Genomic DNA, 72089 nt, shown 5'->3' with positions numbered 1-72089 from the left:
AAATGCAAAAATGCTCATAACAATCTGTCTCATGTTGGAAAATGCCGTATTAAAAAAATATTGATTGAGCACTGACTCACTGTTTTGTCGAATACCAGTGAAAACGGTTAAAAACTTACCTGGTTAAACCGTTTACACGGTAACTGATATAGAATGGAACAGTACCGGCACAGAATTGTACCTCGATTTTTCAGGTACAAAATTGTACCGCTTAGTCGACACAAAACTTGCACGGACAGAGCGGATCCGTGTAAACGCGGGGCCTATCCGTCACAATTTAATCCGGATTAAAACTTATCCGGTACCGTGTAAACGCAGCCTTAAATTCACCAAACTTTTCCATCATTTCAGACTTTTCCATCATTTCTGATTCCATCATTTCAGATTGTTTTTTGGTAAAAAAATATACTTGGGCCCTAGGATACTACAAATAACGTGACAGACCTGATATATGACTAGAGATGCTGCATTTGTTGCAACGCCAAAACTGTTCGAAGTCATGCTTTATGACCCAGTATCCTCTAGGTAGTACGACATGATAGCCAGTTTTTTCTGCATCCAACCCTCGATAGTTTGGAGAAGTCCTGCAAGGTTTTAAACGAGCTTCAACATCACTCAGTACTTTAAAAAATAAGCCCTTGTCCATTCTGAAAAAGTTTTTTCCAGTGTTCCTCTGGGGAAATCCCTGAACGAATATTTGTCCACCAGGAATCTGTTCGTCCGGAGTAAAGGGCTAGAACTGACTGAAGTTGTGTGAAAAGTTATTTCACATCCATGAAATGTCATACATGGTCACTTATTTATAACTTTAAGTGGTTATGCAACGAATTTTTTACTTTGTTTCTTTTTGAGATTGTTTTATAAATGTCTCTTTCATGATTGGAATTCGGAAAATATAATTAAGATTAGTCTTTTCAAAATGTTTCTACACTCATCTAAAGCTGCGCTTCTTCTCAATTTTCATCTGCCTGATGTCTGTCATCCATCATCAAAAATCCATCTGTCTCCTAATGAGAAGAACGACATATCCTCAAAAGCGAATTTAACGAGTGAATTTTGGTCCACAAATATAGAAAATATTTGACGCTATGGCCGCGTTGTGTTTATGTTTGGCACACTTTTGGAATTCGTACAATTATATTAATCATGAAGTCATAAAATCTTTAAATCCGAAACAGTGTTTAAAGAAAAATATTCTGCCCGTGATAAAAGGAATATGAGCATTACCGAAGAACAGTAAACTGAGATATAACAAAGAGACGTCTTTTGAGCATGAACATTGCCAAGTGGTTTCATAATACGCGAAGAACAACAACACGACCTAGAACGTGCAATTGACACGAATGAAAGCGTTGTAAAGATCTGCTGGAGATAATTTATTCATAATCTTGACATTAAGGAGCATGTTTCAATAAAGGCAGATGTAGCCAACAAACTACGTTAATGACTAGTCATAAGTTAGCAATTAAATTTGATTGCTGTTCTTCCAAATGCACATGCAATAGATCCTATATGATTTTTCAAGCAAGAAGACTTTTTAAATTTAAAATCTTCAACATTGAAGATTGAGTGGGATAATTTGCATATATATTTGTTTGTTTAGAGAATTTTAACTATAGCATTGCGGCGCCACGCAATTTTTGATACGCATATTTCTAGTAGCTGTGTTTAGCAACTTTGGAATTCTTTAAGCATGCTATTCCTTCAAAGTTACGCAAAGTTGTAAAAATTGATTTTTAAATATATGTGGGCTGTTTTGATCTCGTTTTGATTCATTCTATTCAATTATTCAAAAACATGAAACATATTCTCTTTGTATATATACATATATATATACACGCCTCAGCCATCGTCATCGTCTTTTTAACAAAAATCCTTTATTAATTTAAATACCGTACTTATATTATGATCTATTTACGTATATATATTGCGAAAAAAACACATAGTTTAGATACTTTGCTTGCGTATATTATAAAATCTAGTTCCTGTTAATAGAATACTGATACGCTTGGTTAATGTCAATTATTCACCCACACACTTCAGAAAGGAGATTTAGAAGCACATAAAATAACATAACTATCATAGCACAGGAGCAGCTCAAATGTTCGCAAGTAAGCGTCCGATCTTTACTGTTAAAATTTCCCAAAAGCATCTCAATTGGTAAGTCTTTATTTTTGAAAATTAATAATTCACTTTTACAATTAATTTTTAAGGTATACTTCATTCGCAAGATGCACATGTATAATTGACGTTTAGTTATCTTTCGTTTATTGAGTGAAGTTTAAAAAATACATTTATATTGACATTAATACTTTTACATGATTTAAATAATACGTTAACATGAATTTCTTGTCTTTTCTTGTGAAGCTGCTTCAGATATTTATTTCAATTTTATATTAAAGTACTATATTTTAGCTGTTACAAAGATTCTTAATGATTTATAACAACTCGTAGTTGACACGAAATGATTGATTGCTTGTATATTTTCACTCAATAGCATTAGGCTCTGATGCTTTTATTCAATTCTAACCAAACTTTGCTTTTTTACTTTTAGTTATAACAGCACAAGAAGATCAGATACTATTTTTCAGGTAAAGTTTACAACTATACTAGAAACGGCTTCTATTTCAATTCATCATTAAAAGCTTTATGGATTGAAACATTGTTAATCCTTGAGCAAGGAACATCACGTCTCTTATTGATTATAATCGAAATTTTTTATGCGTTTGTAGAATGCCGCTGGAACCATTCACAAAATGGATTTTTTTTGTTATTTTCTTGGTCTCATGTGGTAAGCGGGTCTTTTATATTTCACTTTTAAGAAGTTGTAAGAAATTATATGTGTCCAGATAGCGAGTCTTTCATAGACATGGAAATTTAGCGAGTCTAAGCAGAACAAAAATTTATGTCACAAACTTTGATATTTTTTCTTTACTTTAGTAAATTCAAATAATAGACTAAAGTTATCTTTAAATGATTATTTCTGTAGAGGTAATTTCCTTGTTCAATCAAGTAAAATATTCTAGTAATGCAAAGAATTGTCTTTGTGAGACATGACATAAACAGACATTTCATTTTCCGTTCCAACTATAAAAACGAATTGAATCAGGAACAATTTATGTATTGATGTCATCATTGCATTGCAAAAATAAAATAAGTTGGCATCTATATTAAATATAATCAGCATCTGAAATAAATATTGCTTTATAAAAAATGATACAATATTATAAAATTAAATGTTTGTAGTGCATCTTGTACTGTTTATCCATGTCCTACATATTTTCAATTTTGATATCAGTAGTGAATTAATTGCAAGTGAATCTGAAAAATTGGCCTAAAGAGTTGAATCTTAAACTGCAAAAGTTATCCAGTCTGGTTTTTTTAGTAATGTAAAAAGACGCAAAGCCTTTTTTAGAAATTAGCTTGCAAGCGAGTCTCGTTGCTTCTTTAAGTTAAATTTTATTCAATTTTATTCACACTCCTCATATTGGCTATTTAAAATTGCGAAATGAATATATTTTTGAGTAACGCAATTGATTTTAGGTAAAAGCTTACTAAGATGGTATGTAACGGGTCAAGTTGTTTTTGACGTTGCATAGAGCTATAAATAATACGCCTAATATAATTTTCGCTGCATCAAATCTCCGTATATATATATATGTACATTTTTTTTTCTTTCTGGAAGTAAAGCTACCAGATAAAAACTTATTCTTTTCGGGATCAAAACAACCTTTTAAAAGTAAACGGATGTCAATTACCTAACTTAAAAATTAAGTAGCAGTTCGTTCTCTAGTCTGAAAAGCTTTATGAATAAATGTCTAGTGCATGTCTAAAAGTGCGATTACACATGAGATGCAACAACACTCTTGTATTTTGATACCTTCGTTTCCCGAACTGACAGAAAACGTTGTTAAAATTATCTTTAAATAATCATAATATGCTTGTTTCAGTAGCCATAACACCTTACTTAACATCGGGAAAAAAATCTTTAACTTGCCACAGATTTTCGTACGATTTTTGAATCGCAAATGCCTGAAGCTATTGCATGCAATTTTCCAAATATAGCAAGAACAACTAATATGACGTCAGTGTCCGCCCAACAAATTGTTGTGTGTAAACGTACCTTAACTCTTATTAGATATTTAGTTGTGGATTCAGCTTTTTCAGCACCCATTACTCTCTGATCAGTATCAGGTTATTAGTTATAATCTTTTGGTCAATGAGCTCATTTCCTTGTTGTGTTTGTATGTGAATGACTTTGTCTTAACGACAACTAATTTTGCAGTCATCTACTTGCATAGTATATTGCACTGGTCCAGTCTGTGTCTGATGACACCAGGCTCTTCTTCTGTAGTTTACCAATTTGTTTTTGGACTATTGGATTATAGGGTCGTAAACGCCGATACACTGCATGTTGGGCTTGAACTTCTTTCTGTTTTCTCTGCACTCTTTCATTCGTATCTGGATGTAACAAGTCTAAACGAGATTGTGGTTTTCTGCTTTTGAATATTTCTGCTGTTGAAATTCATCGGTGGCAAAAGTGAAGCGTTGTTTCTCAGTCTCCGCTCTCGACAATGCCTTGTTTGTTGGAAGCAACTTTGAATAAGCATCTACAATAAATAGGAAAATTTTCCCCGAAAATGGACCAGCCTATGTAATGTGAATCCTTTTGAAAGGTCTGCTGGGCCATATCCACAAGAGGAGTTTTTTTGTTTATGTAACAGTTATATTTACATACTTTACTTTTCGATACCTTATCTATTTGTGGCCACCACACATACATAGATTATTGCTAAATCTTTTTCTGTTGCACATTCTATTGTGAGTTTTATGCAACTCTTCTATTTCCGGACTTCTCTTTTTACGTGGAATCATTACTTTATCCTCCCAATAAGGTAAAATAACCTTGTACGCTTCCTGTCTTCCTTTAAAATATAGTTGCATGTTATCATCTAAACACACATAAGGCCTCCCATGCTTGACAAATTTAAGACTTTTGCAAGAATAATTTCCTTTTTAAAGCAAAGAAAAAACAAAAGAAAGAAACTCTTTGCTAAAGTATTTACCTATTGGATTCTGGAGTGCAGTCAGATATCGTAAAATTCCCTCCGCTGCTAGGTTTCCACTCGCTCCTTTGCCATCATTTGCAATCATGACTTTAAAAATTTTTTAACGTGATGCAAATAGAAAAATTTAATTTCCTAAATTAGTCCTCCTAATTCATTATGTTGATGCTTACGACTCTCTTTTCTTACTTTTTATTTTTTTATCTGTTTGTAGCTAAGTAGACAATAAATTTCCATTAAAGCATTCATAAACATTGTGTACTCTACAGCAGTGCAATTATGTCATAACAAAAACTAACTGTGCTAGTTTTGAAAATTTTTGTATTTTAGGTGTTACTGTCATTTCATCAACGATTTATCCAACTCCTACAATTTCCTACGGTGAGGACTGTGCACATATTTTGGAATTCTCATTAGTTATAGCTACTTTCTTTACATGTCCAAAACACGCAGGTCTTACGATATTGAAGTAATTTAAATGCAAATGAATAAATATATAAAATTAGCAAATTAACGACTGACAATTTTTAAAATTTTTTTTCTGAATTTATAGGGTATTCGTCAACAATTGCAGTGAATTCTTCTACACCTTCGAGCTTTTATCGTAAGTTATTACTTTTTAATTTTTATTCTAGATTTTTCAATGGTTTTATAATAACAATTTATCAGGTAATGAACATTGGATATGATATTCACATAATTATGTAGGTAAAATCTGCAAATACTCAAATACTCAAATATAACAATATTTGAGTATTTGAGTATTTGCAGGAAGTTATAAATTTGCTTTTGCTGGTCTTTAAAGTATTTTTTATGTATAGCTCACTCGAAAATAATTTTATCATAGAAAAATGTAATAATTATTATTTTTAATAAACATTTAATCTTTAAAAACTGTTTCTTAGAAATAAATTTCTCTTAAGAGCGGGGCATCAACATCTGTTCTTTTTCAACAATCAACTCAACGACAGGATCTATTGTATCCCCTAACTATCCGAATGGCTTTGGTAGCAGGACCTGTATCTTAACAATCAGGCAACCCTTAAACTTCGCAGTGAAGTTCAATGTTTCGTATATAAATTTAAAACATATAAAAAATGGTAAGTATGTTTGACTATTGTTCACAGATGAAGTATGAACAAACTGCTGATTAAATAGAACCTTTAAATAATTGACTAAAAGTTTTCAAAGTAGCCAAAAACTCATTCACTTTTTATATTAATATTTGCATTAGTACATTGTCAGACTTTACTGGAAATTCAATCTACCATTTATGTATGGTCCTTTTGGTATCAAAATAAGCAAAATTAAACTTTAATTGATATAACAAGATAAATGAATTTAACAGGTAACCAAATAATATGTTTGGATTCCATTACTATATCTGGTGGAACATCAAAACAATTCTGTGGCAACGAGACGTCTTTAACATTTACACCATATACCAATGTTGTAACATTGACATTCAGATCAAATGGAACGGCACCTATGGAAGGATTTAATCTTACATTTACAACTTTCTATCGTAAGTATGCAACGGTGCTTTATATGCCAATACACACCATACAAAAACAAAAATAATGATACAAAATTGTTTGCATAAGCAAATGTAGAGTTTTGCCATAAAGTTGTTAAAAGACAAATAAGAATACAAAATTAGTTAGTGTGACTAAAATGTGTTACAGCACCCAGCAAACGCAGCTACATGATCTATCTTAACTTTAAAGAATCATTTTTTTAATCTATAATATATTTAAGGGTTTTCACGTTGTTCCAGTTTAATTGCAACGCAAATGAAACGGAATATGCCATCACTTCAAATCTCTGTAGCTCTGTTGACAAAAATCCCTGCATTTTTTTTTATCTATGCATAATTTATATTCAGCATTATTTTCGATTATTTATTATGAATTATTTGGGAAAGTAAATACTTCACTCATTACTATCGCTTATTCATATATCTACGGTTTACCTTTGTCTAAATCAATCAAATGTAAATTTTTGACGAGACTTTCCATAAATAATTGGCTTATTATTAAAAAACACACTTTCATAAGCTCTCTATGACAAAATTGCTTTTATCTCTGACAAAATTGACACTGACAGTGGTTAAAATCTTATGTGAGTTGGTTTTGTTACTACTTGCAAATACAAGGAATAATTGATTATCTGGAAAATTAAATAAAAACTAAAAGAACTAAACAAATAAAAACCTTATAGAAGAATCTTTCTATCACTTCTTTTTTGCAAAAAATTTGCCATTGTAATATTTGCAAAATTTGGTCGATAATTTTTTAAAGAATATTGTCATTCGTATTACATATTCGAAAAAATCATTTTTAAAATTAACTGTTCTGAAAAATAGCTTCGTGCCCACTTCGCTATATACTTACATGCACCACCTTTTCGTTTTTATAAAACCATTATTTGTTCTAAATTATCTAGGAACGGATTTACCTTCTGCAACAAGTGTTTGCTCAAATAATATCATATACACTTCAGCTGGTCGAATTTACTCACCTGGATTTCCTAATGCCTACAGTAACAATCTAAGATGTAGTGTCACAATTGTTGTTCCTTTTGAAAAAGCACTGGAAATCGTGATCAATTATTATGATATCGAATGTAAGTTAATTTTCTATGCATTATTTCCATGTAAAATATTATCTACCAAATAATTAAATAAATGTCTTCGATAGCTATACATAGGTTTTTGTTTATGCTACCTTAAAATGTTAGAATCCTGAAAACGTTTTGCACAAGAACTTTCGGACATTAGTTTGCAAAAGATTGCACACCAATGTTGTAGGTGCGACAAAAATTTGTCATCTTGTAAACTTTTTTCTAAAATAATTGTTGATTATTTTATGTGAAGAATAAACTAACAAATCATGTTTTTAATTCAAGTTTAACACAGTGCCCACACATCATTTGAGGATTGTTACAGTTTGGGCTCATTTCTTTCTCCTTACGTCTACAATTGTAAATTAGTATCCCTAAATCAGGAAACGGTGTACAAAAACACAAAGAAATTTTTTAGTTACTATTCAAATACAGCGTAATTGATTTTACGTTTCTTTGTTGATGGACAGATATGTCCTGATCGATTAAAAAGGTTTAAAGTAAGAGACTCCACTTGCGTATTTTAACTTTGATCATTATCATTAATGATATGAGATAGAGAAAAAAACAGCTCTAGCAACTTCAAAGAAAATCAAAAAATATGTGTATAAAAGATGTAATAGAATGAAAATTAAAACAGACAAAAAATCCTCATCAGTTATATTTTAGCTTATTTTTTGAACTTAAACACTTCGATGCATTTAATTAGTACATTCCACATGTGTATGGGATAAATTGTCATTGTCAAATGGTGCCACATCAAACGTCATTTGCGGTCACTCGCCAATCAACGGTCGGCCACAGAAATTTAACGATGGGAATGTTGTCATAAGTTTTACATCTGACTTCATTATTACTCGTACTGGATTTTTGCTGACTTTTCGTAATATTCCTTTAATAAGTAAGTGGATAACTCTTGTTATATAATTTTAATGTTGAATTGGTAAATAAAATTTACCACTTGTGCCAAATAATACCTCCATTTCGTTCGACAATTTGTGACAATTCAATACTTTTTTTAGGATCGTCTATTGATTGCATTTTTGATAATGGTTTTTGCAACCAGACAAAGACAGATAATTGGGTAAGAACTAATGGAGCATCTGGAATTAATCGTCCCACCTTCGATCATACAACTGGCACTTCAACAGGTATGTAGAGTAAAGTTGTATCTAGAGTTTGAATATTTTGTTTTCCCTTTGCGAAAAAAATTATAGAGACCACAAAAAAACATGACATGTTTAAATAGTCCTGGAACTGTTAAGAAAAAAAATCATTTCTACCATAGCCTAGAATAAACTCTTTTTTTATTTCGAACTGTTTCATTGCATAATATATTAATCCTAACACGGTTTTTAATATGCACATGAAAAAGATGTGACTTGGACGAGATTTGAACTCGCACCTTCAGGATATTAGTCTGCCGCTTATGTATATACTCTGATGATGGCTTTGGAATAAAGTCGAAACACTGTTATATTGCATTTGTTTAATTTTATACGTTTACATATAAATTTGCAATAAAGCTAGTTTATATTAATTGAAAGTTCGCAATAATTAGTCCTACATGCCATTGTGTCAGTTTTTTATAAGCAGTAAGTAAAATAAAAAGTAAGGTTCTGCAAATTAACTTGCAAAAAAGTGGTAAATATTGGAAAGAATGAAAGTTTTTCTATTTAAATGCGATTTCCCGTAACAAGGATTTTGCAATTATAGACAAGTGTAAGCATGAAATCTGACAACTGCCAAATTTATAATGTATAATGACCAAGGAGTTGCGTTACGCTTCATCAAAAAACTCTTGGAATAAAATTTTTAAATAGCGGTGATAGTTATTTTGTGGAAATTATAAAGATTTTAACTTTCTTCTATAATTGTGCTCTGAGAACTTAAATTCTATCGCATTCTAATTTATACAATGTTGATGTTAGTTAGTTTGTTAATACGCTCTTGGTAGGATGTTTAGGTTCACTCATTAAAGTCATGTATTTTATAATCTAAACTATGACACGTACTGTTATGTTATTGCACTTAAGCGCTGCAGATCATAAGAGAATGAAGGCTTCAGTCAGCCCCCCCCCCAAAAAAAAAATTCTTTTTTTTTGAAATGTTATTAAAAGGTTGTAAGTTATAACCAACACTACTAGATTTGTATCAAGAAATAATAACAATAAAAGAAACTTCAGTACACTTATTGAGCAGGACCTAATAAGTTTAAAACTAAAATTAATGACTAACTCTATCATTCTGATTAGAATACCTTGACAACTTTTATATTAAGGTAATTATAAATAACCTTTTTTTAACAAAAACTTTATCAATAGCGGATCATCCAGTAGGCTAAATACTTAAGCGTAAAAGCACATGATTTTATGAGGTCAGTTCTTTCTTAACGTACAACTAGCCACTGGCCGGAGGCCAGGCGAGTATCGGTTTTGACGAGCATTTTTGTTCGATGTCGAATCTTTGTTGATGTTCAAAAATTGAAAATTTATGTAAACTTAACAAAAAATCCATAACATTGGCGATGGGAAAGAGATGTAAAATGGATAATTTGTTTAACTTGTACAAAGAAAAAGGAAATCATGCCACAAAAGCTAAACGTTGTTATATCTACAACACCTGCACAAACTGAATGTCAAAATAAGAGCAATAAAGACATAGAGATCGATTTTAATCACGCTGCGTGAAATTGTTTTGCCCCTAATTGTTCTACGGATATCAATAGTTATCCACAAGTGCCCTTTGTGGGGCTTTCCGGCTACCTGTACAGCTTGCATTTTCATTATAAAAATATTTTTCTTTATAAATCTGTATTTTAATTTGTCTAAATCTGACGTTATGTCCAAATGTTAATAAGTATATGATACATTGATTTTTTCTAAGCTACGGCCCGGCAAATAACGCTCAAAAAAGCGTCTTGTTGGTGTTAAGTTTTTGCCACTCCGTTGGCTACATACATGTGATTAATTTAGAACATTTATGCTGTTAAAACATTAATAGTACGAGAAACGACTAAGTATTAAGAAAATGCAATCTTCGTATTGATTACTATCTACTGTTTAAATTGATTTTCAAAATTTTGTTTGAACTTTAAAATGAACTTTTCTCCATTGCTTACACTACGAGTTGCAAACACAAGTTGCAAGCGTCGTCAAGAAACGGAACATGATAGAGAAATACAAATATCACTTAAAGGCACAAAACTTTGTCATAGCGTACAGAACCCGTAACTTGTTATTCCCAGTAAAATGTAATTTCGAACTATGGATGTTTATATTTTGTATTAATTCAAAAAGCAGTTGTTAAAATTGTTTGTACTTTACGAATTTTCGGATGAAAGTACAAAAATTTTTAACGTGGTGACCCAAGTCTCCAATCTAAGAAGCCCTTTTTTGGTTCCATAATCTAAAATTAGACAGTTCTAGTAAACATAACGCGACGTCGATGATAACGAGAAAATTGCGTGACGTAGCGTGCTTATATTTCCGGTTAAGTTTAGAACGGCGTTTATGTTGATTTGAGGACGTGAAATAGGTGATTTGACGTTCTTCCCATGGTTTTACTGAATCACGTACATACTAAAAATTATGCAAGTTGCAAGAGAAATTTCTCTCGCACACAGTTAAACATAGCTTTATATTGGGTTTTAGTTTTTTAAAGGATTCATGTTTCCTAATGACAAACTCATAGGCGTTTCTTCTTATTTATTTAAATAGCCTTTTTTATTAACCTTGACTCGTCTGTTTTATACGTGCTCTAAATTTTGTCGTGGGAATTTTTGTGTCATTAGGTAACTGCTAATTTTGACATTCTTCAACGTTGTTTCACCTTTAATGTTAATTATATAATTTCTCCACTTTTAAGGTTACTATATTTTGCTACAAACGAACTATAACGAAAGAATTCAATCAGGAAGTATCACTTTCAATTTGACTGCAAATGTAACAAAGTCTTGTTTAAGTTTTTGGTATCAAAGCTCTGGCAATACGAGTGCTACAAATACTATTGGCGTTTATTTGATCTCAAATGAAAGAGTCATGCTCATGTGGAATGATACGCTAAAGCATGATTTGTTCTGGAACAAAGCTCAGTCAACTGTTAATCTTACTCATGGAAATTATACAGTAAGTAGTGCAATAGAAAATGGATCAAATGCATTAGTCATAAAAAAATTCAAATTTCTTACGTACTGATAAAAGTTCCATTACCAAATTATTTGTTAGATCCTTAATCCTTAAAAGTTAACATACTGTAATCATTTAAATACGTAATGATACCTTTGGATCATTATAGCTAATGTACATAAATCATTTTTAGCAGATGGCAAAAAATTGCTTTGCCAAAATAGAAAAAAAAACTATACAAGCTATAAGTTTGTAAATACATGATAATAGTTACAATAAATTTTTTCCTGATTCTTAGCTATAAACAAAAAACAAAAATGACTGATACTGCTTGGCATCAGGTGCAACAAAAGTGTTACTTGTTTGATTGCTATTTACTGTTTGTGATTCGAAAACTTTTTCGTGCAAGTAGATAAACGGATTTTCAACTAGCTATATTTTTTGTTATACGCTCGCATATTTCTTTTTCGGTGAAAAGAATATTAAAACAAGAGGTTTCCATAATTGAAGCATTATTGCTAATATGCATTCAATATAGACGACGAGTTTTATGAGAAGAGACATGTTTCGACATCTCATGATGCCATCTTTAGTATAAATGAACAATTACATAAATACTACAAAGTTTATATAAAAGTAATGTGATTTATGAAATAAATTTATAAATATAGATAAATCATAACAATAATAAGGAAATTTTAGATAAATTAATGGGTAGCGTGTTACAAACAAATATTGTGTTAAATTAAAAAACTTGAAAATTGAGGTCAGGGCAGTTTTAGTATTGTGCAGTGCTTCTTTGACTTTAAGGGAGAATGTAGTGTCTGCAGCGTCGATGTTTTTAAAGCAAGAGGGTGAATAGTTGGTTTTACATGAGTGATATTTAAGAAAGTGTCGGTAGATATGAGAGTTTTTTCTATTGTGGTATGTTCCTTGATTCTGGTGAATAAATGGCCCAACGTTTCGCCAATATATCGGGAATCACATCCCGTACAATTGAATTCATATACCACCATGTATTTAATGGAGTCAGGGATTGAGTCTTTGAATGAGAAAAGGTTTTTGATTCTGAATGATGTGAAAATTAGTCGAATGCCAATATCGGTACAAAAGCGTTTCATAATGTTCGTAAGTGTGCGCTGTGTGTGTCGTGGGTAATTTACCATGTATGGTAGTTTAAATTATAGATTTGTTATTTTGGAATTTTTGTTTATGTCTCGTTGAAAGCAAATATTTTTATGTTAGGTTTGTATGCTCTGTCGATAAGTATGCGTAGAAGTGCAGTTTTTTATGAAAGTGACGTGAAATCAAAATAGTTCGTCAGAAGTCCTGTGTATGTTGGTTTGTTATATGTAAAGTACTACAGTTGTCATGGGCTTTTGTTTGTAAAATGTCAAGAAATAGCAGTTGATCTTGTTGCTAAGTTTCAAATGAAAATTTAATGTTTGCGTGCTGTATGTTAATGTAATTATAAAACTTTATGGCCTGCTCAGAAAATTTTCAATAAAATAAAAAATGCGTCTGTGCTGTTGTTATTAAAAACAGTTGTGTGAGGTCTGTCTTGCTTATACTTAGCCTGGGGTTGTGAGTGAATATTGCGTCAGTTGCTAGGTTGATAGTCTTAGTAAGTGGTATGTTAGTAAATAGGATTTCAACCTCGTTGGAGATGAAGAATTTTTAACAAGAAGTTTGATGAGTTGAAAGATTAGAGGTCGTCGAAGAAAGTAAAAGAATCTTTTTTAAGAACTGGTCCTCTGGTATAATTGGTGTTAGTATAGAACTATAATACTTAGCTAGATTATAATTGTATGCATTAATTGATGAAACTATGGGTCGTAGTAAACGTAATTGTTCTGGTTCTCATTTTTTGTGTTGTTTTTCTAAACATTCAAAGTCCCAATCCCTGATTCACTTAAATCCATGGTGGTATGTGAATTCAATTGCGCGGGATGTAATTTTCGATACACCGGCGAAACTTCGAGCCATTTATCCACCAGAATCAGGAAACATACCACAACAGACAAAAACTTTCATATTTACCGGCATCTTCTTAAATCTCATTCATGTAAAACCAACTATTCACCCACTTGCTTCAAAATAATCGACACTGCAGACACCTCGTTCTCCCTTAAAATAAAAGAAGCACTCCTTACTAACAACTAAAACTAATTAAACCTAACCTTGATGTTCAAGTTTTTTGATTTAACACAATATTTGGTTTGTAACATGCTTCTAATAATTTATGTCATTTCCTTATCATTGTTAAAATTTATCCATATTTATATATTTATGTCACTGTACATATTACTTTTATATAAACCTTGTATTATTTATGTAATTATTCATTTATACTGAAGATGGCATCATGCGATGTCGAAACATGTTGATTCTCAAAAAACTCGTCGTCTTTATTCGCATTCTAGGGTGTTTTAATAAAAAATTTTCTTGTTTTATAGATAGTCTTAAAAGTACTCGTCGATTCATACCCAGGTTATGTTGCCTTAGATGATATTTCAGTTGTTCTTGGAGAATGTGTCAAACAAGGTAGTTTTTTGAAGGATCTTGATTGTCTTAAGTTACTGTTGCCGTTGTGACTAAGTTCTTAAAAAATGTACAGTAAAGACAGTTCTCTTGTCATTCTGAACCAATAAGGACAATTTTATTTATAAGATTCACGCCAACATTTGAAAACCACTATTTTTCAAATAAATCCCATTTTAAAATAACACATATAACCAAAACATTTACGTGAACAAACTCCACTTGTGACAGACTTTGTAGCATCAACACAATTAATAACTACATAAGATGCGAGAGATGATTAAGTACATGAGAAAGTATAACCACTTATTGACAAGTGCAATTTGCAAACTATTTTAGAAAACAGTTGCTGCTTACAGAAATTATAACACTAACTCTTACCTATGTCCAGTGGCAAAGCTTTCCCGATCTTCTAAACCTAAAATTCAAATTTTCTCAAAATTATTATTCATAGCTTTAGAGAAAACTATTCCATTAACTGTTTTTCTTAATTTTTTTTAAATTTAGAACATCTAGTTTAGTATAGATTTCTGAGAAATCAAATTGACTTTGAAGATAATTACCGCTAAGGTTGTGGAAATGTCAATCAACATCAACACTTACAGTCCTTCTTATAACTCTATACTAACCTACACAAGGACGATCTACATTTGAAAACTAGCAACGATACTCTCGGCTTCAAGCCATTTGTACTTTAACTGTTTTTCCTTACAGAGATTGAGCACAAAAAACATTCTTGTTTTAAGAGTAAAAAACGGGCTTGCTTTGTTTTAAAGATAACTCCAAACCTTACCTCTAGCCATAACCCTTTAGATTGTCAGCTGCTATAAATTTGAATATTTGTCCTATTATCAATATGCCCTTAGTCTCTATACTTTAATATTTCTATCCTTGGGATGTCAGTTTCTTTTTAGTTATTCTAGATCTGAACTTTCCTGGATAAGTGACTTATGAACAATGCCAATATACTTTGAACAGATGTTTATGCTTTAGATAAGATTTGAGAGACGAAAAGTGTTGCGTAATTGCTTGGAAGACATATTAGCACTTATTCCATAAAGAAGACTATAACATAAATCATTCACAATTTTATTTTTTCCTTTTTCAACTTCTTAGCCAATTTGCAAATAAACTTTTGATACCGACACTATTATAAATGTAGGCTATGATGCAACCTAGAAGAAAGTTTACATTAATAAAATTTTACCTCTCAAGTAATTCGATTTCAAGGTTTAAATTGCTTCTGATAAAAAGCTTTTCCAAATACCACTTTATTTATGACTAATTTACTGTAACGAGCCACTTTTTTTAACAAAACTTGAGAAAAATCACGTCATGTAGCAGTTAACAGAAATGTAACATAAAAACAAAATGTTTTACCACTCAAACCCAATGAAATACTGACATTTGACTTTAAAATGCTCATTGTTAGCTTTGAACACCTTTCGATTTTTTCTACCAAACAATTGTTGCTGAAACACTTATTTTAAATACTCATCAGTAATTTTTGGCTTTAATTTTAAGAAGATTTATCTTAATTGGTCGATTAATTAATGCCTTGTCTTGTATAATATGATATTAATATCATTAGTTGCACAATGCAGTTAATATTGGTATAGATCCACGTGAACAACAATAAGCTAGTTTTCCCTAAAGATTAACAGTTATTTATTTTGAAAAATACTATGTATGACTTTTTTGTCAAAGTATAAAATATTTACTTGGATGTAAAACAACTGACGGCATGGCGTCCTTAAAATTGCACTGACCCACTTTTCTCACATGATATTTAACATTATAATTCAAGATAAGTAAACCAAATCAATAAAATGACAAAGCATCCTAGTTTTTTTATTACCGACTAAGTTTTATTACAAATTTATTGACAGAGTAAAATGTTTGTTAACTAACTTTAATAGAAATCTGATGAAAATTTGACAGGTATTTCTTCTCAAATGAGCTCCTGTGGCAAGCGCAAGGTACTCCCTGGATCTCAGTCTCCACAGTCTCTCATTGTAGGAGGAACAGAGGCTACACCAAACTCTTGGCCATGGATAGTTAGTTTGACTCGAAGAGGCTCTATTCATTGTGCAGGATCAATTATTGACAAATATTGGATTTTGACAGCAGCTCATTGTCTTGTACAGTCAACAATACCTGCAACTTTTTTCACCGGAATTACAATAAATGTTGCTGATCATAGAACAGATACAACCAGTGTTTATGAATACTCTTTGACGTCAGTGGCCATGTATATTCATCCTAAATATTACGTAAACGGACCTGTATATTTTGCGGACTATGACGTTGCTTTGATGAAACTTCCGACACCTTTGAACTTTACCGAACGTGTCCAGCCTGTTTGTCTTCCTAGTCGAGATGATATTTTTAATGGAAATGATACATGTTTTGTGATTGGCTGGGGACGTACTGCATCTGGCTCCACTTCTCCATACTTACAACAGGTGAAACTTGATGTTATTAGTCTTCAAGAATGCAATAGTTTTAGCTTTTTTAACGGGAGAGTCTCACCGAGGTCAGTCTGTGGTGGTCGTAGATCAGGTGGAGTCAGTGCTTGTAATGGTGATAGTGGGGGACCCTATCAATGTAAACGCAATAATACTTGGATACAATTAGGGATAGTCTCTTGGGGACGCTCTTGTGTGCAAGCTAGATATTACAGCGTGTTTATGGATGTAAGAAAATTCTTGGAGCCATTTATTGAAACAATTCAAAGAGGTAAAAACAAACTTTATTTCTTTCATAAATTTGGTTCAAAAAAGATCAGTTTTTTTCTCTACAATCAGCAGTAACGAAATATGTTGGATTTTAATGTAGACAACAACTGAACTTATCGCTAATGCGATGGAAGGAATATTAACAGCTCCAAATTCTTTATTAATGTAATGTAAATTTCAGTAGAAAGATTTAAGCACAGAGTAGATTATTGCATAATTATCAGCAACACTTCAAGTGATATCACTGATATACAGAAAAGTATTCTACAAATTGCTTTAGTGTCAAAGATTTTGCTAATATCTTACATTTTGCTAATATTTCAAAGTTTGAGGAAAGATAGACAGAGCTTCTACACAAGCTGTTGAATTTCAGCCAAAAATTTTCTTTCTGTTTTGATTTCGTTTTTCTCTAAGTCAGTTAACACAAATTTACGCTCATTGTACTAGTAACAAACAGGCCTGGTTTGCCACTAAGTTTAAATAGTAAGAAGAAATTTAAATAATATAATGTTAGTTATTCAAGTAGTAATTAATTTGAAATGTAAGTTCAATAAATGAGGTAATATAATTAGCAAGAGTTTCTCTTGTAGGTCAGAACACTAATCTAACCATGTACTACTCAAGAGCAATTGGAGTTGTGTTTCCAAACTTATCAGAACGATATTCTTCGAATCTTTCGGGTATTTTAACGAACAATGGAGAATTTTCTGATATCGATATGGTTGGATATTTTCGAATACTTCCTTATCAGATTGAGCTTGTGAAGAAAACAACCTTACTCGATCTTATTACGGTTTCCGGACAGCAAAATTTAGCTTCAAATACGACGACAATACAACATATTGCTTCTGTTCTTGTCCGATATTTAAGTAGCCTGTATGCTGATTTTAGATCTGGACGATCGGGCAGACGTACTTGTAAGTATACACATGTTAAATTATGCTTTTAAAATACTAGTACGACATAATTTTTTATGAATACTTATATAATTGCATCATTTTTTACCATTCGCCAACGCTATTGTTTATAGTATAAACTAGTTATATACATTTTTAACAAAAGTTAGCATTAATTTGATTATACTATTTGTTAACTATTAGTTATAACTTCACAGGAAGTTATCTTAATATGCACAAGCCGATCTAGCGTTTAGGTATTACAGTGCCGGTGTCGTTTGTAACTGCTGTATATTAATGATAAGGATAATTAAAATTGGGATTTTATTTAATGAAAAAAAATTGACCGTCGTGAACGGAGAAAGGAAGAAACAAGTTGAAATCATAAAACAGTGCAGCAAGCTTTCAAAACATTAATGACATCTTTAAATGATCCGCATTTTTTGTGATGGGGCAAACCTAATGTTTACTCCTTGCTTAAATCAGAATATAAACACTGCTAAGATTGTCGAAACGTTAGTCAGCATCAACACCAACAGTCCTTCTCTGGACTCTACTGACCTAAATGATCTATTTCTACAAACATATAACGATGTTTCTTGGTTTAAACCATTGACTTTATACACACTTTGCTCACATTAACTTCCTAATTAAAAACAGAATTAATTGACTTGTAAAGAGTTTCCTCTAACGATTTATCGTTTGTTTTCCAGTTACACCTGATTCAAATAGTACGATTGGGGGAACTGGTAAGAATTTTACTTTTGAATTTTTTAAGATTTGTGTTTTTAATAAAAAATAGCCTGAAGTTTCTTTGGTAAAAATAAAAATAAAATGATGTTCGTATGAGCATTAATAAAAAGTGTTCCTTTTTTTATGCAAACGTGTTTGTTAAATAGCAGCAATAGAAAAGTCCGTAAAACGCGCATTCATTCGTGTCAAAATATAAATCTTTTGATAAAATTTGGAAAGTATGTTAATCAAAAATCGTATTTTTTCAACTTGGAGCCCATTTATTAAATATTCAAGTTTGAACATATTTTTGATATGTTCATAAACTGTTCTTCTTGTAATAATTTTAATGACGGATTTTGAAACATACAATTCATTAAATTGACAAATTCTAAAAGAGGAGTATGAAAAAAAATTTTCATTTGAGTAGGTAGTTGTTCCTTTGAAGATGGCATTAACAATTCCAGATGCACATGGAAGAATGTTAATTATCCACTTGACAACTTTGATTGGACCATCCATTCCGGCTCAACATCAAGTTCGAATACTGGGCCTAGCTCAGACAGAAGAGGATTGACTACCGGTAAGTCTTTAATTAAAATACATGTTTTAAAACTTATCCTTAAATAAAACATTGAAATTAAATAAAAGAGTCTAAAATGACGAAAGCAACTAAATTTTTGTGAATTCTACAAAAAACGTAGTTGTAATTGCATGTTAAATGCCATTTCAGTTGACATAGCTTTCCAAAATTTTATTCAATTTTCGCAAATGTTTTAAAATAGTATTAATAATGTTATTATTGAGGAGATTGAGTGCAGCTGGGGAAGTATTTTAGCCTAAATTAGTGATATTACTTCAAAGTGGGCAATTACGACATTAATTAGAGTACATAAAAAGAAGCAAACATTAAGCAATTATTCCTATTATTTTCCCTAACACAGCTACATCTACATACACTTTTTCATAAGTTAAGAATGATCATGGAACCACGACTGAGCAACCGTACATTATAAAACTTTCCTAACAAACACCGCTTTAAAACAAGTAATTAGAACAAGTAATTAAGTCAAGTTGAGCTACACTCCAATAAATAAGATGAGAATTTAAGGTCTACTGTACTTTAAGACAAGAAGATTACCTTTTAGACAAACACAAATTCTACATTATCACATAACGGTGCATGATGCATTTAAGGCAAAAGACATCTATTTGTACAGAAAACATTAGTAGTCTTATACAGTGTAAAAGATTACAACAACAAGCCATTGAGAAGATTGGTAAACCTTCTCATATGTTAGTAAATAATAGTGGCGGAAAAAGTCAAGCATTTTTTTCACATTTGTGTACTGCTAGCTGACAAGCAGTGTTGTTATTTGATGCATGAAGCATCAAGTTTGCTGTTCATAACAAATAATTTTACGATCGACAGTATACATTGCCGATTTTTTGTTACTTTGCTAAAACGTTTTTTATGTAATATTTCAATTAATGTAGCCTATTGTAAAAGCATTTCTTGTTTTAACAATGTATATATTATGTTAATGTTGAACAAGACAAAATATTAAGAGGTAGCTAAGAGACAGTAAAAAAAAGGGTACGCATGGTTGAAAATGAATTTGTTTAATTATGTACAAAATAAAAACCACTTACACTTCACGACGAAGATCAACGAAAAATAATTTAAGAAACGCGCATTAGAAGATATATCAAGTACAGAGTATCCATGCTGAAATATCGATCAGTATGGAAAGTACGAACTAAGCACATCAACATTATATTTTACTTCGTTTCTACATCCAGCCGTACCTTACCCTCTTTTTACAAATTTATTCAAAGCTTTTAAATCTGATATGTTACACATTTATTAATCCAATGAAAACTTTTTTGGACACGCGCATATGCATTGATTAAAGAAATTAGCAGCAATACGACGACATAAGCGACAAAGAACGCCAGAAGAGCACCTTGGTTTATTCTCATAAATATACGAATGTTAGTGAACTAAGACGTTGCGGACAATGGTGATGTTAAAAAGGATACGGCGACGTGTCAAACGAAATCCTACTTGTAAAGACCATCTGTTTTAATTTTTTGCACAAAATCTCAATGAGTATTTTATAATATTCTGCAATCAGATGGACATAACAGTTCAAAATTCAATTTTGACAAAAATCAAGCTATTAGGTAGCCCGAAAGTTCAAATAATAGGAATAAAAAATTAAAGTATCACAAGCCGTTCAACTTAGATTCAAATTGAGTACCAGATATTTTAAAAACTAGTTGAAACAGAAAAATAAAGAGAAAGTACAGCGCACTGAAAAGTTAACCAACTAAAACATATCTGGTGTACCAGCAAGAATTCGCTCCAAGACATCTTACAGAGATATCTACGAAATTTCGCGAGAATTAGTAAGTTCAAAGACCACGAATTTAAACTTTATGTTGATTTAGGTGCTAGACAAGTCGCTTCCCCATTAAGATCAGTGCCATGTAATTTGAAAGAAAGTGTTGCAATACACCTCGAAAAGATGACAGTCCAAGAGTTTGCCCAACTGTTTCAATTGTTGAACATCGCAATCATATGTAGAGAAAAACAAAAAATTTTATTCCTGTTTGGTTATTATAACTACTCACATGCAAATAAAGTACACGGAATACCAATAAAACGGATTGTTTCCTGTCAGCTTTTAAAAGGAAACATAAGCATTTCACAAAAGACCCATATTGTTATTAGAAATTACATCATTATGCAGGTAAAAAAATTTGTTTGCATAAATTTGAATGAAAAATTGAAAATGGAACAATAATAATGATATTCATTGCAGAAAGATTACGAAATCCGTTAATCTGGTGAGATTATCTATACAGTTTGAGGCACAAGACGTGTCTTTTAATATGTACGACTCTTTTGTTTGCTATTTATATCATTAAATGTATGGTTCGGTGAGTAATCTTGCAAGCATTGAAAAGCATTTTAAAATGCAAAAATGAGTTTCTCCCGTAATTATCCTTGATCAAATTATGAGGTACAAGCAATGAATTTGTTTAAAGCATCAGTTTGTAGCTCATCAAACAAATCTTAACAAACGCAACAATTAAGGCAATGAATATCTTTCATGATGTATTATAGATATGCCCAGAGGATATATCACAAATATGCTCAGAAATAATTTATCTACTGAAACATATTTACCTAGAAGTAATGATAGCAAGGTTCTTGGTTGGTAAACCAAATACTGAACTTATGCAAAAATCTCTCTAGTACATAGATATTTCACATGGTATAGTCTTCCTAACAATATAATTAAAGAAAAATTTGATTAATTTTTTTTATATAATGCAGTCAAGCCCATGTCGTTTTATTTACACTTTCCAAAAGTACAAAAAAATTGATGAAATGCTCACTTCATTACTATCCTACATACTTTTTACGTCTCTAGTAGAAATCAACTGATTGTCATTGGCATTTTACAAACAGTCTTTGCATCCCTTAATACCTAAATTTATCAAAGTGCAAAAAAAGCAATATTTGCCTAGGATAGATATATATTTGAGAAAATCACCACTCTGGTCAAATGTCAATTTTGCATAAATCGACATTTATGATAATGAATACAAAGAGATTGAATTTTTTATTTTCAAAGTAAAAATCACGTGAAAGAAAAAAGGACACTTAATTAACTCTAATCATGCACTATTTAAGAATGATTGACATTGTTTTGTTGACATACAATGGACTTTATTTACCCCTAGCTTCCTTCGAAACACGTTTTCAACCATATTTTGTCATTTTTGACATTAGAACTATGTCGACACTGCCATTTTAGGGGGGTCTTGATTCGGGACTTTCTTCTCAGATTAAGGAATTTGCACATACGTCATGTTATTTGTAATGGTTACTTTACCCAAAAACAATTGAGATCAATTCCAGTAAATGAAATGCATACAAATCCTTATGCAGGTTTATGACTAAAACATAATTTGAAAAAAATGGTAGTTTCAAAAAACGAGAGTGTTGTTAAAAAAAACAAAACAAAGTTTCTTGACTTGCTTAAATTTGTCTTTTAGGAAAATACATTTACATTGAAACATCAAGTCCCCGTATGTTGGGTGATAAAGCTTGGTTGGTTAGCAACTATTTTAATACAACAACCAGATGTTTTACATTTTGGTATCATATGTATGGATCAACAATTGGTTCTCTTAATATATACCAACAATATATGGGAGGTAGATTAAAGCTGTTATGGACGTTAAGTGGCAATAGAGGAAATCAATGGTCCAGAGCTCAAGTTACAACCAACTTTACCGAAGCAAAAACGAGGGTGATTATAAATATCAATGTTCTCAAACTCGTCATAACAGAGTACAAAAACGCTTAGTTTTAACATTGAAAGCTATTTAGATTTCTGAAAGGGTTGAACGGGAGATGAGAAGATAAACAGTTCCAAGAAAAATTTTCAATTGTTTGTTCTCACAGTTCATAAATAATTTTATCCTCTTCCTTAACTCTTCAACCAGTTAAATGTTTGGCAGTAGCGTTTCCCCAGAAAATCATTTTTCTATCCCTTTTAAATTTTTTTATCGTGTAACGTCTTTTAAATTTTGGATGCTGATGTAGAATTATAAAGGAGTATTAATGTCTTAAAACTTATATCCATGTTACAAATGTTACAACTTATATCCCTGTAAGCCACGTGTCTTCAGACCAAAATTTCGTTTGTTCTCAATCATTACATTGCAAATCAACTTTTTGGCTGCCCTTCGCGGTTTCAAAAACATCGTTCTTACTTTTCATCATATCATTTCTACCCACTTTCTATTAAAAGATCAAACAATCTATACTAGCAACTAAACTTAATGTTGCATGTTTTTATTCACCTATGACTCTAAGACTCAGCGCACTTATAAATTAAAACTGCTCATTTGGCAATGAAAAGTGAAAAAAATGCATATATCTAACATTAAATTACTAAAGTGCATAATCGTTTTTGAGTACACTTTGCATACTACTTTGTAAAAGTTTGAATATGTAATAAAGTAAACAATGTCTATCTGAATCACCGAACAGCATATTATCTTACTAAAATCTTGCTAAAACCTTGCTTGAAAATTTTTTTTTGCAGATCATCGTTGAAGGTGTCCGTGGCTCCAGCTATACGGGTGATATTGCTCTAGATGATTTTGTTTTTCTTAATGGTTCATGTGATATCCATCCCACATATGCTGAACCTCGTCTTATCAGTAAGTAATTTTATATAATGACGAGTTTTACTGGCTTAAATACAAAATTACTTGATATTTAAGATGTATTTCTCGTGTTTTCTATGCAAAAAAAGGACTACAATGGCATTGTTTTGATGTATGAATAAAAGTTTTAATAAATTTTAATCGTTGTTAACCAGACAAACTATCCCTAAACAACCATTAAAAATTGGCGTAAATGTCAATAAAAAAACGGTTTTTGAAAAGAAAAGCTTTGACTTGTACGTAAAACATTGTTTTTTAAAGAATTAAAAGATTTAATGAACTTTGTTTTGTCTCTTTTCGTTTTAGCAATTGCTACGAGCATTGTAACATTGTAACCATGTAGCATTCTTGAACACAGATCTTAAGAATTCCCTATAGTTATCAAATTCATTAACTTTTAAATCAAAAAAGTAATTTTTATCAAAAATCGTATTAGATGTTGTATAGAGATGTCGCATGTTCCTTTTACTTTTAATCGATTCTCCATAAAATTTCAATTTTTAGATACTACAGCAACCATTTACCCAACTCCGACGATTTCCTACCGTAAGTATATATAAAAATTTAAAAGTTTATTTGTTACTCTTTACAAGTCGTGTTTCAAATGAAGAGCATACGTCTTTTAATTTTATCTCTTACCCATACTTTACCCTCATGCAATCATCTATTATAGTACGAGTTTCTTATTTGTGAATCTTTTATCATGATTTTAAATCCATAAAATTTTGCTTGTTAAAAACAAAAGGGATGTTTCAATTTTTTATACAAAGTACATAGCAGTTCTGTTTAAAGTAAATGCAGAACTTGAAATATAATGACAATTGAGAGACAATATATCTGTACTCTTTGTTCTACAGCCACACCTACCACAACAACCACAATTGGTGCAAATGGTAAGGGTCGTACTTTTGTATTTGTTTATATTAAACTTTTAATTAATGTGTAATAATAATTTAAGTGTGTGTATGTTACTTAAAGCTGTGGTCATTTTTTAAATAATTCAATTTAGTTATTATTTTAAAAACAAATCCTTTGAAATTTATTTCTTTGAAATTTATCTGATGAGGAGTTTTGAATCGCTTCCATTTGCCTAAATTATTTAACGCTTGGCTGAATCCCGGCTACCCGGGCTTATGTAATCAGCCCCCAATACAATTTAAACATGTTTACTGCTCTTGCTTTTCTGAAATCATTGTAGATTTATTCAATTTTCAAATCTTATATACTATGCTCTTGGTTTTATGTGTTTTGGTGTGCTAAAATGAAATACGTCCACATTTAATTTCTGATTGAATTTCTACAGTTTCATACATCATTCAGTAGTACAAGCTTAAAATACGTCCATTTTTTTGTTCTTTAAAATTACGTATTTTATCAACTGATAGTACCATTTAGTTCCTCAGTTTTAAGGTTGAAACATCTGAGTAATTCGTGAAATTTGTAGTGTTTAGTATATAGTATTAATTATAGAGTTATAGTTGTATATTTCAATTAAATTTTTTAAAAACAGTATAAATACACATTGGTAATAATAGTCATACTTAGCGACTGTGAGTGTGATTAATAGTAACGAGATTGTGTGTGTTTAACTGGACAAAAATGCAGAAAATAAGTCCAAAATTGTAATGTGCTTTTATGTCAGTATTTAGCTTTTATTTTTTATTTAAATATTTATAGTATTTTTTCATACAACACATGAAAGCTTTGATAAACGTCTATTATTTTACTAATATGGCAAACCACGAGAATAATCAATGCTGATTTTTAATTAAGACAAGAATCAGAGTTTGTTGCTATATGTGCATTAATTTTTGAAACTATACAACTCTTTTGCCTTAAGGACCAACTTTATTTGACGATTGTGTCGAAGCCCATGAGAAATCTTGTTCAAGGTAAAAATATTTGAAAATAGAAAATTTATGTATATATCATCTAGTTTAATTTTTGTTGCTGAAAAATTACGTTTACATCAACGCACTGCATTTCTATTTTATATGGTCATTTGCACATAGTATTTATTATCTTTTTTACTTAGTTTTGTTCATTTGAAGAATTACTTTTTAAAATTACTTTACTAGCGATGAAAAAAAATACTATCTCAAATCACGAAACGATTTGGGTTATGATGAAACGGAATGTCATATAGGTGGTAGCATAAACCTTGGATGTACTGGTATCGGATGGACATTTCTTGGAAACATAAGTGGAAGCTCCTCATCAGTAAGTCATGATACACTTTTATAGATTATGTTTTTTACTTCAAGTATAATCCTCTTTTAAGCACGACTAAATTCATTATGTTGAAACATTTTTTTCTAGCTGTCGTTGTTTTTTTGATTACATACTTAAGCAGCAACTTAAATTGTTCCTAACTCTCAGCTGTAGCTCTAAATTTTTTGAGAAATAAATATTTCGCCTTTTAACGTATCGTGTTGTCTTTCAACCTAAATATTATACTCATAAAATGGTTTTCTATGATAGCAAAAGTTACTGCAACGCCAAGTCTCAGAGAAATATTATCATGATCCCGAAAGGTGAGAATATAGCTGTATTTTTTGCTTTATAGAGCTCAACAAATTACGAGTCGAGAATTTGGCAGTCAAAAGAAGACGAACAAACAAACTTTAATTCTCAATTTTGGAGTGCCAGTGTCTCCACTATTTGTCTGCAGACATACTACGGCTTTATGCAAATTTCAGTTTCAGCACCATCTGCTCGTAGTTTATTTTTCGGTCAAAAGCTCTTGAACATTTCAGCATCATATTTTTTAACTTCTTTTACAAAACTATGGATGCACACACAGCTGCCAAATTTTTCATCGGGATGTTACGATAGTGGATTCAACGTTGGAGATGTAAATTTCATTCAGGCTCGTTTTGGTATTGTTTCTGTTAACAGACCAGGTAAAAAAACTTTTAAAAAAGGATTGTTTGACAAACTCCATCTACATTTAAAGGTTTTAAAATAAAAATATTTTGTTAATACTGCCTCCCCTTTGAGTTTATTGGTACTCAACACAAATTTAGGCGGATAAGTTGCAAGAATAATTGAAATTAATTTTAAAAGATCAGTCTTCACTTCTAAAGTAACTGCAAATTTGTGTTTTCTCTGTTTTAGGATGTAATAATACTGTTGCTCAAGCCATTGGTGTAGGAATAAAAATACCTGGGAGGAAGAATATCAGTGTTAACGGTGTGGTTACCAATGTAATGTCACTTAATTTTGCTTCCTACCTAGACTTTAGCTTTTATGTTCGTTCCCGTCCTCCTAGAACTTAGTTTTTGATTCTTAGTTTTAATCTGCTATTATGCCGCCTGCACTTACTTATGTGATTCCAATATAGCTAATTTAGTCTATTGCCTATGATAAATTTTTTTGTAAGTTAGATTTATAAGCACAACACCACTTGTTCATTTTAAAAAATGTTAGACTTATCTTCCACAACAAAAGACACTAAAGTAAAAAAAGCACTGAAATGAAGCGTATCAGTTTTATGTCTAGTAAATGAATATTGTGCTAGTTAATTTAGAAATAATATAATATGATGTATCTACTTATAAATAATGGTTATGCCTTAATAAACATAGTCATCACAAATAGTATTGTGCTTATGGTATGATTTGCGACAGTGTAAAACAGTGGCATAAAACTGTAGGTATAATATAATAAAATATAGATTGCTGACGTATGAATACCGGCTGTGGCCATCTTGAATAACTAAGATGGCGGAACAAGAGGGCAAAAGGTTTATAGAGTTTTTGCACGCTCGTCACCAATATGTAAAAAATTTGACTGATCGCCATTATGTAGGAGTGAAGAGAGGTGCGGTAGTATAATTTACTATTATATCGACCAAGTTTTTTCTCAATTTATTGCGTCATTGCATGGTTTTAAGTCATTCAAACGTCAGGGTCTGAGCAAAAGGACCTTTCCTTTTGCCAAACGGACAAAATCATAAGGAAATTCGACAAAGAAACGGAGATTTTGTAAGTGAAACGTATGAAGAGATGACTTGCGTACGACCATTTAAGGTCGAACCCAATTTTTTTTTATCATTAAATTTTCGTCCTGTAATCGTTTGGATTTCATCATCAAAATTATGTTTTATGCCTCATTAGTAAACAGATCAGTAGTTAAAAACATCTAGAATTATAACTGGCTCACTGATAAGCGGGATGGCTCGACTGGTTCGACCGATAACGGAGTTCAAGAACGCTTATTTAAGCCATTCCATTAGTCAATAGCCAGATGAGTGGACGATCTGGAATAATCTCGACCGATAAGCGGGGTGGCCGGACCTATAAGTGAGTCTAATTGCTATCTTGTAATTGGTTCGTTTAAATTTTTGTCTAACTGTGATCGGTTTGACCGATTTTGACTGATAGCCAACTGAACTAACATAGTCAAGCTCACTGTCTGAATTGAATGTTTGATCGTTTCATAGTAATTTTCTAAAGCATGATAGAAACTAAACTACAATCAAATGTAATTTATGGAAATCGTTTACAAATTCATATATTGACATGAATGCTGCTGTCCAAAATGTGAATTTTTTCAAGAGGGTGAAAAGTTTATGGATGAATTGTAAATGCTTGGCAAAGACGATCACGCAAGTGACATTTCAGTCATTGTGTTCAATAGCAAGCCAACTTAGTTTTGAGTTTTCTCAGCAGAAATTTACATCCAAAATCGTAAGTAAAGGACAACTGAAGTGTATGCATGAATGTAAAATATCAAAGTCTATTTATGCAAGTATGTGATGCGATTTATGTCAATATGGCGTATGGTAAGCAGATTGATGCTTCTAAAATTGTTGTTAACGAGGACTTTTAGCTATGATTTCTTTAGTGCTTGGGGAATTGTGGCCGTTATATGGCAGCGAAATCCTACATTCCAGCAAATATATTTCAATGGACAAAAAATCTGTAGCCATAAGGCTCCATACTATTATTTACTTTATCATAAGCAAATGTTTGGGGCTTTTCAGTTTATGATCATTGATCATTTAATCATTGGACTGTTACACTAAACATTGTTTAAGATTTGAGATAACTAACATTGATTACACGAGAAGCTGTTTACTATAACCTGTGATTTTGAGTCTTTTCTGATCAATGAAGTTTTTTATTTTGACAATTTGGCTGAAATGGTATTAAACCTTAGTATTTCACACACATGAAATTTTGTCCCATGTCACAAATTGTCCCCTTTTCTAACTGAACACCTCACGTAGAGATGTCAAGATGTGTTGATCTATGGCTCATACCAGATTGTTTGCCATAAATTCCAAATGGCTATTGATGTATAAAAAGCATTTTCTATAAAGTAAAAATGTGTTCCTATGCTGTGGCGGATCCAGTGTACGTCAAAATAAATCATAGCTCCTCAATTTGAAACTCAAATTACTTTCAGAAAAATACTATTGGTTTTTAGTTTCTTAAGAATATAATTTCACCAATGGATTAGCCTCTAAGGTGTTTAGAAATGTAAATATACGCCAAAATGTGCTGCAGTAATTTATTTTGACGTACTCTGGATCCGCCACTGTTCCTATGTATGCAGATAAACCTTGAAATTTGGCAAAACAGAAAAGTATTTTTTATGATCACTAGGCAATTTTTCATAGGTAGTCATCGTAATTTCTAAACTAAATTATTTCTGATTTACATTTAAACGAGCTTTGATCATTTGAAATGATATTTATCATAACTAGTAAGCATGACACATGAACCAACTTTAACATTCATGTAATTATATGATTAAAGGCAAGTTGGTTACATTCTGTTTGTATTGCCAAATACAATGCTACTGGTGATTGCTATATAGCACACCTTGCATATACTTAAAGAAGATAATAGTCTAGTGAATTGCCTAATAAACATTAATTGCATTAAGCTGTCTTCAACTGCAAATTTTCACTCTGATAATTTTTGCTTAATCTTTGAGTTTTTTCTCAAAAGGTGAATTTGCTGGCACTGTATGTGGAGATGGGTAAAGGTTATAAAAAACTTTAATGGTTTGAAGTCTGAGCTTTTCTACATCTATGAACTGTCCCTTGTAGTACCAAATTTCTAACTTAGCTCATTACATAGAGGTTTGAATGGGGGTCTCTAGGGGGGTCTATGCCTGACAACTTGGTAGAAATTTTTAAAGACAATATCTTTTTTGGATTAGCATTATTGTAAATTAAATTTTATGTTTCTAGACAAGCTAATGAGCCGTATATTTGTCATGATAATGAGCCTAAATATTTGGCAAAACATTCAAGTATTTCTCACTTCAGTATATTTTGAAAAAAACGTATGCAAAATGTTTTGTATTTACGAAAAAACGATGCTAGCAAAATACATTTTGTATTGCTCTGAAACACTGAAAATGGCATTTCCATGGCTCCAAAATTCAAAATTTCCAAAGAGAGAATGCCACGTACCCCAGGTGAGTAGTGCCTCCGACATTTTATGAGTGATTTTTGAAAAATCCTAGATCCTCCTCTGCGAGGGTTGTGCAAAATAGTTTACAATCAATTAGTAGCATTTTGGCAAAAATTAGTATAGATTTTTAAACAGCAATAGCATTATATAATGATATTTTGAGTTCTGTTTTTAGAACTCAGCAAATTTAAATTGTTGTCTTATCATGTATTCAACAGAACTTCCAGAACTAATACATGGCAAACAGCAAATTAAATTAGCTATCGACTTGCCCTAGGACACTTTCTCATGCTTCAAGTCGCTTTAATCAATAAAGATAGTTGTAATAACTTGGGCACAATACATTCACTGCCCAATTTCCAACTGACGAATAATGACTTGTGTCGTGTTATTTTTGTTTGAAATTGCCATATCAAAAGTTGCTTTCATGTGAATTTTTTACTTATTCATGTACATACATTTCCTGGAAAGTATCAGAAGGTGTAACCTACCTCTCTAACCACAACAGCTGTCACATGAACTGTCAAGGAAGTGTTCTTTTACAGACGGTCAGAGCTCTCGTATCAAATGGATCAAAATCGGTTCCAGCACGACACCGGAAGCCAAAGGTCTTATATTCGAAGGTCACTTTAAGGCCGGTTTAGGTTCAATTCAATTGGCGAAGAGACACTTCACTTAAATACTTTTGGCCAAAGCAAGAGTAAACAAGAATGCTGCGAAGTGTCCAAGGTTAGCATTGAAAACAAGAGTAGAGGTGAGGTAGTAGAGATTACAGCAATTACATTTCCTACAATATGTGCACCGCTTCCTACAAGAATAAATATAGACAAGTATCCACATCTCCATGGTTTATAACTTGCAGACTTTGATTCTTCTGATGACAATGGTAGCTGTGATTCAATCGACATCTTGATAGGAGCTGATCATTATTGGGACGTAGTCACTGGTGATATTGTACGAGGAGAAAATGGTGCGACAGTGATGAGCAGCAAATTGGGATGGCTTTGTCTGCATTATCATCACAAAAATCAAACAAACATACTCTGAACAGCCTCATTTTAGCAGCCGATTGCCTTAATAATTCTCCTGTCGTAACCGAAAGGGATGAGTTAACAATATCATTGAAGCGTTTTTGGGAAACTGAGAGCGTTGGCATTGACTCATTTGACTCAGAGAACTCACCCGAGGAACAAGATTTCGTGCGAAATATTCGATTGGAACACGCTACGAAGTTGGTCTGCCATGGAAAAATGATCATGTAAAAATTGATGTCGATTACGAACTCTGTCATAATGGATTGAGATCATTGCATCGAAAACTGCTAAAGGATCCACAAAGACTTGAGGAATATAATAATGGCATTACAGAACATTTGGCAGTAGATAAAGTAGAAAGGGTTATGGCATCTGATAAGAGTTGTGGTAAAATTCACTAACTTCACAGTTAATGGCCAAGGGTGGATTCAACTTGCAAAAATGGAACTCCAATTCCAGTAACAGTGAAGTCTATCGAGGCGTTAGAAGGTAGAAGAATTTGAGGTTGATTGGTGACAAATCAAGTGTTACTCAAGATGATCAGTCCTTTACAAAGTCAACAGTTGCAAAAGAGTCACTGCTCAAGGGAACCCACTCAGGTCGAGGTACTAGGAATGGTGTGGGATACGGCTGAGGACACATTTTTGTTCAATTTGACTGAAATAATAGTGTACGCCAATTTATTACCTGTCACAAAGCGATCGTTGTTAAAATGGTCATCTAAAATCTTCGATCACCTTGGATTCTTGTCTCCTTTTACGATAAGGCTGAGGATTCTGTTTCAAATCATGTGCTTGGATAGACTGGGATGGGACTAAGAACATTATGGCCTTCTACGTGAACAGTGGAACGTTTTATTGTCAGAGTTAAGGTTTCTAAGTGGCGTTCGTGTACCGAGGTGCTATTATCTACCCCCAACCGAAATACGTTACTACACAAGTTCATGGATTCAGTGATGCACCTGAAGGTGCAATTGGTGCTGTTGTCTATGTAAGAAAAAGCCAATGAGAACTGTACAATTGAATGGTACCAATGGCTTCAAAGACAAAGGTCGCACCAGTGAAAAAGCAAACGATTCCCCGTTTAGAAATGGTGGCAACGACTGCACTAGCGAAGTTAGTAGAGTCTTTGTTAAAGGCACTCAAGTGGAGTCTGGAAGTTTTCTACTGGGTTGACTCGATGACAGAACTTCACTGGATACGAAACGATTGAGTATGGAAACCATTCGTGCAGCATCAAATGAGCAAGATTCGAAATATTTCGTTGACGGAATCTTGAAACTTTGTCCTGGATCACTTAATCCTGCAGATTTGCCCTCACGAGGCATTTCAATGGACCCAACTTCATGGCAAGGGGCTAAGAAGAGTGGCCAAAACGTCCATTTGGCAACCTCTCACAAAGTGCCAAAGTTCTAAGGGAAATTGTGAAAGAGCATCCGAATGTCGTGAGATCACTTGTCTCAAATGAAATCGAACAACGAGCCATGCCAGATCTTAAAAAAGCCATCGTCGACATTACTCGTTATAGCTTCATGACGAAACTTTTTCGAATAACTGCTTATGTAATGAGATTCATCAACATGTTAAAGAAGATGCCACGGTGCAAGCGAACAACAAACAAACTCACAACATCAGAAAAACTCCTCCAGCTCTTCCTGTTAGCAAAGTGTCGTATGATCCCCCTTTCACTAACGTAGGTTGGGACTTTGCCGGACCGTTGTTCATACGAATAATCGGATAATCTTACAAATGTGTATATTCTATTGTTTGCATGTGCGTCTACTAGAGCCATTCATCTGGAGCTCACTCTTTCCTTAAGCATTTTAGTCTTTCTCCGCGCGTTCCGCTGATACGCTAGTCGACGAGCACTGCCAGCTCTTCTTATATCTGATAATGCTTAGACTTTTCGAGCTGCATGCTTATAAAGTCGCAAGTCATGTCGTTCTGAGGAAGTGTTATGCTCTCTTGCAAACCATCAGATTACATGGCAATTTATCGTCGAAAAGGCCCCTTGGTGGGGATGCTTCTGGGAACGTTTGATTCGAAGCGTGAAACGTCCGTTGCGAAAGGTAATTGGTAGAACCAATCTAACCTATGACGAATTGCATACTATTGTGGTTGTAATTGAGGGCATAAGAAATGCCCCACCCCCAACCTACGTGTACGACGATGAAGAAGCTGTATCTCATCCGCTAAGCACATGGTGTATGGAAGACGAATAACGACCATTTTGAAATTCAGAGCATCTATCAATCTTTGACGAGAAAGGCAAAACATCACAAAAAATTTCTGCAACGTTTTACTCTTCAATGGACAAACGAGTATCTTTTAGCCTTACGAGAGCAATACGCTTCAAATTGAAGAGGTAATCAAAATTCCGAATTAGCAGTTGTTGATATCATCAACGATCTTTTCGCAACGATCAAACAAAACGTATCTTTTGGAAGGTGGCGGAAGTTGAACAATTGTTACAAGGTGACGATGGATTCACACGAGCTGCACAAGTCAGTGTCCTTCGTGAGACTCTGGTCATTCACACTTGTTGCGACGTTCTCTCAGGCAACTTATTCCAATCGAGGTTCATCAGAAAGAAGAAATTTACGAAAGTGTAGTATGCGATAAGAACAGTCAAGAAGAACAAGTGCTTCGTCCAACTGAGCGGCCGCAGCGCAGCGCAAGAATAACAGGACAATTGCCAAGATTGCAGAATACAAATAAGTTCTTAACAACTGTACATTCTTAGCAAAAAATAGTTTTGTTTTTTGTTTTGTTTGTTGACAACATTTTGTTGTGTCAACCCTGTAGATTGTTAAAAAGATTGATGAAAAAGATAGTTCAGTGCATGAGGAGATTAGACTGATAATTATAAATGCTAAATAGAAAGAAAAACATGTCAATCATACGTTAGTGAAATATACAAATAGAAAGCCAATACATCTTGTTTATTCCGTCCAAAGATTTGTGAGTATATTTCGAACGATCATAAAATAGGACGTGAGCGAACATAAACATGAAAAATGAACGAAAGAAGCAAAATTCACAATAGATCCATTGATAACAACACCCAGGGGCGGATCTAGGATTTTTCAAACATCAGTCATAAAACGTCGAAGGCGCTACGCACCTGGGGGGGGTCTGAGGCATTCTCCCCTGAGAAATTTTGAATTTCAGAGCCTTGAAAATGCCATTTTCAGCGTTTTAGAGCAATACAAAATGTATTTATGGGCATCGTTTTTGCGTAAAAACAAAACATTTTGCTTACGTTTTTTTCAAAAAAAAAAATGAAGTGAACAATACTTGAATGTTTTGCCAAATATTTAGGCTCATTATCATGCCAAATATATGGCTCATTAGCATGTCTAGGAACGTAAAATTTATTTTACAATAATGCTATTTAAAAACAGATATAGTCTTTAAAAATTTCTACCAAGTTGTCAGGCATAGACCCCCCTAGAGACCCCCATTCAAACCTCTATGTAATGAATTTAGTTAAGTTAGAAATTTGGTACTACAAGTGACAGTTCATAGATATAGAAAAGCTCAGACTTCAAACCATGCAAGTTTATTGTAACCCTTTACCCATCTCCACATCAGTGCCAGCAAATTCACCTTTTGAGAAAAAACTCAAAATTTTTTTCTGCCAAAGGTTAAGCAAAAATTATCAGAGTGAAAATTTGCAGTTAAGGACAGCTTAATGCCATAAATGTTTATTAGGCATTTCACTAGACTATTATCTCCTGTAAGTATATGCAAGGTGTGCTATATAGCAATCACTAGTAGCATTGTATTTGCAAATACAAACAGAATGTAACCAACATGTCTTTAATTATATAATTACATGAATGTTAAAATTGTTTCATGTGTCATGCTTACTGGTTATGATAAATATCTTTTCATATGATCAAAGCTTGTTTAAATGTAAATCAGAAATAATTTAGCTTAGAAATTATAATGATCATCAGAAAATTTACCTAGTGATCATGAAAAATACTTTGCTGTTTTTCCAAATTTCAAGGTTTATCTGCATACATAGAAAGGCATTTTTACTTTATAGAAAATGCTTTTCATACATCAATAGCCCTTTGGAATTTATGGCAAACAATCTGGTATGAGCCGTAGATTAACACACCTTTACATCTCTACATGAGGTGTTCAGTTAGAAAAGGGACAATATGTGACATGGGACAACATTCCATGTATGTGAAATACTCAGGTTTAATACCATTCCAGTCAAATTGTCAAAATAAAAAGCTTCATGGATCAGAAGACTCAAAATCACAGGTTATAGTAAACAGCTTCTCATGTAATCAATGTTAGTTTTCTCAAATCTTAAACAATATGTAGTATAACTGTCCAATGATTGAATGATCAATGATCATAAACTGAAAAACCCCAAACATTTGTTTATGATAAAGTAAATAATAGTATGGCGCCTTATGGCTACAGATTTTTTGTCCATTGAAATATATTTGCAGGAATGTAGGATTTCGCTGCCGTATAACGGCCACGATTCCCAAGCACTAAAGAAATCATAGCTAAAAGTCCTTTGGCAACAACAATTTTAGAAGCATCAATCTGCTTACCATACGCCATATTGACATAAATCGCATCACACACTCGCATAATTGACTTTGATATATTACATTCATGCATACACTTCACTTTTCCTTTACTTACGATTTTGGATGTAAATTTCTGCTGATAAAACTCAAAACAATGTTGGCTTTCTTTTGAACATCAATGACTGAAATGTCGCTCGCGAGATCGTCTTTGCCAAGCATTTAAAATTTATCCATAAATTTCCACCCTCTTGAAAAAATTCACATTTTGGACAGCAGCATTCATGTCAATATATGAATTTGTAAAAGATTTCCATAAATTCCATCTGATTGTAGTTTAGTTTCTATCATGCTTATAAAAATTACTATAAAACGATCAAACATTCAATTCAGACAGTGAGCTTGACTATGTTAGTTCAGTTGGCTATCAGTCGAAATCCGTCAAACCAATCACAATAAAGCAAAAATTCAAATGAACCAATTGTAAGATAGCAATTGGACTCCCTTATACGTCCGGCCACCCTTATTATCAGTCGAGACCATTCCAGAGTGTCCACTGATCTGGCTATTGACCAATAAAATAAGCGTTTTTGACCTTCATAGACTCCTTTATCCGTCGAACCAGTCAAGCCACCCCGCTTATCAGTCGGTTATTCCAGGTCAATTAAAATTCAACTGATCTGGTTACCAAGGAGATATTCATTAGATTAGTCATTAGTTTTCAATAATAAATAATGCGGGATTTTTATCACGAAGTAAATGCGATAAGAAAATAAGAATAATTAATGAATTTTTAATTAATATGAATAGGTAATTTTTGAATTTCAAACATCAGTCGCGCGACGGATTTGACATACTCTAGATCCGCCCCTGACAACACCATTTATGCTGACAGAATTTTTTCTTTGTATTTTCTTTCCAACACCAAAGGCTTGTGGTGAAGTATTATCGCATCCTAAATATCAAAAGGTAATTAACATTACTTAGAGAATTAGTTTCAACAATTGCATGCACATAAGAAGTTGAAATTATCTACCCATTAATAAGGTTTATGAAGAAAAAAGCTTTTAATTTCGCAAAACCTTCCAGTGAACAATAAGCTAACTTGAGTACTTGCCCAGTTCATCAACTAATAGCAAATTAAATATATGGCGGCAGCATTTTATAGACTTTATCAGAAAATAACGAATAGACTATGTTATTGAAACTTTCTTAAATGACAGATATGAATTTTAAGGTGGGTTTCTTAAACTCAGGTAGTCATATACAAATTGAAGGCACTATTTTTCTGAAAACTCAAAATTTTTTTTGATCATTATCGGTATTTTATGTGTGGTTTTTATGAATGTTCTAATCGTTTTTCGTTAAAACTATCATTTACCAACGAAAAATGCATTCAAAGTTGTTTTATTATAGTTTTTGGTTCTTAGCAACGCCTTAGCAATGGATTTTTACCCAAATTTCACCGTACAAACTCCCTTTCTAAAGCGAATTTTTTGTTTCTACTTTTGGTGAATGTTATTCAAAGCCTTCTTGTTAAGTTACATCGTAAATGGTTGCATTTTGGACCATGGTACTCTTAGAATTTCATATCAAAGCTGATCGCGTGCTCGCATTGCTCGAAAATTACTCTTCAAAAAAACATAATTTTGTATCTCTAAGCTTGTATCTCTAAGGACTTGTCTTTCCGTTTGGTGTTTTTGATGAAGTTTTAAAACGCCCTGATGGCCTGAAATTTTAAAATACGAAAGCAGTGTGGAATCCCATGTTGACTTGAGGAAAAGGAAAGACTATGCACATTATATTGTTCTTCAATGTAAGAATAAAGAATGTTCATTTACAAACATATAACGATACTCCCGGGTTCAAACCATTTACTTTAATAAAGAATGTGAGTGGAAGTATATTTTCAACACATCTAAAAAGCAAGGCTGTTCACATGACGTTAATGTCCGAGCATTCCTAGCATTTCATTTTAATTACATCAGTTGTACACCTCTTTTTATTCTTTCTTCTAGTAGGAAAAACGCTTGGAAGGAGACCAATCGCAGCATTTCTTTTCTCTTCATCTATAAAACATTTTATAAATAAAAGTCAGTATTTTTGGAGTTTAGATGAAGAAATTATTTCATGTATCACATTAGGCCGTATTCTGTATCACGAAAATGTGCTTAAAAATGATTTCTAAATGCCAAAATTCATGACTACATAAAAATCACAGAAAACTACTTATTTTTACTGACTGAATATGATTCAAGTTGTTTACATCTCTTGAAATTGCAATCTTTGGTGTTTCAGTACTCCAAAGTTTCATAATATTCGTTTAAAGTTTTACCTGTCGCCATCTTGTTTTATTTGTGAAACTGCTGACAATATAGCAAAAATTGCGGGTGCACTGTTACATGATAGCAACTATTATCATGTAATATCATTTATAAACTAGTATTATATTATATTATATTACGAAGCATTCCATATTTTTATATTTTAAATTGAAAATCCATTTTGCAATGTCATTACTAATTAGGACATAATCTAGAAGCTTGCTTGCATGCGCTAGAAGCTTGCTTACATGCGTAAACATATTTTGAAACCGCAACCGCATTTGTTGTTATTGTGGTTAACTATATCTTGCTGTAACCTACTGTATTGCGTATGGGATGTAGGTCACAAAACCACAATACTTCCCATTAGATATTATATATATATGAGTAGTTTACACCACTGAGTACAACTTACGAGAACAACCTACGAGGAGATAAACGTAGTTTGACAAGTTACAATCTACCAGACAACTATCTTGGCTTTTGTGCCATAGCTATCTTTTGGCTTCTGTGCCTTTAGTCTATTTGGAAAACTATTGTGAGTCATTGCTGGACTCACGAACGCTGAAGAATAAAGACTCACGGTTGTACTCAGACAAAGGAGATAAGTTTTATTCATACTTATTGACATTATTATTAAGACACTTATCTACTTTGATATTTACGCGTTGGTTAATAAATTGTTTGATCAAAACAACAAAATGGCGAGCTTGCGGGGATGTGTAATCCATTTTAAAGGTGAAAATGGTCCATTGACTGATTTTACCGAGACATCTTTGAAAAAAGTTTTACATTGTCACGACCTTTGGTTACTATACAATGGTGAGCAGAAAGACATCGCTGAAAAGAACAAAAATTTGATGAAAAAAATTCAGTCCATGAAAAGTCCTTTGGCTGAGTACCTTGGAGAGTTAAAGTACCATAGAAATTGCTATGCAAAGTTCACCAATGTCGGCCTGATTAGACGGGCTGAAAAAAGAATGAGCAAAAAGTTTGAAGCTTCAACAGCCACTGTCAATGAAAACTATGTACAAGAAAATAAGTCGACAGATGTAAATGAGCCTCACACGAAACTGCTACGATCATCCTCGTTTTGTCATAACAGTCCTAAACCTCCGATAAGAACTAAAGCAGTTTTGCCATCAATATGCATAATATGCAAGCAAGAAAAGTCCTTCGTCACTCAATCGGTAAATAATGTAACAAATAAACCAATATGTTACAGGTATTGCAATACCTGTTTTGTAACAGCGTAATGTTCTGTACTTAATCTACCTACAATATGATTTTACTTTTGTTGTCTTACTGATGGTGAGGAATGTGCAATTACAATTTTTCTTTCAGGGAACTAGAAAACGAGTTCTAGACAAACTAATTACCGCAGAAACGAAAGATGGCGGAAAACTACGTGAAGCTGCAACCAGGAAAGAGGACCGAAGAATTCTGGTCCACATATTAGACAAGGAATGTAATGCTCTGGAAGTAAAGTATCATAGTAAATGCTACAAAAGCTACACGTCATTTCTTTATAATACTACTTGTGCAAAAAAGTCAAATGAAAGTAGTTCTGGTCGCAAATGCTTATATGAAGAGTCATTCGCAGATTTTTGCAAATTTATCAAGAAAGCAATCATAGAAAATCATGAAATCTATTACATGAATATTCTTAAAGATAAGTTTGTCAAAACAGTTAGATGCTTCGAGAATGTCGATGCTTCAAGCTATAAGACTTCACAATTGAAGGAACGTGTGCTAGACAGGTTTCCCCAGCTTGTATTCTTTACTCCGAAAGTCCGCAATGAGAAGGAAATAGTGTATGCTGAAGACCTGTGTAAAGGTGATATGGCAGGAAGGTTTCTTAGCAATGACGACGAGACTGACGCTACCGAAGATGGATTAGAGATAAGTGACGAAGATGTCACATCGAAGCCAGTTCATTCCAAATCAGTGTCACTGCAAAATCTCTACATGGTTGCCTTAGAGCTAAGACGTAACATCCGGGACTACCCTTCTTTATGGTATGAGCATTGGCCACCATTGTCTTCCGATCTATCCGAGGACAATGTTAAAAAAGTTGGTTCTCCGTTGCTGTACAATTTCATGGCATGGGTGCTTGGCTTTTCAGAAGAGCCAGAAGAAAGCACAAACTACATAAATATTGAAGAAAGCTCCAAAACGAAGTTACTTTCTCTATGCCAAGATATGGTCTACAATTGATCTAAGGGGAAAACACAGACGCCAAAATCCTTAGCTCTGGCAATGACAGTTAGACAGATGTCTGGATGTTCCAACTTGGTAAGGGTTTTAAGTGGTCTGGGACATTGTGTATCGTTGTCATCCACAATGAGCTATGACACAGCTATTGCTAAATACAACCAAGAAACATCTACAGTGATACCAAAGGAGTTTGTAAAGAATGAAGCTGTTAACTTAGTCTTTGACAACATTGATTTTGGGGAGGAAACAATAAAGCAGACACATGTAACAAACGGAATAATTACTCAAAAAATGCACACTTGCACAGATGTACTAAGGGAAGTACAGAAAAAACTGGAAATCAAGAAGTCCCAGAGGACACTTGAAACCCCGGACGCCAATATCACCCCATTTTCGCTTGGTGCAAAGAAAACTCCTACGTTCAACAAGGCAGGTGACTTTATGACAACTTTCACCTCGACTGGCGAAACAGCAAAAAGGCTTGACCTAGCATATGTTATAGTGCGGTCAGTTCAACCCAATCAGGATGAACCACCTCTTCCACCATGGACAAGATTCAACACTGTTCTGTATCATAACCATATTCCAGATGTTTCTAGAATTGGCTACCTCCCAATCATTGATGGTCCTCCAACAGAGTATTCTACCATCAACGCAATTCTACAAAACAGTACCAAAATTGCAGACGAACTGGGTTTAAAGTATTGCACGTTTGCAATTCAGTTCAATTTTAGTCAGTTAGTTCATACTTTTGTTGATATTTTTAAGGTATGCGACCTTGGTTTTTGATGAGGCTGTCTATGCCAAAGTTCAGCAAGTTAGGTGGAAAAACGATGACTATTATAAACGTTTCGTCGTGCGCCTTGGAGAGTTCCATGCGGTTATGTCGTATTTAAGTGCCATCTCGAAGATTTTTGAAGACGGAGGATTGAAGGTATGTCATTTCAGAGGACTGAGGTGCGATTAATTAATAAGAATTTACACTAGTGGATATTTAAATTTAAAAAGTACATAGATTTTGCGCTTTACGTTCTTAGGATGTTTTAATTGAGTCTGGTCTTATGAGCGAGGGCTCCATAAAAGGCGTGCTTAATGGCAAGCACTACAACAGATCAATGTCCTGTCACAAAACTTTGTACGAGGCCCTGCAGCAAATACGTTTAGATGAATTCTTGGATAGTTTGGATGAAGAGTCAGAGGAAAAAGTCAACTCACTAAAAGGATATGCTAGACAAGCTTATCTAGATGGTTGTTTACAAGATTTTGTTGAAACTAAAGAGTTCATGCAGCTAGTAACTAGCTACGAGGAGTATGTTCAAGAATCTTCTGCAAAATCCAAAACTTTTGCATATTGGAGCATGTACATTAAGATGATAGGTTAGAGCTTTGCATAATTAAATCACAAATGCTATCACACAGTTTAAAATAATTGGTATGTTTAAATCGCGTTTACAATACACTTTGTTGCTTGCAGAAATACTCCTCATGTTTGTGCGTGCAACCAGAATAATTGATTGGCATCTCCACTTATCAGCATTTAGAGCAATGCTTCCTTGGTATTTTTCCTGTGATCGGTTTAATTACGCCAGATATGGAACTGCTTATTGGCTGGAAATGATATCTGTTGAGGAGACCCATCCAGGTTTGATGCTCAGCATGTGATCCATTGACAGTTTCCATTTAACCATTGATTTCGAAATTATATTACATATCTTCTAATCATATTTGTTGTGAACGTCTTTTGTCATTTTTTATTTAAAGGAATCCTCCCAAACTTGTCATCCAATTTTGCAGTCCAGCGGCAAGCTAACCATGCGTTTTCTGCTGTATCTTGCGATCAAACTATCGAACAAACAGCTAATCGTGATGCCAAGACCAAAGGTGGCTTGATTGGTTTTTCAATTAATCGCGCATCTGTTCACAGATGGCTACTTTCCCAATCTGAAAGAGCTGCAATAACTCGCTACTGCAAAGATATGGCTGGCATAAACAGTAAATCGAGGTTAGTCAATTCTTTATGTCTTCTTTTGATACATGAAGTGAACAGAGTTTGAACTGAGGAATATAAATTTAATAATGAGACATTTAACTTCAGAGAAAAAAAAGGATCTTGATGTATCCAAGTGTTTGAAGCATGAGAAGTGTGTGCGTGACGTGATTAACACGATATCCACTATGGCAAATCCATTTGATGCAGACAGAGCAAGTCTCGTGTGCATAAGCAGTGGTGTTCAGCTTGATGATGATATTGCAGATAGTCTTATTGGAGCAGAACTACTAGGAGAAGGTCAATTTACCGAATTCTGCAAGAACAACATTCTTGGAAGCGACAGGGATATTTTCTCAAAGATTAAGCAGAACAAGCTCAGATCATTTTCCTCAACAAGGGTAACATTGAAAGACAGTAAAGTTGTGAAGTCAAGCAGGAACCTATTTGCGAAACTGCTTGTTTTGTCGAAAACCCGTGAAATAAACCTGAAAGAATTGCTGTCTTACAGCCTTAGTGATTATCCGCTATCACTTGCTACTGTCTCAGGAGGTATGGTGAAGACTGCAAAGTCTAAGATGTTTGAAATATTGAAGCCTTTTGCAAAACAACCAATGCTTGCAAATGTCGAAAACCTAGATGGAAGTGCGTTACTTGTAGATGCAATGGCAGTTTTTCATGTTCTAAAGGGCAAGTGGAAGACATTTGGTGAGTTTGCTGATTCCACTTTTAGTTTCTTGGTCCAGCTTACAAAGCAGTGGAAAGTTTCAAGATTGGATTTTGTGGGTGATACGTATCCTGAGATAAGCATTAAAAATACGGAGAGATCACGTCGAGCCAGCGTCCAAGGTATAATTGATTTAAATAAGAACAATCTTTCAATCTTAGTCCTTAAATAGTTTCACTATTTTTCTCTAAAGGTTCACAGACTGTCCATATCTTTAGCAAAGACCAAAAATTACCAAAGCAGTGGAAAAAGTTCATGAGCTCTGGTAAGAACAAAGAGTCTCTTAAGGCATTTGTGTCTGATTATTGGAGTACCTATTTATCACCACAGCTCTCTGGTCTGTCCTGCTTGTATGTAACCAGCAATACTAAGTGCATTCGGCTGACTCCAGGAAAATCAGCAAGTGATCCAGTTATTCCAGAAAATATTCCTGAGCTCGAGAGTAACCATGAAGAAGCAGATACTCGCTTGCTACTTCATGTAAAGCATGCAGCGCAAACTTATGATCATCTTATCGTCAAAATCCCCGATACTGATGTTTTTGTAATTTGTACTGCCATGCAGAAGAAAATTGGTAAAGATCTTTATTTATTGACCGGAACTGGTAAAAAATTTCGAGCCATAAATATCACGTCAATATCAGATGCACTCGGAGAGGATTTGTGCCAATGCTTACCGTCATTTCATGCATTCACAGGTGAGTACAATTTATATGTCCAGCAAACATCCATAAAGCCTTGTAATTTATTCTTTGCATAATTGAAAAAAACAAGGCTTCATCACCATAAAATGAGAAGTAAAAAGCCTCATGCGCTACAAATAATCTACAATTGGTATAATTTCTTTTTTCGGCATAGGCTGCGATTCTACCAGTGCCTTTACGGGAAAAGGGAAAGGGAAACCTTGGAAGGTACTTCATGATAACCCTGAGTTTATCGAAACATTTAAATTACTTGGTTCGACATCTGATCTTCCTGAGGAAGTAGTGCTTTCTTTAAATAAATTTGTATGTCTTCGTTATGGCGATAAGAGTTCAGCGCGTGTTAATGCTTCAAGGTAAATATAAAATATATTTTTGCTACTATTGTCTTTTTTGCATTTGCTTTGTATTTCTTTCGGTCCTAGGTACACTCTCTTTGTATCTGGCAAGTGTTCGGACGAATGCCTTCCCCCGAATGCAGATAGCCTGCTTTTGCACATTAAGAGAGCCAACTACCAAGCAGCCATCTGGAAGAATAGTTTGCAATCGCACATTAATGTTCAACCTCCTGTGAGCCATGGATAGCACATGAAAAATGGTCAGTTAGAGATTCTTTGGATGACTGGATCTTCTGCTCCAGATACACTTATTGAGTGCGTGACATGTAAGTGTAAAGCTGGTTGCAAGAATCGTCGATGCTCGTGCTTGAGGTCTGGTTTGCAATGTACTGACATTTGCGGTTGTTCTGACTGCAGTAACTACGCCTCTGAAGATGACGGCCCAATAAAAGAGCCGGATGAGTGCGATGATAGCGATTACGATGATGCCGACGATACACATGAAAACTTCATAAACGATTTCAATGAAATGTTCTATTAAGAATGCACTGCTCAGCAGTGTGTACATCAGGAACTAGATGGCGACCAAAGGATTCTGAGTACGCAATCTCATTTGCCAATTTATTATCGTTATATTATTTACACAATAAGATGAAGGACTCCTTCACAATTCAATTTCAAGAATTTTTTTTTCATTTTTTAGTCTTTTTGTCCATCAAGCAGCTATGGAAGATTAATAGCTAAACATATCATTTCAAATTAACTTAGAAGGATTGATCCCTAATCATTATTTAGCACCGTTTTTTGAATATGAGCCAGCAAATTTAGTGAATTTCACACAAAAACAATATGGCGGATATAGTAAATAAATGTCGAATTTTTGATGGCTCTAGCTCTCTTGATTGCAAGTTTTCGGGATGTAAACAGGCAGATTTATGTTAAGTGAGTACATATCAGTACATCTATGTTGTTTTTACTTAGTCATGAATTTCTTCATCTCAACCTGAACAATAATCCACCATAGAATACGGCCTACATATGTTTCATGCATCATGTAATCGTTTTCGCAATTTTTCACCGGAATTCAGGTTTCTTGTTGAAATATTCAAGTATTTTGTCCATTTTTCTGTTTGTGTATCTGCGTAACAAATTTTGTCCACTGTTTCTGGTGTACATCGCAGAAGAAGATTATTTGCGACATCTGGATACAATGTTGTAAAGTCTATTTCAACCTGATAAAATTTTCGAAAAACATTTGGTTAGCCGTACTAGATGATGTATAAGTAAAGAACGTTTAAGAGTTTTTCTTTATCATGCCATGAACATTAGAAAGACGTGGGTATTCTTTCATAACCTCTCGTATTGTAAGTTGCGGCGTTTTTCTAATCCATTCTGATCGATTTAAGACGGTAGCGTGCATGTGTACCTATGATGTCATTAAATATGTAAGCAATGTCAAATTTTGGATTTTCAATCTGACATTATAATAATTTCATAGAAACATTTTGCTTATTTCCTCTAAAAACTTTATCTTTTTCTAAAAAGTATAAACATTTACATCTTTCTCGAACACAATACTTCATTGCTAAATCTCATTTTACTATTGTGTTAATTTGCACAACTTTTTGATTTTCGATTTTCACGATTATTTACTGTTATGATGACATCATAGGCAGACTTGCATGTTGCAGTAAAAGTGGTGAATTTAGTCTTTCACATTTTCACAATCGTTTCTCAAAAATGATTAATTATGTAAGCTACTAGTATCTGAACCATCTTGATTCTGCTTTTTCTTCTTAATTTATCCGTATCCAGTTCGCAAATGACTTGAACATCAACTTCGGACTCCTCCAACATCGATTTGATATTCTTTAAAAAAAGAAAAGGATAAAAAGTCTGTTTGATGTTTAATTGCTCTACAAGTTCAGCTTGAAGATGTAATTCTTAGAGCAAGTTCTTGTTTTCGAAACTCTGCTTTTTCTGCCAAAAATGTAAGGGCATTAGAACTACCTCTTGCGCCTTTTTACTCGCGCCTTTTTACTCGGACTTTCTTCTCACTTACCTCATCTGAGTCATTATCACGGTCTTCATTCTTCTTTGCTTTGTCCAATGTTGTTATAGCTTTATCTCTGCAATCCAAAGCCATATTTCTCTTTTGCTCTTCTTTCTTTTCATTCTTTGTCACAAGTATTGAAGGTGATTTCATAATCTCCACTATTTCTTCCAGTATTTTCTTCTTTTCTGTTGGAGGGTCAGGGGCAATACCACTACTAGATTCCTCCTCTCTACACTTTTTTTGTGCTTTGTCAATAACTGAGAAACTGTTCTCTTACAGTTCTTTGATCCCTAGGTACACTGGAGAAAAGTGGATAGCCATTTATCTTATTGGACACCTCAGTCCACGTCACACCAGCCTCTTTAGTCCTAGGTTTATAAGCAAATGGATGAGTAAACAATACCTCTCTGAGAAAAAGCACATCTGTTTTCTTTTCCCATTTAAATGTTCCACTGAAACAAAAAGCATGTACACAAATTGACTTCAGTAATTACAAAAAAATCAAAAAACTGTGAAGCCAAAAGCTTGACATTGAAAGGACAAACAATAATACAAATATTTATCATGTTAGTATGTTATCAAGCCAATCATTTTCTTCTTCTTACTTATTTCGTAGCTCTTCTTTTACCAATATTTATCGTACTAAAAGTATAAGCATATCAAAATCATAAATAAATTTGTCATAAGATACTAGAACTTTATATAGCCAGCCACATATTGTATGATTCATAACATCGAATAGATTAAATTCAACACTTCGGAAGACATGACTTAAAAATATTTATGAATATCAACCTTTCCTCTCCATTATATCATTTCCATTCATATTTTCGAAAAACACGCTTCGAAATGCAGTTTTTTCACTTAGATTTCGAACGTTGTATTAACTATCAGTGTTGCCAAATAAAATTTCTACTTATTGATGTTCTCTGACGTCAAAAGTTGACAAAAGCTACCAAAAGTTCATGGATCTACATTTGTAAAGTCGGGAAATGTAGGAAATGGCCGGAATAGCTCGGAGATTGTTTGTGATTGTTGAGCATACTCATAACATTACCAGAAATCACCAAAAACGATAAATAATGAATTGAAATCCGAAACAGCTCTATCAATCAAATTGATTAGCAAATTGAATAAATTTAAAGAGCTAAAGTTTCAATAAATATGAGGAACGAAACGAAATCAGGCTTAAAGATATTTTCCCAGCCTAACCAATGAAGGAGAGCTCGACCTGTATAAACTAGATTATGCTTTTGTGTAAATGCTTCACTCATCAATCCTCGGCTCACTTTCAAGCCTTAAGTAAACAGTTAAGAGTCTATGTACCGTTTTTAATTGATGTCAGTCGAGTCCCTGTTGTTCTCGTCAGCATAAAGACTGCTGCTTGACATCATTTGTTTAGCTCCACTTTGGAGTCTGGCCATTTGTTATCATCATAATAATGATCAACATTTGCTATTTGTAATGCCGTAGACAGTACTGCCAGCGACGTGCCCAGACAAAGTGATCTCATTTTTCCATCTCTGAGAAGTTATCTCATCCAACAGTCTTTGAGAGGTTGACAGCATTGCCAAAACATCAAAGGTAACACATGGCAATTCATGGCCGTTGTAGGTTAGATACCTGGTCTCTCAAGAGCATCTTGTGAGTTATGTGCCCGCTGGACTTGTTCCTTAAACTGCTGGAGAACAGTGCGGTTAGACCAGGTGCTGTATTTTCTGGTAGGTTAGTTGGTCCCAGGGTCGATTTGCCATGACTCGCCATTGTGCTACCTTCATCCGCCATCCAACTTGTTCCGTTTTGGTAATTTGCTGTCCCAAACTATCCTTGTCTGGTTCCTGGTGGAGCTCCGTCGATGGACTGCATAACATCTAGCAGTAACCGAATACTCCTGCATCTGAGGTCACCACCAGTCGTCTCGACACTGTCTTGCCACTGCATCCATGTGATTTCAGACAAGAGTGAGATTGACGTCTGCCAGCTTTTCCTCACTATACTAAATTCTTGCATACGTCTGGACAACACCACTTAACCTAGAAGTTAAGATTTTTTTTTCTTAAGTCCTGTGGCGATGGGTGAGCGACGAAACAGCAGGTGTGGATACACTGGGAGCTGTAGTTGCAGACCTGCACACAGGCGGCCCAGGTCTAATGGTCGCTTTCGTACTGACTGAAGCAGCAGTGAACTCATCGTCTACCTGGGAGTCTGAGCAGCTCTCTTTAGGAATGCACTGCTCACCTCACATGAGGAAGGGAATAGAAAAGGTGTCCTAAAAAAGCCTGCTTCAACCTTCATCCTGGCCAGCAAGCCGCGGTTGGCGGGAATCCCACACCGGTGGTCAAAATAAAGGAAAGAAATAATTTAAGGTGACATTGATCACCTTAGGCACATGGACCGTGCGTACATTACGTGACTACCCTTCATCAGACAGAACAGAGAGGAGAACTGCTTTAGTTGCAAGAGAACTTGCAAGATATAACATCGACATTGCAGCACTGAGTGAGACTCGTTTCGCTAATGAGGGGCAGCTGACTGAATATGGAGGTGGCTACACTTTCTTCTGGAGTGGCCGTTCTGCCGATGAGCACCGGGAGTCTGGGGTAGGTTTTGCCATCAGGAACCATCTTGTCCAAAAGCTTGCCAATATCCCTAAAGGTACAAACGATCGTCTCATGTTAATGCAGATTCATCTATATGTTGGTAAACGGGCGACACTCATCAGTGCCTATGCACCTACATTGACAAATCCTGAAGATGTTAAAGACAGATTTAACGAAGATCTGGATACTATGCTTTCATCCGTACGCAGTATTGATAAGCTGATCCTAATTGGGGATTTTAACGCAAGGGTAGGCCGTGATTCTGCCGCCTGGGATGGAGTCATTGGAAAGAGTGGGGTAGGCAAGTGCAACAGCAATGGCCTGCGCCTGCTGGAGTTATGCTCATCGTATGGTCTCCTTATAACCAACACAATATTCTGGCTGCCCAACAGGAACAAAACATGGATGCACCCCCTGTCGAAACACTGGCATCTCATCGACTACATCATTGTCAGGAAGAAAACAGGCAGGATGTCAGAATTACCAAGGCCATGTGTGGTGCAGAGTGCTGGACCGACAACAGACTCATCATCTCTAAAATGAACATCTGCATCAAACGAAAGAGACGTCCACAGGGATGCATGACCAAAAAGAGGATAAATGTTACCAAGCTGAAAAACCATCAAACAATTGCAGCTCTGTCCACAGACCTAGAATCCCAAATTGCCAACTTCAATCCTGGAGGTAACGTCGAAGAAGACTGGGAATCCTTTAGGGACACAGTTCCTTAACTGCAGTGCAAGTGTTGGGCTACCCTTCCCGACATCAGCATGATTGGTTTGATGAGAATGATGAGGAGATTCAGGTCCTACTTGATGAAAAGCACAGACTTCATCGTGCTTACCAAGATGATCCAACTTCAGTCTACAAGAAGAATGCCTTTGCCAGTGCACGGAGAACAGTTCAGAGTAAGCTGCGGGCGATGAGAGATTCCTGGCTCAGTGCTAAGGCTGATGAAATCCAAGCCTATGCCGACAGAAATGATACAAAGCGGTTCTATGAAGCTCTCAACACCATATATGGACCTCGATCGTCAGGAAATTCCCCTGTCTTGAGCTCAGATGGGACTTCACTCATTACCGAGAAGGAAAAGATCTTGCATAGGTGGGCTGAACATTTTGAAGCTGTCCTCAACCGTCCTTCTTCCATCAATGATGAGGCAATAGACAGGTTGCCCCAGGTCAACATCAACACGACCATGGATGTTCCACCTGTTGAATCAGAAGTCAGGGAGGCAATAAACAAGCTCTCTAGTGGTAAAGCCCCTGGTGCAGATGCTATTCCATCCGAGATATATAAAGTTGGTGGTCCCACAATAATCCAGAAGCTGACTGACCTCTTCCAATCCTTCTGGGCTGAAGGTTCCATCCCCTAGGAATTGAAAGATGCCTCGATTATTCACCTATACAAGAGGAAGGGTGATCGTCAGTCCTGTGATAATCATCGTGGCATCTCACTTCTATCAATAGCTGGGAAAGTTCTTGCCCGAGTGTTACTAAACCGGCTAATAGACCACCTTGAAAAAGGACTGCTACCAGAATCACAGTTTGGTTTTCGTAAGGGCCATGGAACTGTTGATTTAATTTTGCAGCACGAAAACTGCAGGAAAAGTTTCAAGAGCAGAACCAAGATCTGTACACCACTTTGTCGATTTGACAAAAGCTTTTGATACAGTCTCCCGTCAGGCCCTGTGGAGAATTATGTGCAAGGTTGGCTGTCCAGAGAAATTCATCTTGATGGTTCGTCAATTTCATGATGGAATGTTGGCCAGAGTACTTGTTGATGGTGACTACTCCGAACCCTTTCCAGTCACAAATGGTGTCTAACAGGGCTGCGTACTGGCTCCAACATTGTTCAGCATGGTTTTCACTGCCATGCTAACTGATGCTTGTCACGATGGTGTAGATGGAATCATTATCAAATATAGAATGGATGGGAGCGTATTCAACCTACGTAGACTGCAAGCTATCACCAAGGTTAAGGAGACCATCATTTGTGACTTCCTGTTTGTTGATGACTGCGCCCTCAACGCGTCTTCAGAATCGGAGTTGCAGATCAGCATGAATAAGTTTTCCGCCGCCTGTGACAACTTTGGTCTAACCATCAGTACCAAGAAGACAGAGGTCATGCATCAGCCTTCTCCTCATACACACTACACTGAGCCTACCATACTGGTGAATGGACAGCGTCTGCAGACAGTTGACAAATTCACATATTTAGGGAGCACTTTTCCAGAGCTGTGACTATTGATGCAGAGGTGAACAACCGGATCGCCAAAGCCAGCTCCGCATTTGGCAGGTTGTGCACAAACGTTTGGGAGCGTAGAGGGATCACCACTGCAACGAAACTGAAGGTCTACTCTGCCATAGTATTACCAACTCTCCTTCTTGCATGTGAATCCTGGACTATTTACCAGAGACATGCGAGACAGCTGAATCACTTCCACACAACCTGTCTCCGTCGGATATTGAGAATCAAGTGGCAAGACAAGGTGCCAGACACAGATGTCCTCTCTCGATCCAACCAGCCATCCATCTACACCTTGCTGATGAGAGCACAGATCCGATGGGTAGGCCACATTGCTCACATGCCAGATGAGCGGATACCTAAGCAACTGCTTTATGGTGAGCTCTCCAACAGCAAAAGATCAGTCGGAGGCCAGAAGAAGCGGTTCAAGGACACATTAAAAACCTCACTGAAGTCCTTTAACATCAACACCGCAACATGGGACAATCTTGCAGGGAACCGATAAACCTGGTGCGATCTCATCTTCAAGGGCTGTCAAGCATCAGAAGAAGGGTGGACTGTGGAAGCCAAACAGAAACGTGAGCTGCGGAAATCAAGAGCAGCCAGTGCTTCAACATCAGATGCATCTCTGGTTTGCCCTTCGTGCTCGAGAACATTCCGTGCCAAGATTGGGCTCATTAGCCACCTCAGAACTCACCGTACCCAGTCTTCTAGTACTTGAGTTAACTTGTCAAGGTCATCATCGCTTGCGATGGATGAACGACAACAACAGCTCCAAGAGGGGGTGAATCAATAATCTTTTCAAGGCGACCCCAAAATTCTTCTGGTTCCATACCATCACTGTTGAAGGGTAAGATGACATGAGAAAGCATACGCCACTGGTCATCAAGTGCTTGTTGTTGAGACTCAGATATAATATTTGGAAAAGCCATGGCAAGAAAATAAAGAGAATAAAACTTTGCACGACTCACGCCTGGATCTAAGTCTTGAAGCATCTCAATGATCAGATCTCCTATTGGAAATTGACTCCTTATTTGAAAAGCAGCTTCAAAATGAAATTCTTGCACACACTTAAGAAAATGTTGCACGTCTGTTGGTCGTTGCTTCTACTCATCTTTTTTCAAACAAAGGGCAATCCGAGCTACCATATACATTTTTGACAATGGCATGAAATTCACTTTGCTGGCTGGATCGAAGTCTTTCAATGGTAACCCTTCCCAGTAGGCTTCGTTTAAGTAGCAGCTCAGCAATTCTCTCTAAACAGCACTCAAGCCATTGTCCAGACAGTGGAAAAAGATTTTGAGCTCTGGAACATGACATTTAGCTCCGTGAACTTGGGAAGCACAAACTCCAAAAATTGAAAATATAGCTTCAATTCAGGTTTCTGCAAGAGCAAAAGAATCTTCTCCGAGATTAGCAATTATCGTGACCAGCCACAGCTTTGAAGGAAATAATCAGAGCATCCCATTGCTCAATGAACCTGGACACACAGGAGTGCAGCGTAAGTCATCTTGTTTGACATGGGCGCAACAATTTGTGCGGCGCTACGTCGCAGAAGTGCTGGACAACTCTGAATTGCTATTGACGTTTGGGGCTGTTGGAAAAGTAATTGTATACATCACGCATCAACTCCTTAGCTGTCCGGGAAAGTTTTTCACATGCGTGTGATGCGCAAAGGTGAGCACTGTGACAAATGCATCGCACGACAAAAATATTTGATAACTTATCTTTAAGGCGGGAGACAACACTGTTATGCTCTCCAAACATGACGTTACAAGTATCGGCTGCAAAACCAATTACATTGTTCAAATTTATATTGTCTGTTTGTATGGTATTTACAAGTGTCTGATATAGTGTTTCTACATCAGATTGCGGAACGTCGAGAACATCATAAAGATGGCTTTGCACAGTTAAAGACTGCTTGTCATAATGACGGGTAACGATAGCCAATTCTTTGCACGTAGATACATCAGTAGTTTCATCGATAATTATGGAAAATCTTGTGTTTTTCAAATTTTGTACATGTTCTTCATGAAAATAGGCCAACAGAGCATTTTTTACAATGCATTTAGCTTTAGTGCATTTGCATTTAAACTAGCAGCAATTTGTGAATCAGGACACAACTTCGGCAGAAGATCACTAAAGTGATCCATTACATAAAAGGACAGATTATGCTCGCAGATAAAGCTGGCCATACGCAATTCAGCTTCCTGAACTTTTCCATCTATTAGGCCTAAACGACGAGCAAACATTGAAACAATTCGATTCAGGGTAGGATTAACAAGAACGTCGACTTTTTCCTTGTGATACGTGGTTTCGCTATGTTTTTTTTTAAGGCTGTTATAACTGCTGTGAGCTCTCTATTACAAACATTGCAGTACGCTTTGCTCGGATTTTTGTCAGCAGGTTGAATTCAACCCTTAAACAAAGGATCTTTTTCCCAAGCATGACGGTATGTTTGCCCGTATTTAACAGTTTACTTGCTTGTCAGTCTAATGTAGACAATCTAAAGAATTAAGAATGTGATCATAAATTTCAACTATTGTTTTTGTATTAGATTTAGTTATATGTCGTCCTTTGTGAGTAAAATCGGCTTTACATTTTACCTTGGCTTTTTTAGGATTTGGAGCTTCACCTTTTTCATTATCTTTTACGGATGAACAACCATCATCAGCATCGCAATCGCTTTCCAACATGTTATACATTTTTGTTAAATAAAACTCAAAACAGGACAAAGTAGCGGGAAAAACACAGCAAATTAATTTTAGTTTAACATAATTTATGTAATATGTAAATAGTTTAACTTTTGACATAATATCATTACTTGTTACAAGAAGTAAACAATTTACTATTTTTATTACTGAATCATTGTACTTATTATTTTCTATCTTAAAGGAATGACAACCCCAAGTTCATGAAATCCTAAACAGAATTTTGAAAAGTTCACAAAAAGTTCACAAATCTATGAACTTTTTTCACGATCTGGCAACACTGCTAACCGTCGTAGAATAATGACGGTACAATTTTGCATTTCAGACATGCGCATTATTACTTATCCCAGCACATTTTTCTCGGCTAATGGTAGCCGTTTTACGTAGCTGTTGCATCTTAAACTCACTTATAATTGTATAGACAATGGTTAAATGTTATCTACTTGTTTTATATAATAAAATTCGAAAATTGAACGAGACTTACCTGAAGTCGAAGTTTAATTGAAATTCTATGAGTTACTGTTCTGGAACTAGGAAGTCATGTGAGATAGAGCGCGCGATATCAAGATCAGTTTTTAAAAAATTTGCGAACGTCCACATTCGTATTGGGAGCTAAGTAGTATTTAACATCATTTGAAAAGAAGTAAGTTAGTAGTTGGGTGGGTGACTTCCTAGTTCCTGAACAGTAACTCATAGAATTTCAATCACACTTCGACTTCAGGTAAGTCTCGTTTAATTTCCTAATTCTATTTTGTCATTGTTCTACGTCACTAGGAAGGGTTGTCCTGGACATTTAAAAACAGATTCTGGAACTGAAATTGGGACAATGGCATCAATTCAGCGCTGCCTTAGAGCAAATGATGAGGATCAATTGGCTGGTGAAAAGGCTCACCGATATGGTTCCTCCACTGGCAATCAGCGCATTGGATGCTTGTGGTGTCATCTAAAGAGGTCTCGTACCTCTTGGTGGATATATCTTTTCTAATATTTACGATACAGGAGAATATTACTGGATGGAAATGTATATCACATGCAATGTGCTTGGCTTTGCTTCCATGAAGTCATTCTGTGTGTCTTGGATTTTGTCAGATTACACTGGAATACCCATCAAATCCGACCATCCAGCATGACACTGTTGCTGGTAAGCCTGATGAATTATTATTTCTTCCAGAACTTGCAGGCAATGTCGATCAATTGCAGCCTGTCCATAAAGTAAATGAATGAAGTCATTTCCTTATATGAAGTTGAAACTTGTTGCAATGCTGGAAATACGGATCACCAAGAATATTTTGAATATGTGTGTAATCTTCGAGATTTGTCAGCTCAAAATGACTGGCGTGAAGCTCTTGATTTGTTTCATTATTTGGTAACTTTACCAGAATAAATTCATGCTTAGAAAGCACAGTTATATTTGGGTAAAATTATGTAGTTTTTTTTTCAAATATGTTGTCGGCTATACCACACATTTTAACTTACAAACTTGGAAAGAGTAAAAAATAAATTGTTGCTTTCATTTTAAATCAACTACCACCTTTACATAATTATCATCATGGTGCAATTCACAACTACATCTACATGTAACAAATAGGAAATAACAGTATGAAAAAGCCATTTGCACAATTATACAATATACTGTAATTTTCTGATTGCATCACTTTTTCAAAATGAGTCTTTATCTATGTATGCTCTAAATATTATCAACAAACATAAATTTTGTAACTTTGTATATAAAATTGTTCTAAAAACAATTAAGAAAGCTAATATTAGTAACTAAACAACATTTGACTCATGTCCGTGCGTTTATGAATATAAATTTAATACGATGTTACATTCGTTTCATTGGCAAAACTATCTGATAGACTGTCATACATTTCCAAAACCTGGAGATTCAGCTAAACAAGATGTGAACTCAATTTTGAAACCGTCATAATTCAAAAGAATGTCATTCACTGCCAGGCAAAGAGTGTTAGAACAAGTATGAACATGCAGTTTTCTTTCTGCAGTATCATGATCGAATGTGATGGATGGCTGGCTGGTAAAAACCAATTGCTGGCACACTTGTACTCCCGGTAACAAACTGCAATACTATGGCAATCTAACAACCATTTCAGACAATTTTTCTGTTTCCAGATCAATGATAGGACAAGAAATTTCTCCAGATTCCACATCTTCTAAATATCTTGTAAAGTTTAATGACACAGCCTCCTCATTTATACATCTGTTGCTCCCCCTAGATGAGAATACCGGTTGAAAAAGTTCCTCCAGTTTTTCAGCCGTAAGTTTGTTCTCATTGTGCAAAAACAATGCGCTCGCTTGGTGAGGATATTGGCGTAGATAATCGATGAAGCCATGGACATTCAACACTTCGACGAACTGATTTATTTCAGATAAGGAAGATAACAGGTTATAATGCAATACAATAGCCTGGAAAAGCAGATCTTTTTCTTCAAACGATACGAGTGGTTTACTGAAACCAGCCTTAAACCGAAATGAACAGTCAAAAGAAGCAGCTTTGGCGAAGGCCTCTGGATCTTTCATTTTTTCTAACTCTTGAAGCTTATGATTCATCTTTTGATTGGGTATGTCACTAATGCATGTTGATTTTACCAGATCAATTTCACCAGATAAAATGTAATCTACAATACTCGGAGACAAAAAGCAAGGAGAAGCAGAGCCTTGCAAAATTCCAACATAACATAACTGACCATAAATGTAAAAGCTTCTTTGTTGTAGCGCAAGAATGTCATGGTTGAAGCTTTTTCTGTTATCCTCACCAAAAAACATGCAGGATTTAGATACTTCACTGTGGTGTAATGAGAAAAATTCGTTTCTCGGCCCACCTTCGTCAACCGCAGGTTCTCCTACGAACTGAACTTTGATCATGCTGTTTAGATCCTCATTTGAGCACTTCCTTATTTTGAATTTAGCATCTTCCTACACATTTTTCCTTCTTACCTGAAAAAAGGTTAAGAATTTTTTGAATTAAATTCTTTGTCCGCAGGCTCAGAATACCAATAAAAGCATGAAAGGTTAACTTTAAAAAAATTGATAACTTAAATTTCATTTTAAATTTCGTAGCCTGACATCAACCCTAACCCCTCACTTCTTCCTCACTTCTCCCTACTTGCGATGAAACAGTCTTTATTTTTTCAATCTAATGTGACACACTCTTGACTAATGTGACAGCAGAAAAAATGAATTTTGAAAATTTGTATAAATAACAATGTTTAATCGATCACCAAACCATTCTTCAATCTTCTTTTAATCAACAGCTAATGGGTTTTTAGTGATGTTACCATGCAAAGGTGGTTCAAAATGGGGATAACAAAATTTTTAAATGTAAAAAAATAGTTCTGACTTGAGTTACCCCACATTTCACTCCTTTTACAGTTGTAAAGACAAAAGAATTTCAATTACTTCATTTAGAAAACAATGAACCTGATTATGATGGAAGCAATTCACACTTGTTAGATAAGCACTACTGTACACAATAAACGGGTTTTGAACATATTTCAATCTTAACTTTCAACTGCATAATGTATTAAAGAAGACACTGTCATGTTAAATTTTAAGAGATAATTAACTTTTTATCACAACTGTAATATTCATATCTTAGACCATTCTGCTCAAATAAAATTTATGCCTTGATTTAACACATTAAAGCCCAACATCTTGTGATAAAAATTATCAAATAAGGTTCAAGAAATGTGCATACAATATTTTAATAAGTTGAATGAATTGGGCACATGGTGAAAAACATACCTTGATCCTAAGTGTTGAATCAATTTTTATCTTATCTTTTAAAAATTTCTTGACAATGCTAGAAAGAGACTCCTCGGTAGTTATGCTTGCTTGCCTTTCCTCAGGTTTTGTAACCTGCGTGCTACCAGGTAGAGATGCTTCATTATCTTGAAAATCTATAACATCATCAATGTTATTACAGAATCCAAATGAAGCATACACTCGATGTGGTGTTGTTTCCCTATTTTGTAGTTCAAGAATGTAAACTACAGCCATTTTTAAAATCATTTTCACGGTTATGCAAAGCCTCTTGAATAATTTGATCATTTATTTGTGGAAACAATTCACTTAAAGTACCATAAGTTAAACTGTTTAGTTTTTCACCCCTGTGCTGATTATCATTTATTGGTATAGGTGGTGAATTCATTACTAGCATATCATGACTGTATGTTATTGGAAAATTTTCACCATCACTATGGCTTTTGGTTAATGTTGAAGGTTGTTCAACATCCTCAATATTGTTACTGCTATTCACATCATCCTTCAAATACTGTTCATCATTCACTACGATGGGTACTGACTTATTTTCACGATCACTATGGTTGTTGTTTGACTTGGAAGACTGTTCTTTACTTACTTCAACATCATGTGCTTTATCACTGCTACTGTTATCATACTTCAAGCATCCTTTTAATTTTGATATAGAATAGTCAATGTCTGGGCAAAGGAAGAAATTAATTCTGTGATATGGCTTATTACATTCTTCCTTGTATTTATGCAAAACGAAATCTTTCTCACTCTCTTTTAGCTTTGCTATTTTGATGCATCTGAGTATAGCATTAAATACTTCCTCATAGGCTTAATTATATTTTTTGAATGTGCCATATGTTAATTTAGACCTGCCTGTAATAAGCTTTCAGCATTAGCAGATTTTTGTATAGAACTAAAGATTTCCCACGCTGAATCTTTAATTCGTCACCATGATAAAGCACAATTCCGACATTTATCCGAACAGTTTCATTAAGATCTCCATCAGTGCTTTTTGCCCTTTTTGCTTTCCCTTTATAGCCACTGCCACTAGTCGATGGTCTGAAGTGCTTCGCTCTTTCATCTTCTTTTCTTATTTTAAAATAAGTGAAAGTAACCGGAACATATTCCTTTTCATGAAGCCCTTTCTCTGATAAACCTTGCAGTCCAGATAGTTCGATTTTTTGCCACAATTTGCGCAAAAAGCATAAGATTCGAGCAACTCCTTTCCACAAAACGGACAAAACATGCGTTGTCTTGTGTGGGCTAAGGTCGGCATTCGTTTCCATCTACGAAACTGACGTGACATCATAAAGTAAGCATATAAATATATAATTCTGCATTTCACAAGACAAACAAATTGGGACATTGGGCCAATAACATGAAATATTGGCTGAACTCTAATTAGAAATTCTTCCTGGGTTTGCTGGACTTGGTCAGGCAACAACATTAGTAGACGATCTACATATCGCAAGCAAGTGTATTTACAGCGGCTTTCGACACATCTCCGTACTTTAATAGCAAAAATTTGAGTATATGAATTTGCATTCGCTAGGTCGCGTACGTACTTGCATGACGCGTTACAAAAATAACAAGGAAACTAAAGAAGAAATTTGCACATAGCGCTATAATTTGTTGCACAAGAAACGCCAAAGAAAATGAAAAGTTTGGTAATTTCATATAAAAGCAATAAATTTAAAACTTCAATACAAGTCACGTCAATAACTGCATTAGTTAAAGTAATGACTGTCGAATATAACAAATACAAATGCAATTACATGGTATCTGTAAATTGACCACTCATTTTGTGTTGGCTAACCAAAACCAAAAAATCCCTGGAGGAAATATAACTAATAGTTCATGTACGCGTATGGCATATTTATATGAATTTTGGCGATATGTTTGTCTGTGTGTCGAATTCCATTAGTATTAGTATTAGAGAGTTTACGAAATTTCTCATTTTGACGACGACGCTGTTAGTTAATGCTAGTGCGCATGCTTCTTGACATTTTAGCTGCTTCCTTTGGCGACGACGCCGTGAAATCGTCTTCCTTGGACGCGTCCTGCATGTTCAAGATGGCGGATGAACATCAAAACACAAAAACGCATTTAATATAAACGACAACTTTTTTGAAAATAGACATGTTTCGACATCTCATGATGCCATCTTCAGTATGAGTGAAATAATAGGTGATACAGGGTTTATATAAAAGTAATATGATACACAAATTACAACAATAAAATGGAAATAAGATAAATTAGACTAATGAGGAGCGTCCGAGCGTATTATAAACTAAATATTGTATTGAATTTAAAAACTTGAACATTGAGGTCAGGGTTGGTTTTGTTAATGTGGAGTGATTCTTTGATTTTAAGTGTGAATGAAGTGTCGGCAGTGTCGATGATTTTGAAACAAGAGTGTGAGTAGTTGGTTTTGCATGAGTGAGATTTAAGAAGGTGTCGGTAGATATGAGAGTTCTTGTCTGTTGTGGTATGTTCCCTGATTCTGGTGGATAAATGGCGCGAAGTTTCGCCAATGTATCGGGAATTACATCCCGCGCAATTGAATTCATATACCACCATAGATTTAATTGAATCAGGGATTGGGTCTTTAAATGAGAAAAGGTTTTTGATTTTGAATGATGTGAAAATTAGTCGAATGTCAATATCTGTACAGAAGCGCTTCATAATGTTTGTAAGTCTGCGTTGTGTGTGTCGTCAGTGGCGTAGCTAGCGGTCTAGCTGGTCGTGCCCAGCCCGACCAAATATTTTCCCAAAAAAGAAAAATTTGTTTTCTTTAAAATTGGATTTGCGAAAATTTTAAATTCTGCGACTCTTTTTGGAATAATCCACAGTCTATTAGTGCAATATTTGTCAAATTGCGTCGTTATTAGCAAAATTATCATATTTTTAAACGTTACTTAGCAACAATGACTAGTGCCAGGCATTACGCAGTTTAGTCGGGCTCTAAAAATTCAGCCCCACCAAGTAGTAAAATCTATAGTGGGATTATCTGCAATCTGATTGGTTGACAGCAACCGAGCAAACTCAAATGCGCTGTTTCGCAACATCTAGTCGGGCTCTGAAAATTCAGCCCGACCAAGTAATAAAATCTATAGTGGGAATATCTGTAATCTGATTGGTTGAGAGTAGCTGTGAACACACTCAAACGTTTAACAACATCTAGTCGGGCTCATTTTCAAAAGCGTGACTTGAATTTTGAGCTTTCGAAACATGCGTTCGGAAATCGTGATAACTTACATTACAATGGCTTCGGCTAATGAAATCGATATAATAAGTGAACTACAAAAGAAACCATTTTCTGTTCGACAATCAGGCGAGCAAAATATACTCGTAAAGCAGCGGCCAATTCCAAATTTACAAGCGAGTACAGGCAATAGAAGCTTTCAGGAAAGTTGGTACTCGAAGAAAGATTGGCTTTGTGGTAGCTCAGAAAAGAAAGCATTGTTCTGTTGGCCTTGTCTTTTGTTTCGCCCTGGATCGTCATCTTCATGGACGCAGACGGGATTCAAAAACATGAAGAATTTCCTATCCGATTGTAAGAAGCATGAGTAGGCAAAATCGCACACGGGTGCTTACAAGACCTGGAGGACCTACGGTTTTCAGCCTTGTGTCGACTGTCTCATGTCACAAGCCATACGTGAAGAGATTCAGCGTCATAACGAGGAGGTAAGGCAAAACAGGGAAATGTTGAAAACCATAACAGAAGCTGTTTTATACTTGTCTAGGCAAGAGCTTGCATTTAGGGGGCATGATGAATCTAGTGGAAGCATGAATAGAGGAAATTATAGAGAGCTAATTGAAAGTTTTGCCAATTTGGATTCTGTTTTTGAAAGGCGATTACATGGCAGGCTTGCTGAAACCCACCTTGCTGGGGGAGGGCGGTTTACTGGAGTCTCTCCTGATATTCAGAATGATTTGATTGATTGTCTTGATAAGATAATAGAGGATGGGACTTTAAAGGAAATAGATTGCTGCACTTTCTTAAGTGTACAGGTTGATGAGGCAACTGATGTTTCTACCTCATGTCATCAATGTCTTGCATTCCAACTATGAGAAACTGATAGACATATTTGAAAATCTTACTTATAATCCAATAGGTTGGGATGATGAAACGTTAAGTAAGGTTACTGGTTTACTTGGCTACCTTAATGGCTTCTTGTTTTGTCTCTTGGTACTTGTTTTCCATAGAATTCTTGAGCAGTCATCCATACTTTATTCTATCTTGCAAGACAAGGACACTGACTTTCATTATGGAGTGAGCAGGGTTGAGAGATTCAAGGCCTTTGTTGCTTCTCTGAGAAATGATACAGAATATTGTCAGGTGTACGACCTGGCTGTTGAGAAAGTGGGACCACCAGTAACCAGGTATGACCAACGGCATAATTATAACAAATGTATTTTGAAATTCTTGACACAATTGTGACTATGCTGACTGAGCGATTTCAGGATATGGAGCGTTTTAGATTATTAGACCTTGTTAACCCTAGGGTGTTTAAAATGTAGAAAGGGGAAGTGCCCTCAGAAAAGATAAATCTTCTAAAGGAGGTTTATGGTGATATGTTTGACACACCAATGCTAGTTAGCCAACTTTGTTTTATTTACAGAGATAAAGACTTTCACCGTGATTCTTGCGATGAACTATTGAAATATATTTTTCAGTTCCATCTTCAATCTAGTATTGCAGAAGTTGTAAAACTGTTAAAGATAAATGGGGTTTTGTCAATTACAAGTGCTTCAGTTGAGAGGTCATTTTCTTGTTAGAAGAGGGTAAAAAATTATCTTAGAAATACTATGAGCCAAGGACGTTTTAGTTCTCTTTGCAGGATTTCCATTCACAAAGACATACTGTCAGAGAAAGAAAACGCCAACACATTGCATGATGAGGTAGTAAAGAAGTTCATTGAAAAACCACGAAGACTTGCTCTCTTATACAAATAGGTATTCATATATGGCTGATAGCAAGCTGATGATGTCTTACGTCCATGGCATGTGAGAATTTTTCCGGGAACTTTTTAATGCAGGCAATGATGATTGTCAATTCAGCACGACAATGAACGGCATCACAACTTTTGATAGTTGTTGATGACAAATCTGAGCCTTTTTCGGTTCTTTTGTCAAAGTTTCTTTACAAGATGTACATAGGTATCTATTTATGTATGTGGTGTTGAGAAAATAAATCACATATCTGCAACTATTTTTGAACTATTTCTCTGCTTTACTATAAGATCCTTCGGCAATTTAAATTAACCAAAATGGTTCTATTTCCTGCATAAATATCACGCATTTGCTTTTTAAGATAGCCGTTTCCGACGTTCTAGGGAGTCTAAATTAGGAAAATTTCCCGGCTCCGCGCCAACCATGGTGGCGCCTTGCGAGCCCGACCAAATGTTTTTCGCTAGCTACGCAACTGCGTGTCGTGAGTAATGTCCGATGTGTGGTAGTTTGAAGTATAGAGTTGTTATTTTGGAATTTTCATTTGTGTTGGTTGTGATCGTCGTGTCAGGAGTTTCGGTGTCTAGGTTGAGGTTTTTGCTATGTTTGTTGTCGAGATATCGTTTTACGGTTCTGTTAATAAAGTGAAGTGGGAAAGAGTTTCGTAAAAGAGTGGATGTGATGTTTTTTATGTCTCGTTGAAAGCCATTGTTCGTATTGTTAAGTTTGTATGCTCTGTCGATTAGTGTGCGTATAAGTCCGGTTTTGTATGAAAGTGGTGTGAAACTGAAATAGTTCGTCAGAAGTCCTGTGTACGTTGGTTTGTGGTATGAAGATGTTGTACAGCTGTCGTGATATTTTGTTAGTAAAATGTCAAGAAATGGCAGTTGATTTTGTTGTTCAGTTTCAAAAGAAAATCTAATGTTTGCGTGCTGTGTGTTAATGTAATTATAAAACTTCATAGCCTCAGTTTCGTTAGCAAAAACACAAAAAATATCGTCAACGTATCTGCGGTAAAATAGTGGTTTAGTGTCGTTGTAGTTGTTTAGCCAGTTTCGTTCATGTGAGCCTATGAAAATGTTAGCAAGTATGGGTGCTAAGGGAGAGCCCATCGCAACACCGTCCGTCTGCTCATAAAATTTTCCATTAAATAAAAAATGCGTCTGTGCTGTTACTATTAAAAACAGTTGTGTGAGGTCTGTCCTGTTTATACTGAACGTGAGGTTGTGAGTGAATATTAAGTCGATTGCTAGGTTGATGGTTTCAGTAAGTGGTATGTTAGTAAATAGGCTTTCAACGTCGTAGGAGATGAAGAATTTGTGACAAGACGTTGATGAGTTGAAAGATGAGAAGTCGTCGAGGAAAGCGAAAGAATCTTTAGTGGAGTGGTCATCTGGTATGAGTGGTGTTAGTAGAGAACTAAGATACTTAGCTAAATTATAATTGCATGCGTTGATTGATGAAACTATCGGTCGTAGTGGAGGCGATTGTTCTTGTTCTCGTTTCTTGTGAAGTTTCGGTAAGCCATAGAAGCGTGAGGGTTGAGAATCTCTGGGGAAGATATCATTATAAACTTTGTTGCTAATAGAGTCTTTGTTTAGAAGCTTCCTTAACAGTCGTTGTAGTTTGGCTTCACGTGGTAGTGTGACGTCTTCTTTGAGTGGGGTAAACTTTGCTGTATTGTTAATGATTTTAAGACAGGAGTTACGATACATTTGACGATCCATGATTACAACGCCGTTGCCTTTGTCCGGTTTGAGAATGATAATGTTTGGATTGTTGCTAATGTTTTTAAGGATGTGATGTTTTTTGAAGTCAGCTGGTGTCGGGTGATAAGATGAGATGTACGAGTGAGCGATGTGTACCAGCTCTGTTTTGAGATGCGTGTAGTCTTTTTGATTGCGAATGTTGTGTTTTATAGTTTGGTGGATTTTTTCGAATGTTGCCAGAATATCGGTTGAGTTGAGTCGCAGTGGTTTAATGCTGAACCCAAGGCCATTTTTCAGGAGTTCTAGTTCTTCGTCTTATAATTGGTGAAACCATCTATGACACCATCAATGACAATACTAATGACAATACTAATGACACCATCAATGACAATACTAATGACAATACTAATGACACCATCAATGACAATACTAATGACAATACTAATGACACCTTCGTCTTTTGATGTGTGCCAGCTCTGTTTTGAGATGAGTGTAGTCTTCTTGATTGCGAATGTTGTGTTTTATATTTTGGTGGATATTTTCGAATGTTGCCAGAATGTCGGTTGAGTTGAGTCGCAGTGGTTTAATGCTGAACCCAAGGCCATTTTTCAGGAATTCTAGTTCTTCGTCTTTTAATTGGTGTGATGATAGATTGGTTATCGAATTGTTGTGTGTGAATTGTAGGGTTCTGTTCCTCGTGAGATTACTTAGTTTTTTCCGATGTGTGGCAATTGTCTTTTGTAGGTATTTGGTAATGTTTTTTTCTAGAGCTTTGTTTATAATATTCCAGTCGAGAGAGGATAGATTATTCTTTAAACTTTCTGATATTTTTGTTACTTCATTCGATAACTTCCTTTCTTCCTTTGTTCGCTTTTTGATTGCACTGCGTAATAGTCGTCTGCGTATCGCAAAGCTATCTTGGTTGTTGAAATTTGAGGTTCTAGAAAGAACCAAGCAGAGAGCAGAGCCTTTTTTGGGAAAGAACTGCGAGCCAAGCTGCAGTGGTCCTTCATGATTATCTCACGAGGGAAGGTGCATGCTCTCATGGAGAGAGTTATTTTCGCATGGAGCTAATTGACAAAAATACAAAACATGGCACACAGCCAGGGCGGTGGAGAGAAATAACGCAAGGCGACAGAGGCTTGCAATCAATCTATAGAGATGGATCAAACAACTACTCTCGTAATGCCAAAAAAGTTAGAGAAGCTTTCAAAAAGTATTTTATGTCAAACGAGGGGCAAGTTATATGGCAGTGGGAATCTGTTCATGCCACTGAAAATTGTTTTGACAAAAATAACTAATAAGGCAGACTTATTATTAAACATGTTCGAACAAATCAATATATTATAAGACAGAAACAAAAACTTAAAATAACTTGTTACAACAAACTTTAAATAAAAAAGCAAATTGAATGTTCTGTAATACATTTGTCAGTGATGCTAATGAACTTCATTCATCTTCTTCTAACTCACATAGAACCTGTAGCACCTTTATCTTAGCCATTTGTTTAGTTTTTCCCTTCATCCCTTCGAAACTAGACACTAAGCTTAAGCAAAATAGTGTATCCTCATCTTGTTGATTGTTTGTCTCACAACTACCAGTTTTACTAACATTGGATAAATCATTAGCAAGATTGATGGTTAAGAGGTCATCAATTTGGTCTGATCTTCGCTTGCGTGCTTTCTGACTAGTTTTGGGTTCAAAACTAGTGACTGATATGATTATATGTAATGTTTTGGCACTTCTTCCAAATGTTAACCTATTAATGTATTACATGTAGGTGAGCAGTTATTTTAATTGCCAGTGTAGTTTATAATATTTACTTCAACAAAAGAACTACTGAATATAAGAACTGTGCGACAAGAAAAGTTCATTATCGGGTTTATTGCCTTATGGCATTATCATGTATAAGCTCGTTCGTGAATAACTTACCAGGTGCATTCAATGCTGTAGAAATCCTACGCCAGGCTTCAGTTTTTTTTGGTCTTTCTTTGTGACTTTTTAAAGAATCATTCCATATGCAAGGATATTTACGTATTTCCTCAATTAAATTTGACAGAAACGAAGCATCTTGCACATTGATATCTGATTTATTTAATGAATCCTCTGTCCCTTCTTGAAATAACTCGATGCACGGCTACTCGAGCGTCGCCATTTTGAAAGCATGAATTTTGTTTTGTCATGAATGAACGACTATGATTGGTTGAATATATCCGTATTACAGATTCGTACGAAAAAAGTTGACAATACGCGAACTTGTTTTTTAATACGCGTATTAAAATTGTGATACGCCTATTAGCCATCAAATACACTAGCACGCATGCGCCATGTTACGTTTTGCTACGATACGTTACGATACGTGGCTAGTGGAAAACAGGCTTTACACTAGGGCGGAATTTCGGATTCATCGCAAATCTGGGATATTTTATGTTGGATTCATTTTTCTGTTTACATTTGCAATCATAAATCCGATACAAAATTATTTCGGATGCATGAGGAAATTTGATATTTTGAATCCGGAAAAGCTTGTGGGATTGTTGTAATTGAAAACTTTTCATCTCCTTAAAATCTGCGTGTAAACGGAAAGCCGGACAAATCCGAATACAAAAAATTCAAGATGACGGATAACACAGGAGTGAATGAAATTGATATAATAAAATAGCAGTTCGATTTCGTCGTCAGACCAGACTAAATTGTTCGCTTGTTCTCTTTCTCGAGTAGAATAAGTCTTTGCTTTCTTTTTAGGAGGCATATATGATACAATGAAATATTAAACTAGCTGCATTAAAAGCACAACATTCTTGAAACAATTCCATCTCTCAGGTTTCGACAATCGAAACTCGAAGTGTGAACCACCGAATCCCAAACAATACGCTGAAGGCTCAAAAACAACTAATCCGAATACTTTAGCGAATCCGGACAAATACTGTTTAGTGTAAACGATGTCTGAATGACATGGGATTTGTTTGTTCATTACCGATGATGCTATCCCCGGTGCACGTGAGTCACACTATGTGCATGTGAACAAAATACAACTAATTGTAGAAAACAGCCTGTTTTCTTTTGCAGCGTCCGCAATTAACCTTGGACTTTATAATCTTACCACGCAGAATGTTTTGAGTAAATAAAGTAAAAGTAACAAACTTTTCCAGCACTTTTGTATTTTTTAACAGAATATTTCCTACCCTTTCTCCGTTTCTCCCTGATTGACATATCTCCTACTTACAATTTAAACTACAAAATAACGCGCGGAAGCAATAAAATTATTATTTAAGAAAGAAAAGATGTTTACTGTGTTTGCACAGGCTTATGCAAACCGGGGAGACCGTTGGAAGAACTCGAGAGCAGATCAGTGCAAGCCCGAGACCAAAGGTAGAGGGTTGTAAATGCTCGAGAGTTCTCACAAATGTCTCCAAGGTTTGCATAAGTCAGTGCAAACATAAAAATCATCTTTATTTCTATTATAAAATAACACTAATGCAAAAAAGACAAACATTTTAATTTTTTCTTTAAAATGTATCCATTATTGATTTGCAAATTCTTTTTGACTGATTGATAGTTTTGATTATTTTGATTGGTTGAGCTCGGATGTGTTTTGCACAGGCTAATGCAAATACAGCTCTAGACCAATCAGCGCACGCGTTTCATTGTGTTTATTTTATAATTATGAAATAAAGGATGTTTACCATGTTTGCACAGACTTATGAAAACCGAGGAGACCTTTGGAAGAACTCGAGAGCAGATCAGTGCAAGCCCGAGACCGAAGGTCGAGGATTGCACATGCTTGGCATATTTCTACTGGGCTAAATTTCTAGTTGGAGTAAAAATTACCCCATTTTTCGACTGGGGTAAAATTTTATTGGGGGTAAAAATTACCTCTAAAATTAGGGTAAACTAATGCTCCACAGAATCACCCACATTTTATAGTAAAATCCACTAAAATTAAGCAGAGAGTAAAAATTACCCCGTTTGATGGGTAAGTGGACTCCTGTGAGGATTGATGTAAATTAAAGCATATCATCCAAAAAAGACATCTTGTATATTGAATTTTAAGCTATAAAGAAGACAATTAACTTTATTATTTTGGTTTTATTTCAAAAGCATCATCACAAATTATTTGAAATAAAGCTGAAATATTACTGTTTAAATTTTCTTACTTTATAAGTTAAATTTGAGTTTACAAGATGTCCTTTTTCGAATTGTATGTGCTATACTTATATCTATAATAAAGTTGTCGTGTGGTTAAACACTATTGCGTTAGGAATCATTACATATATGCCATGACGATATATATAAAATACACATTACATGTTTAAATTTAATACATATAATGTGAAAATGTACAAATTATAAATAAAAAACGTAGAAAAATCATTATTTTGCGTTATGATTTCTAAATCGTCAACTAACATTTTCATTTAAAATAACACTTTAACGATTTAACAAAATTCCGCAAAGAGATTCTACATCCTGAGGATTGTTGAAGCCCCATCAAAATAGAATCCACACAAAAAAGCAGATCTGTATTAGCATTGGGTTACTTCATCGAAAAGATATAATACACGGCATGCAAACAAAAAAATGCTGTTTCCGAACTGTAGGATGAGCCATCGAACAATTGTTGTCCCTTCACGCGTAACAGTACACGGTCCAATTTCAAAACGTTCTCTCCAATGACGACTAGCCTTGGGTATGTTGTTAACTTTATGGCTGACATTAAATCATCATCATCCTAAAAAAAACATGAAAATGCGAAACATATAGGGTTTGAAAATTCATGAACTATGTATATCACAGTTAAAAAGACCTTCTGCATATCAAACCCAATCAACTAATATGCGCAAAATTAACTAGCAATGAATAGGTATGTTATAAGTCAAACCTTTGTGAAAAAGAAAATATAATCTAATAAGTACTCAAAAAGTAGTTTTCTGACAAGTAATAACTTCTTTTCAGAGTGTTTTAGAGAACAATGCAAAGGAAGTAATCTAGGGGGCCCCAAGCCATATTTATTTCATGATTACCATTTTGAAAAGAATTCTCATCAATAAAATTGTTTAATATGTTTGCATGCTTTCTGCGCAAATGAGATTTGTAGCCTTCGAACGTGTAATAAATACTTGCACAACGTGGTGCCTGACAAATAACGTGAAACTTATCCTCAAATACGTGGTACCGTTTTAAATGATTTCGTTACAATGCCAGCGTTGAAAAGCTCGAAAGGCACATTGAGTAAGTACAAGCCATTTTCCTAAAACTCACTAAGTCACTTCATATGGAACGAGCTCAACACATGCTTTGCACGTGAATCACTGTGCAAGCCAGACGCGCACGCGCAATCGCCGTAATGGTCAATATAGTAACAATTCTTTCTTAAGTCATTTCACTTACTTGCTGGTCGTTTTTGTAGTCTAGCCGTAACATTTGCACCGAACTTCTTGCAATGCCTTCATTTAATGATTAACCACCTCTGAATTGTCCACGTCATTGGAAAAGAATGGAGTGGATAATGAAGTCATCGAAAAATTTCAAGGTAGTTGTTGTAAATATTTATATGCTAGTAAGACGCTTTATATGAAAACCTAAAAGAAGACATTGCTAAAATTTTGACATTATGTGGAAAATTTCTCCCAAGTTAGACATAACAGTTATCTTTGAAATATGTTAAGACATTTCTCATATATATAACGCTTTTATTCATTGACACCGACGAAAACAGCGTGTTTTGCGTACGAGACCTACGTTGTTTACTCAAAAAAAATGCCGATCGAGAAAAAATACACTGTTTCACGAGATATCAATCAAGAAATTCTTTTATTACCAATTCTAAAAGAAAAAAAACTATATTTATAACGAAGATAAAGGAAATAGTTATTTTCCCAAAAAAATAATATATAAGTAAACAATATAAAAACACTCCGCATATTTCACTGGTATATTTTGTAAAAACTACCGCCCTTTTCGTAGTCAAGGGCAGTCAGACGTTGACAATAGAGAGCTTTAGAAAAGACTACGAGTACGACTACGAGTACGAATTCGTCATTTTGGCGCGAAAACATTGTTCCGACAACAACAACCATTGAGTTCTATAAGACCTGGAGGGGAAATGACAACCAAATTACTATAAATTATAAGCACGCGGCCGCGTGGTCAAAAACATGGCGGATTTTGGTTGTCAAAGTCAGCGGAAAGACGTGGGCTCATAAAATAAATTTTTTTCGCCCACCCGGATTTGACAACTACAATTGCGATTATATAAAATATCAATGCCAAACACAAAAACTTTTAGAAATTTTATCTTTAAAATATGCTGTAAACTTGTTTGGTATACTAAAGTAATGCCAGAAAAGGAAACATTTCATGACAACGGTAAGCAACGTAAGATTGTTTACCATTTAAACTGTTCAGTGTTTTGTTTTAAGTTAATACTTGAAGTGTGATGGTATATATTTTGTGGATGTTTCTACTCCTAAGTTATAATTTAAGTTGTGTTTATCCAGTCTTATCTGTTCTTTACTTAATCGCTTGCTATATAAGGCAAAGCAACCAATTCCTATCGAGATATTCGTTTCTTAAAACTCTTTGTTTCAACTGAGTTTACCTCCAAGAAATGGAGGATTTTTTCATGATATTTTTCTGAAAATATGAAGCGAATATTAAGAACAGAGTGGTATTGAAATCAAATGCAGTGCAGGATTAATTAATGAACTCTTTTGTACATGTCGTACAATAAAAAATACCTGTATTAAACAGCTAGTCTGGACAATTTGACAGCATATGAACAATCATGATGATGGTGTGTAAAGGTTGGCTTTATGCTAACAGTTTTATAAATGCCATCTGGTGTTTCTGTAAATGAATTGTTTGTTATAGTAAACAGGTTAGTTCATCAAAACCAAGATAAAAACTACCTTGTTCAATAATGTGCCAAATTATGCTCCTACCTTGAAATATTTGCTCAAGAACAACTTATAATGACATGCGCGAAACATTAAATATAGTGCTGCATCATCAGACAAAATCCATACGTTTTTTAATTCCAGGTGATTAAAAATTCACATAAGATGCATTGGTTGCAATGAAGTTGAATGTGGAAGAAGCAAAAATTGATGGCAAAGAACTTTTCATGTCTTATGAAGAATTACAATATTATTTAAAAGAATGAGAATAGCAATCTAGTAAAAGAAGCGACATCTGTCTTCAACATGAGACTTTTCCAATTATGTATAGTTTCTTTGTACAAAATATTATTTTAGATAAACTTGATTTTTAAGTCATTCACTGATATTTTTACCAAAAGACAAAAATTCAAAGGCCTAATGTAAAATTCAAAAGTTTGTCAAGTTGTTTGAACCTAGAAAAAATTAGTATAGGTAACTGTAATTTGTAAGGACACAAAAGAAAAGTAGTGCAAGAAGGTTAGCATTTTTGAGAATTAATAAGCTCTTGACATACATTACACAAGGATATAATATTGTAAATAATGATTGTACAATAACAATTATACAACATGCTAAATATCTTCACCTACATTATAATTATTGATCTTCGATCTTTGGCATTGATACGCCACCTTGGCACAGCAATAAGAAAAGTGTAATGTCAGAAAAACCAATACACTTTAATTTAAGAAATCGTATTTTCATTGGGAAATTAACGTAGTTCTGTTCAGTAGTAGATCCATGGTTGTCAATGACAATCCAGTTTCTAATATCTTGGCTCAAAACAGAAGCTGCAACATGATTATAGAA

General features: G+C 34.7%; 6 protein-coding genes and 2 long non-coding RNA genes across 8 annotated transcripts in view; 7 read left to right on the top strand and 1 right to left on the bottom strand.

Moving 5' to 3' along the window:
• Positions 1-379, bottom strand: part of LOC124455993 (protein ANTAGONIST OF LIKE HETEROCHROMATIN PROTEIN 1-like) — a 1538-nt gene extending 1159 nt beyond the window's left edge. The window contains exon 1 of the mRNA XM_047006549.1: positions 306-379. Within this exon, the coding sequence (XP_046862505.1) occupies positions 306-379 (74 nt within the window). The remainder of the gene's footprint in view (positions 1-305) is intronic.
• A 2367-nt stretch (positions 380-2746) lies between these two features.
• Positions 2747-8864, top strand: LOC124454187 (adhesion G-protein coupled receptor G6-like). Its single transcript, XM_047004996.1, has 8 exons — positions 2747-2791; positions 5397-5447; positions 5620-5670; positions 5990-6166; positions 6415-6591; positions 7512-7691; positions 8398-8589; positions 8711-8864. Exons 5-8 carry the CDS (start codon positions 6555-6557, stop codon positions 8845-8847), a joined length of 546 nt encoding a protein of 181 aa, XP_046860952.1. The 5' UTR covers positions 2747-2791; positions 5397-5447; positions 5620-5670; positions 5990-6166; positions 6415-6554; the 3' UTR covers positions 8848-8864.
• Positions 8865-11581: 2717 nt separating this feature from the next.
• On the top strand, positions 11582-27572 carry LOC124449513. The gene is made up of 14 exons (XM_047000459.1): positions 11582-11815; positions 14272-14359; positions 16298-17095; positions 17685-18011; positions 18704-18739; positions 19153-19305; positions 22794-23050; positions 23852-23969; positions 24480-24521; positions 24833-24868; positions 25816-25867; positions 26054-26195; positions 26542-26878; positions 27093-27572. Exons 1-14 carry the CDS (start codon positions 11729-11731, stop codon positions 27251-27253), a joined length of 2634 nt encoding a protein of 877 aa, XP_046856415.1. The 5' UTR covers positions 11582-11728; the 3' UTR covers positions 27254-27572.
• An 11294-nt stretch (positions 27573-38866) lies between these two features.
• LOC124455976 lies at positions 38867-40539 on the top strand. Its single transcript, XM_047006548.1, has 2 exons — positions 38867-39512; positions 39667-40539. The coding sequence occupies exons 1-2, from the start codon at positions 39024-39026 to the stop codon at positions 40537-40539; spliced, it is 1362 nt and encodes a 453-aa protein (XP_046862504.1). The 5' UTR covers positions 38867-39023.
• A 3729-nt stretch (positions 40540-44268) lies between these two features.
• On the top strand, positions 44269-45256 carry LOC124449522. The gene is made up of 3 exons (XR_006949429.1): positions 44269-44309; positions 44379-44890; positions 44995-45256. It is a non-coding gene; the product is annotated as an uncharacterized LOC124449522 (long non-coding RNA).
• Positions 45257-47998: 2742 nt separating this feature from the next.
• On the top strand, positions 47999-50773 carry LOC124455960. Its single transcript, XM_047006547.1, has 6 exons — positions 47999-48068; positions 48409-48611; positions 48714-49244; positions 49340-49631; positions 49685-50308; positions 50553-50773. Exons 1-6 carry the CDS (start codon positions 47999-48001, stop codon positions 50771-50773), a joined length of 1941 nt encoding a protein of 646 aa, XP_046862503.1.
• Positions 50774-60940: 10167 nt separating this feature from the next.
• LOC124455944 (zinc finger MYM-type protein 1-like) lies at positions 60941-61750 on the top strand. Its single transcript, XM_047006546.1, has 2 exons — positions 60941-61232; positions 61329-61750. Exons 1-2 carry the CDS (start codon positions 60941-60943, stop codon positions 61748-61750), a joined length of 714 nt encoding a protein of 237 aa, XP_046862502.1.
• A 40-nt stretch (positions 61751-61790) lies between these two features.
• Positions 61791-62891, top strand: LOC124449530. The gene is made up of 2 exons (XR_006949430.1): positions 61791-62062; positions 62521-62891. It is a non-coding gene; the product is annotated as an uncharacterized LOC124449530 (long non-coding RNA).
• Positions 62892-72089: the final 9198 nt, after the last annotated feature.

This window comes from Xenia sp. Carnegie-2017, unplaced genomic scaffold, assembly GCF_021976095.1.
Source record: "Xenia sp. Carnegie-2017 unplaced genomic scaffold, XeniaSp_v1 HiC_scaffold_13, whole genome shotgun sequence".
Taxonomy (NCBI): Eukaryota; Metazoa; Cnidaria; class Anthozoa; order Malacalcyonacea; family Xeniidae; genus Xenia; species Xenia sp. Carnegie-2017.
Note: the sequence above shows the minus strand (reverse complement) of the source record. Positions and strands in the feature narration are given on the sequence as shown.

What these genes read in the sequence shown, in the direction of transcription:
- LOC124455944 (XM_047006546.1), top strand. Translation starts at nt 60,941, where the DNA reads ATGGCTTCGGCTAATGAAATCGATATAATAAGTGAACTACAAAAGAAA. An exon ending in GAAGAATTTCCTATCCGATT is followed by an intron (nt 61,233 to 61,328) that starts GTAAGAAGCATG and finishes TCATGTCACAAG; the next exon opens with CCATACGTGAAGAGATTCAG.
- LOC124454187 (XM_047004996.1), top strand. Translation starts at nt 6,555, where the DNA reads ATGGAAGGATTTAATCTTACATTTACAACTTTCTATC. An exon ending in CAATTATTATGATATCGAAT is followed by an intron (nt 7,692 to 8,397) that starts GTAAGTTAATTT and finishes GCATTTAATTAG; the next exon opens with TACATTCCACATGTGTATGG. An exon ending in TCGTAATATTCCTTTAATAA is followed by an intron (nt 8,590 to 8,710) that starts GTAAGTGGATAA and finishes TACTTTTTTTAG; the next exon opens with GATCGTCTATTGATTGCATT.
- LOC124449513 (XM_047000459.1), top strand. Translation starts at nt 11,729, where the DNA reads ATGCTCATGTGGAATGATACGCTAAAGCATGATTTGTTCTGGAACAAA. An exon ending in TAGTACGATTGGGGGAACTG is followed by an intron (nt 18,740 to 19,152) that starts GTAAGAATTTTA and finishes TCATTTGAGTAG; the next exon opens with GTAGTTGTTCCTTTGAAGAT. An exon ending in CAGAAGAGGATTGACTACCG is followed by an intron (nt 19,306 to 22,793) that starts GTAAGTCTTTAA and finishes TTTGTCTTTTAG; the next exon opens with GAAAATACATTTACATTGAA.
- LOC124455976 (XM_047006548.1), top strand. Translation starts at nt 39,024, where the DNA reads ATGGCGAGCTTGCGGGGATGTGTAATCCATTTTAAAGGTGAAAATGGT. An exon ending in AGTCCTTCGTCACTCAATCG is followed by an intron (nt 39,513 to 39,666) that starts GTAAATAATGTA and finishes TTTTTCTTTCAG; the next exon opens with GGAACTAGAAAACGAGTTCT.
- LOC124455960 (XM_047006547.1), top strand. Translation starts at nt 47,999, where the DNA reads ATGTGCCCGCTGGACTTGTTCCTTAAACTGCTGGAGAACAGTGCGGTT. An exon ending in TGCCAACTTCAATCCTGGAG is followed by an intron (nt 49,632 to 49,684) that starts GTAACGTCGAAG and finishes CCTTAACTGCAG; the next exon opens with TGCAAGTGTTGGGCTACCCT. An exon ending in CCAATCCTTCTGGGCTGAAG is followed by an intron (nt 50,309 to 50,552) that starts GTTCCATCCCCT and finishes CGAAAACTGCAG; the next exon opens with GAAAAGTTTCAAGAGCAGAA.